The sequence below is a fragment of the Lissotriton helveticus genome, chromosome 2_1 (assembly GCF_964261635.1).
Source record: "Lissotriton helveticus chromosome 2_1, aLisHel1.1, whole genome shotgun sequence".
In the NCBI taxonomy this organism is placed as follows: domain Eukaryota; kingdom Metazoa; phylum Chordata; class Amphibia; order Caudata; family Salamandridae; genus Lissotriton; species Lissotriton helveticus.
The window spans coordinates 743,123,586-743,195,674 of record NC_136059.1 but is presented as its reverse complement, the minus strand read 5'-3'; positions in this window follow the sequence as shown (position 1 = coordinate 743,195,674).

Below are 72,089 nucleotides of genomic sequence, written 5' to 3'. Positions count from 1 at the left end.
TTGCACTCTCTGGAGTGGGAATAGTAATTTTTACCCCTACGCTATCCAACGCTTTCCCTACTGTTGCACTCTCTGGAGTGGGAATAGTCATTTTTACCCCTACGCTATCCAACGCTTTCCCTACTGTTGCACTCTCTGGAGTGGGAATAGTAATTTTTACCCCTATGCTATCCAACGCTTTCCCTACTGTTGCACTCTCTGTTGTGGGAATAGTAATTTTTACCTCTACGCTATCCAACGCTTTACTTACTGTTGCACTCTCTGGAGTGGGAATAGTAAATTGTACCCCTACGCTATCCAACGCTTTCCCTACTGTTGCACTCTCTGGAGTGGGAATAGTAATTTTTACCCCTACGCTATCCAACGCTTTCCCTACTGTTGCACTCTCTGGAGTGGGAATAGTAATTTTTACCCCTACGCTATCCAACGCTTTCCCCACTGTTGCACTCTGTGGAGTAGGAATAGTGATTTTTACCCCTACGCTCTACAACGTTTTCCCTACTGTTGCACTCTCTCGAGTGGGATTAGTAATTTTTACACCTGCGCTATCCAACGCTTTCACTACTGTTGCACTCTCTGGAGTGGGAATAGTAATTATTACCCCTACGCTATCCAACGTTTTCCCTACTGTTGCACTCTCTGGAGTGGGAATAGTAATTTTTACCCCTATGCTATCCAACGCTTTCCCTACTGTTGCACTCTCTGTTGTGGGAATAGTAATTTTTACCTCTACGCTATCCAACGCTTTACTTACTGTTGCACTCTCTGGAGTGGGAATAGTACGTTTTACCCCTACGCTATCCAACGTTTTCCCTACTGTTGCACTCTCTGGAGTGGGAATAGTAATTTTTACCCCTACGCTATCCAACACCATCCCTACTGTTGCACTCTCTGGAGTGGGAATAGTCAGGATTTACCCCCACGCTATCCAACGCTTTCCCTACTGTTGCACTCTCTGGAATGGGAATAGTAATTTTTACCCCTGCGCTATCCAACGCTTTCCCTACTGTTTCACTCTCTGGAGTGGGAATAGTAATTTTTACCCCTACGCTATCCAACGCTTCCCCTACTGTTGCACTCTCTGGAGTGGGAATAGTACGCATTACCCCTACGCTATCCAACGTTTTCCCTACTGTTGCACTCTCTGGAGTGGGAATAGTCAGTTTTTACCCCCACGCTATCCAACGCTTTCCCTACTGTTGCACTCTCTGGAATGGGAATAGTAATTTTTACCCCTACGCTATCCAACACTTTCCCTACTGTTGCACTCTCTGGAGTGGGAATAGTAATTTTTACCCCTATGCTATCCAACGCTTTCCCTACTATTGCACTCTCTGTTGTGGGAATAGTAATTTTTACCTCTACGCTATCCAACGCTTTACTTACTGTTGCACTCTCTGGAGTGGGAATAGTAAATTGTACCCCTACGCTATCCAACGTTTTCTCTACTGTTGCACTCTCTGGAGTGGGAATAGTAATTTTTACACCTATGCTGTCCAACGCTTTCCCTACTGTTGCACTCTCGGGAGTGGGAATAGTAATTTTTACCCATACGGTATCCAACGCTTTCCCTACTGTTGCACTGTTTGGAGTGGGAATAGTAATTTTTATTCCTACGCTATCCAACATTTTCCCTACTGTTACACTCTCTGGAGTGGGAATAGTAAATTTTTACCCCTACGCTATCCAACGCTTTCCCCACTGTTGCACTCTGTGGAGTAGGAATAGTAATTTTTACCCCTACGCTATCCAACGTTTTCCCTACTGTTGCACTCTCTCGAGTGGGAATAGTATTTTTTACCCCTGCGCTATCCAACGCTTTACCTTCTCTTTCACTCTCTGGAGTGGGAATAGTAATTTTTACCCCTACGCTATCCAACGCATTCCCTACTGTTGCACTCCCTGGAGTGGGAATAGTAATTTTTACCCCTACGCTATCCAACGCTTTCCCTACTGTTGCACTCTCTGGATGGGGAATAGTCATTTTTACCCCTACGCTATCCAACGCTTTCCCTACTGTTGCACTCTCTCGAGTGGGAATAGTATTTTTTACCCCTATGCTATCCAACGCTTTCCCTACTGTTGCACTGTCTGTTGTGGGAATAGTAATTTTTACCTCTACGCTATCCAATGCTTTACTTACTGTTGCACTCTCTGGAGTGGGAATAGTAAATTGTACCCCTACGCTATCCAACGCTTTCCCTACTGTTGCACTCTCTGGAGTGGGATTAGTAATTTTTACCCCTACGCTATCCAACGCTTTCCCTACTGTTGCACTCTCTGGAGTGGGAATAGTAATTTTTACCCCTACGCTATCCAACGCTTTCCCCACTGTTGCACTCTGTGGAGTAGGAATAGTAATTTTTACCCCTACGCTCTCCAACGTTTTCCCTACTGTTGCACTCTCTCGAGTGGGAATAGTAATTTTTACACCTGCGCTATCCAACGCTTTCACTACTGTTGCACTCTCTGGAGTGGCAATAGTAAATATTACCCCTACGCTATCCAACATTTTCCCTACTGTTGCACTCTCTGGAGTGGGAATAGTAATTTTTACCCCTGCGCTATCCAGCGCTTTCCCTACTGTTGCACTCTCTGTTGTGGGAATAGTAATTCTTACCTCTCCGCCATCAAACGCTTTCCAAACTGTTGCACTCTCTGGAGTGGGAATAGTAAATTGTACCCCTACGCTATCCAATGCTTTCCCGACTGTTGCACTCTCTGGAGTGGGAATAGCAATTTTTACCCCTACGCTATCCAACGCTTTCCCTACTGTTGCACTTTCTGGAGTGGGAATAGTAATTTCTACCCCTACGCTATCCAACGTTTTCCCTACTGTTGCACTCTCTGGAGTGGGAATAGTAATTTTTACCCCTGCGCTATCCAACGCTTTCCCTACTGTTGCACTCTCTGGAGTGGGAATAGTAATTTTTACTCCTACGCTATCCAACGTTTTCCCTACTGTTGCACTCTCTGGAGTGGGAATAGTAATTTTTACACCTACGCTGTCCAACGCTTTCCCTACTGTTGCACTTTCGGGAGTGGGAATAGTAATTTTTACCCATACGGTATCCAACGCTTTCCCTACTGTTGCACTGTTTGGAGTGGGAATAGTAATTTTTACTCCTACACTATCCAACGTTTTCCCTTCTGTTACACTCTCTGGAGTGGGAATAGTAAATTTTTACCCCTACGCTATCCAACGCTTTCCCCACTGTTGCACTCTGTGGAGTAGGAATAGTAATTTTTATCCCTACGCTATCCAACGTTTTCCCTACTGTTGCACTCTCTCGATTGGGAATAGTATTTTTTACCCCTGCGCTATCCAACGCTTTCCCTACTCTTTCACTCTCTGGAGTGGGAATAGTAATTTTTACTCCTACGCTATCCAACGCTTTCCCTACTGTTGCACTCTCTGGAGTGGGAATAGTAATTTTTACCCCTACGCTATCCAACGCTTTCCCTACTGTTCCACTCTCTGTTGTGGGAATAATAATTTTTACCTCTACGCTATCCAACGCTTTACTTACTGTTGCACTCTCTGGAGTGGGAATAGTAAATTGTACCCCTACGCTATCCAACGCTTTCCCTACTGTTGCACTCTCTGGAGTGGAAATAGTAATTTTTACCCCTACGCTATCCAACGCTTTCCCTACTGTTGCACTCTCTGGAGTGGGAATAGTAATTTTTTACCCCTACGCTATCCAACGTTTTCCCTACTGTTGCACTCTCTGGAGTGGGAATAGTAATTTTTACCCCTGCGCTATCCAACGCTTTCCCTACTGTTGCACTCTCTGGAGTGGGAATAGTAATTTTTACTCCTACGCTATCCAACGTTTTCCCTACTGTTGCACTCTCTGAGGTGGGAATAGTCAGTTTTTACCCCCACGCAATCCAACGCTTTCCCTACTGTTGCACTCTCTGGAATGGGTATAGTAATGTTTACCCCTACGCTATCCAACACTTTCCCTACTGTTGCACTCTCTCGAGTGGGAATAGTAATTTTTACCCCTATGCTATCCAACGCTTTCCCTACTGTTGCACTCTCTGTTGTGGGAATAGTAATTTTTACCTCTACGCTATCCAACGCTTTACTTACTGTTGCACTCTCTGGAGTGGGAATAGTAAATTGTACCCCTACGCTATAACACTTTCCCTACTGTTGCACTCTCTGGAGTGGGAATAGTAATTTTTACCCCTATGCTATCCAACGCGTTCCCTACTGTTGCACTCTCTGGAGTGGGAATAGTAATTTTTACTCCTACGCTATCCAACGTTTTCCCTACTGTTGCACTCTCTGGAGTAGGAATAGTAATTTTTACCCCTGCGCTATCCAACGCTTTCCCTACTGTTGCACTCTCGGGAGTGGGAATAGTACATTTTTACCCCTACGCTATCCAACGCTTTCCTGACTGTTGCACTGTTTGGAGAGGGAATAGTAATTTTTACTCCTACTCTGTCCAACGTTTTCCCTACTGTTACACTCTCTGGAGTGGGAATAGTAATTTTTACCCCTACGCTATCCAACGCTTTCCCCACTGTTGCACTCTGTGGAGTAGGAATAGTAATTTTTACCCCTACGCTCTCCAACGTTTTCCCTACTGTTGCACTCTCTCGAGTGGGAATAGTAATTTTTACCCCTGCGTTATCCAACGCTTTCCCTACTGTTGCACTCTCTGGAGTGGGAATAGTAATTATTACCCCTACGCTATCCAATGTTTTCCCTACTGTTGCACTCTCTGGAGTGGGAATAGTAATTTTTACACCTACGCTGTCCAACGCTTTCCCTACTGTTGCACTATCGGGAGTGGGAATAGTAATTTTTACCCCTGCGCTATCCAACGCTTTCCCTACTGTTGCACTCTCTGTTGTGGGAATAGTAATTCTTACCTCTACGCTATCACACGCTTTCCAAACTGTTGCACTCTCTGGAGTGGGAATAGTAAATTGTACCCCTACGCTATCCAATGCTTTCCCGACTGTTACACTCTCTGGAGTGGGAATAGCAATTTTTACCCCAACGCTATCCAACGCTTTCCCTACTGTTGCACTTTCTGGAGTGGGAATAGTAATTTCTACCCCTACGCTATCCAACGTTTTCCCTACTGTTGCACTCTCTGGAGTGGGAATAGTAATTTTGACCCCTGCGCTATCCAACTCTTTTTCTACTGTTGCACTCTCTGGAGTGGGAATAGTAATTTTTACTCCTACGCTATCCAACGTTTTCCCTACTGTTGCACTCTCTGGAGTGGCAATAGTAATTTTTACACCTACGCTGTCCAACGCTTTCCCTACTGTTGCACTCTCGGGAGTGGGAAATATTAATTTTTACCCATACGGTATCCAACGCTTTCCCTACTGTTGCACTGTTTGGAGTGGGAATAGTAATTTTTACTCCTACGCTATCCAACGTTTTCCCTACTGTTACACTCTCTGGAGTGGGAATATTAAATTTTTACCCCTACGCTTTCCAACGCTTTCCCCACTGTTGCACTCTGTGGAGTAGGAATAGTAATTTTTACCCCTACGCTATCCAACGTTTTCCCTACTGTTGCACTCTCTCGAGTGGGAATAGTATTTTTTACCCCTGCACTATCCAACGCTTTACCTTCTCTTTCACTCTCTGGAGTTGGAATAGTAATTTTTACCCCTACGCTATCCAACGCTTTCCCTACTGTTGCACTCTCTGGAGTGGGAATAGTAATTTTTACCCCTACGCTATCCAACGCTTTCCCTACTGTTGCACTCTCTGGAGTGGGAATAGTAATTTTTACCCCTACGCTATCCAACGCTTTCCCTACTGTTGCACTCTCTGGAGTGGGAATAGTAATTTTTACCCCTACGCTATCCAACGCTTTCCCCACTGTTGCACTCTGTGGAGTAGGAATAGTAATTTTTACCCCTACGCTCTACAACGTTTTCCCTACTGTTGCACTCTCTCGAGTGGGATTAGTAATTTTTACACCTGCGCTATCCAACGCTTTCACTACTGTTGCACTCTCTGGAGTGGGAATAGTAATTATTACCCCTACGCTATCCAACGTTTTCCCTACTGTTGCACTCTCTGGAGTGGGAATAGTAATTTTTACCCCTATGCTATCCAACGCTTTCCCTACTGTTGCACTCTCTGTTGTGGGAATAGTAATTTTTACCTCTACGCTATCCAACGCTTTACTTACTGTTGCACTCTCTGGAGTGGGAATAGTACGTTTTACCCCTACGCTATCCAACGTTTTCCCTACTGTTGCACTCTCTGGAGTGGGAATAGTCAGTTTTTACCCCCACGCTATCCAACGCTTTCCCTACTGTTGCACTCTCTGGAATGGGAATAGTAATTTTTACCCCTGCGCTATCCAACGCTTTCCCTACTGTTTCACTCTCTGGAGTGGGAATAGTAATTTTTACCCCTACGCTATCCAACGCTTCCCCTACTGTTGCACTCTCTGGAGTGGGAATAGTACGTTTTACTCCTACGCTATCCAACGTTTTCCCTACTGTTGCACTCTCTGGAGTGGGAATAGTCAGTTTTTACCCCCACGCTATCCAACGCTTTCCCTACTGTTGCACTCTCTGGAATGGGAACAGTAATTTTTACCCCTACGCTATCCAACACTTTCCCTACTTTTGCACTCTCTGGAGTGGGAATAGTAATTTTTACCTCTATGCTATCCAACGCTTTCCCTACTGTTGCACTCTCTGTTGTGGGAATAGTAATTTTTACCTCTACGCTATCCAACGCTTTACTTACTGTTGCACTCTCTGGAGTGGGAATAGTAAATTGTACCCCTACGCTATCCAACGTTTTCCCTACTGTTGCACTCTCTGGAGTGGGAATAGTAATTTTTACACCTACGCTGTCCAACGCTTTCCCTACTGTTGCACTCTCGGGAGTGGGAATAGTAATTTTTACCCATACGGTATCCAACGCTTTCCCTACTGTTGCACTGTTTGGAGTGGGAATAGTAATTTTTACTCCTACGCTATCCAACGTTTTCCCTACTGTTACACTCTGTGGAGTAGGAATAGTAATTTTTACCCCTACGCTATCCAACGTTTTCCCTACTGTTGCACTCTCTCGAGTGGGAATAGTATTTTTTACCCCTGCGCTATCCAACGCTTTACCTTCTCTTTCACTCTCTGGAGTGGGAATAGTAATTTTTACCCCTACGCTATCCAACGCTTTCCCTACTGTTGCACTCCCTGGAGTGGGAATAGTAATTTTTACCCCTACGCTATCCAACGCTTTCCCTACTGTTGCACTCTATGGAGTGGGAATAGTCATTTTTACCCCTACGCTATCCAACGCTTTCCCTACTGTTGCACTCTCCCGAGTGGGAATAGTATTTTTTACCCCTATGCTATCCAACGCTTTCCCAACTGTTGCACTGTCTGTTGTGGGAATAGTAATTTTTACCTCTACGCTATCCAGTGCTTTACTTACTGTTGCACTCTCTGGAGTGGGAATAGTAAATTGTACCCCTAAGCTATCCAAGGCTTTCCCTACTGTTGCACTCTCTGGAGTGGGATTAGTAATTTTTACCCCTACGCTATCCAACGCTTTCCCCACTGTTGCACTCTGTGGAGTAGGTATAGTAATTTTTTACCCCTACGCTCTCCAACGTTTTACCTACTGTTGCACTCTCTCGAGTGGGAATAGTAATTATTACACCTGCGCTATCCAACGCTTTCCCTACTGTTGCACTCTCTGTTGTGGGAATAGTAATTCTTACCTCTCCGCTATCAAACGCTTTCCAAACTGTTGCACTCTCTGGAGTGGGAATAGTAAATTGTACCCCTACGCTATCCAATGCTTTCCCGACTGTTGCACTCTCTGGAGTGGGAATAGCAATTTTTAACCCTACGCTATCCAACGCTTTCCCTACTGTTGCACTTTCTGGAGTGGGAATAGTAATTTCTACCCCTATGCTATCCAACGTTTTCCCTACTGTTGCACTCTCTGGAGTGTGAATAGTAATTTTTACCCCTGCGCTATCCAACGCTTTCCCTACTGTTGCACTCTCTGGAGTGGGAATAGTAATTTTTACTCCTACGCTATCCAACGTTTTCCCTACTGTTGCACTCTCTGGAGTGGGAATAGTAATTTTTACACCTACGCTGTCCAACGCTTTCCCTACTGTTGCACTCTCGGGAGTGGGAATAGTAATTTTTACCCATACGGTATCCAACGCTTTCCCTACTGTTGCACTGTTTGGAGTGGGAATAGTAATTTTTACTCCTACACTATCCAACGTTTTCCCTACTGTTACACTCTCTGGAGTGGGAATAGTAAATTTTTACCCCTACGCTATCCAACGCTTTCCCCACTGTTGCACTCTGTGGAGTAGGAATAGTAATTTTTATCCCTATGCTATCCAACGTTTTCCCTACTGTTGCACTCTCTCGAGTGGGAATAGTATTTTTTACCCCTGCGCTATCCAACGCTTTCCCTACTCTTTCACTCTCTGGAGTGGGAATAGTAATTTTTACCCCTACGCTATCCAACGCTTTCCCTACTGTTGCACTCTCTGGAGTGGGAATAGTAAATTGTACCCCTAAGCTATCCAAGGCTTTCCCTACTGTTGCACTCTCTGGAGTGGGATTAGTAATTTTTACCCCTACGCTATCCAACGCTTTCCCTACTGTTGCACTCTCTGGAGTGGGAATAGTAATTTTTACCCCTACGCTATCCAACGCTTTCCCCACTGTTGCACTCTGTGGAGTAGGTATAGTATTTTTTACCCCTACGCTCTCCAACGTTTTACCTACTGTTGCACTCTCTCGAGTGGGAATAGTAATTATTACACCTGCGCTATCCAACGCTTTCCCTACTGTTGCACTCTCTGTTGTGGGAATAGTAATTCTTACCTCTCCGCTATCAAACGCTTTCCAAACTGTTGCACTCTCTGGAGTGGGAATAGTAAATTGTACCCCTACGCTATCCAATGCTTTCCCGACTGTTGCACTCTCTGGAGTGGGAATAGCAATTTTTAACCCTACGCTATCCAACGCTTTCCCTACTGTTGCACTTTCTGGAGTGGGAATAGTAATTTCTACCCCTATGCTATCCAACGTTTTCCCTACTGTTGCACTCTCTGGAGTGTGAATAGTAATTTTTACCCCTGCGCTATCCAACGCTTTCCCTACTGTTGCACTCTCTGGAGTGGGAATAGTAATTTTTACTCCTACGCTATCCAACGTTTTCCCTACTGTTGCACTCTCTGGAGTGGGAATAGTAATTTTTACACCTACGCTGTCCAACGCTTTCCCTACTGTTGCACTCTCGGGAGTGGGAATAGTAATTTTTACCCATACGGTATCCAACGCTTTCCCTACTGTTGCACTGTTTGGAGTGGGAATAGTAATTTTTACTCCTACACTATCCAACGTTTTCCCTACTGTTACACTCTCTGGAGTGGGAATAGTAAATTTTTACCCCTACGCTATCCAACGCTTTCCCCACTGTTGCACTCTGTGGAGTAGGAATAGTAATTTTTATCCCTATGCTATCCAACGTTTTCCCTACTGTTGCACTCTCTCGAGTGGGAATAGTATTTTTTACCCCTGCGCTATCCAACGCTTTCCCTACTCTTTCACTCTCTGGAGTGGGAATAGTAATTTTTACCCCTACGCTATCCAACGCTTTCCCTACTGTTGCACTCTCTGGAGTGGGAATAGTAATTTTTACCCCTACGCTATTCAACGCTTTCCCTACTGTTGCACTCTCTGTTGTGGGAATAATAATTTTTACCTCTACGCTATCCAACGCTTTACTTACTGTTGCACTCTCTGGAGTGGGAATAGTAAATTGTACCCCTACGCTATCCAACGCTTTCCCTACTGTTGCACTCTCTGGAGTGGGAATAGTAATTTTTTACCCCTACGCTATCCAACGTTTTCCCTACTGTTGCACTCTCTGGAGTGGGAATAGTAATTTTTACCCCTGCGCTATCCAACGCTTTCCCTACTGTTGCACTCTCTGGAGTGGGAATAGTAATTTTTACTCCTACGCTAACCAACGCTTTCCCTACTGTTGCACTCTCTGGAGTGGGAATAGTAATTTTTACACATACGCTATCCAACGCTTTCCCTACTGTTGCACTCTCGGAAGTGGGAATAGTACATTTTTACCCCTACACTATCCAACGCTTTCCTGACTGTTGCACTTTTTGGAGTGGGAATAGTAATTTTTACTCCTACGCTATCCAACGTTTTCCCTACTGTTGCACTCTCTGGAGTGGGAATAGTAATTTTTACCCCTACGCTATCCAACGCTTTCCCCACTGTTGCACTCTGTGGAGTAGGAATAGTAATTTTTACCCCTACGCTATCCAACGTTTTCCCTACTGTTGCACTCTCTCGAGTGGGAATAGTAATTTTTACCCCTGCGCTATCCAACGCTTTCCCTACTGTTGCACTCTCTGTAGTGGGAATAGTAATTATTACCCCTACGCTATCCAACGTTTTCCCTACTGTTGCACTCTCTGGAGTGGGAATAGTAATTTTACTCCTACGCTATCCAACGTTTTCCCTACTGTTGCACTCTCTGGAGTGGGAATAGTAATTTTTACACCTACGCTGTCCAACGCTTTCCCTACTGTTGCACTCTCGGGAGTGGGAATAGTAATTTTTACCCATACGGTATCCAACGCTTTCCCTATTGTTGCACTGTTTGGAGTGGGAATAGTAATTTTTACTCCTACACTATCCAACAGTTTCCCTACTGTTACACTCTCTGGAGTGGGAATAGTAAATTTTTACCCCTACACTATCCAACGCTTTCCCTACTGTTGCACTCTCTGGAGTGGGAATAGTAATTTTTACTCCTACGCTATCCAACGCTTTTCCTACTGTTGCACTCTCTGGAGTGGGAATAGTATTTTTTACCCCTGCGCTATCCAACGCTTTCCCTACTCTTTCACTCTCTGGTGTGGGAATAGTAATTGTTACCCCTACGCTATCCAACGCTTTCCCTACTGTTGCACTCTCTGGAGTGGGAATAGTAATTTTTACCCCTACGCTATCCAACGCTTTCCCTACCGTTGCACTGTTTGGAGTGGGAATAGTAATTTTTACTCCTACGCTATCCAACGCTTTCCCTACTGTTGCACTCTCTGGAGTGGGAATAGTAATTTTTACCCCTACGCTATCCAACGCTTTCCCTACTGTTGCACTCTCTGGAGTGGGAATAGTAATTTTTACCCCTTCACTATCCAACGCTTTCCCTACTGTTGCACTATTTGGAGTGGGAATAGTAATTTTTACCCCTACGCTATCCAACGCTGTCCCTACTGTTGCACTTCCAGGAGTGGGAATAGTAATTTTTACACCCCCCGCTATCCTACGGTAATAATATTGTGTATTTTTATTTAATAATATGTTAATATATATATATATGTTTTAACAGATATGATTGTATATTTTTTTATATAAGTTAAATTAGTTATTTAATATTTTAAGGTAATTTAAGTATTTTTAAGTATATTGTAGCTATTTATTTTTAATATTTTTTAAATTTTACATTAATTTTAAGAAATTTGATATTTTTATTATGTATATATATATATATAAATGATATTTTGGGGTCGATATTTTGGTACTTACCTGTTTGTAGATAGGAATTTGATATTTTGTCTGTCGATATTTTGGAATCTATATTTTGGGTAGTCTATATTTTGTCCCTCGATATTTAGTCAGTGATCCGTTCTGTGAGTGGTGGGGTGTGGTAATGTGGCAATGAGGCAGTTATGTACATTTTAAAAAACAAATCGATTCTCAAAAAACCCGTGATCAGGCATGGAAAAAAGTTACAAATCTTTAAAATGCCGCTATACTGTGGAAGATAAAAGAATGTGTGAGACTCTCCGGGGGATGGATTTCGTGGTAGTCAAATCGATTTTAAGGGACAAGTCTCTAATATACTAACAGGTATTAAAAAACATCACTAATAGTGGTGACTCACATAAATGGTGGATCACAATGATGGAGAGAGAACTCTTACACATGCAAAACCATCCGTGCAGGGAATCATTCACCACAGAATGAAGGCATCACCACGAGAACCAGCAGAGCTCCCACTGAAGTGCTGGCCTGTGGCCTCTCCTGGTTTGATGGCTGCTGCTTTCGATTTGCAATTTACGCACAAACCTGAGAGGGAAAAGCTTACCACCTTGCTCCGCCCTTGCTCACAATAAATTCACTGGGCTGTGGAACCGGGCCGGGGCCTACCGCCTTCCTCTCCCCCTTAGCCCCTTCTTACTGTAGTAACCTTGTGCTCACTTAGCCCTATTTCCTTGGCTGATATAGCCATAGCCATAACAGGCCAGCATTTCCCTGTATGTCCTTCTAGCAAGTTACTACTTCTCAACTCTTACACCGAGCATCCGACAGAACCGACCCGCTCAAAGGCATTATCCCCCTACATCCAAGCCTTCCTGCACACTGCCCCAGGTCTGTGTGTGGCCTTCACTCCACCACCTCCAAATGACACTTGAATCTGTGCCTTGCCATCTCCGGGTGTTTGTGTGCACCTGCATTGCCTTGATATACCCAGCCATACCGCATGTTAAAGCAGTCCTGACCGATCACACCTACCCCTGACCAGGACTTTTGCTTTTAGTTTCGAATCCGGGCCAGTCCAGACATTGCCCTGCCCCATGAATCAGGGATTGCAACAGTCAGTATGCAATTTAAACAACTGGATGGAGTGGACAGTCCTGACTAGACTCACCTGCAGACAGGGAGGCTAGTACCAATTACTTTTTGTGCCTTGCTCTTTTTCTCAGTCGTCTCTCTCTGGCCTCTGAGATCATGAAATGCCTGCCTCCTTGACCTCACCTCACCATCAAGCGCACCTTGCGCATGCCCGGCCCCAATGCGCATGATCATCATCCAAACCCCACCCTAAGGGGTGAACTAGACCTCGGTTTGCCGTGCACAGACGCGGGGGCCGGGCACGGTCGCCGAGCGTCGGGCCGAGACATCTGCGTACTGCATGGATCTGCAGCAGCAGGTGCATTTATTTAATATATTATTCATCATGAATAACCTAAATCGGACACGCCCTGTGCATGAGCACCGTGTGGTGCAGCACCAGCAGCATAGCATTAATTATGCAGATTTAGACTAGTTGATTAGTTGTGCTGCTACTGAACTAACTCGGGTCGGTCACGGACCAGGGTCCAACCGGCCCCTAGCAACAAAACAGGCCCCCTGTCACAAAACCGGCCCCTACCCCATCCAGCCTACCGGGGGATTGCTTGGTGCCCGGAATTCCATCCCAATCTCGAGAGATGAGCGTTAATGTGGGTGTTACAAAAAGCGGTTTGAAGATAGCATCTGTACAAACTAAACATCTATCAGAAATGCCAAGTCTTCAAATTGCCAAAGAAAGAGGGGTCAGAGCAGAACTGGAGAACTCACCCGATAGACAGTCCGAGGTCTCCTTTCGAGTGGATCCCGGCGAGAGAAATGCCAAAACCACTAGTGCTGCGAGAAATAGAAACAGACGGCATCAACAGTAGTCAAGGATGTCACGTGCCAGCCGGGTTCCTAAGTCGCGCACGTGCACATTTAATCCTGTATCATTGCGGTTATTTAAGGCAAGGCTGAAAGTGACGGGCCAATCTCAAAATCATCAAAAGAATAAAACAAAAAGAATAGTGATGCCCCAAAAGTTATCAGGTCTGCAAATGAAATAAAAACTATAATAATTTTCTCTTTATAACTTCAATAAAATACACAGAGGAGTTTGGTCCATCCATTATACCCTTTCCAACTCAGAAGGTATGCAATTGGCTATCACTATATTTATGTATCAAAGAAAAATTATTAGCATCCAGAGTCGTGTCAGCTAGTGTACGAATGTCAGAAGTGCAGAGTGTGTACAGGGAAGAGGTCAAAAGGGAAGCAGAACAAAATCATTTGATAATGTTATCTGCCCAGACTAGTCCAAGGAATCTCATCATTTAACCTCGGGGTGTCACAATGAAGTCTAAAAATCCACTTCTGCTCCCTCTGAAATAAAACAGATTTCTGCGGGCCCATCATCCTCACATAGAGAGGTTTATCAATGATAGCCCACCGGGCATCATTCGCTGAATGGCCCACACTAAAGCAGTGTTGTGTGAGTTTCTTATTATCTTTGTTGCATCTTATAGAGCTCTGATGATCAACTATTCTTCGTTTGACTTTGCGAGTGGTCATGCCCACATACATCAGCTCACAGGGACAAAACAACACATAAATAACTCCATCTGTATAACTTTTAGTCAAAATGTGTAATTCGTAATGTGTGTTCAGACCCAGGTCCATATAAGTCATGGGTGAAGTAAAAGGACAAACCGAACAAGTGCCACACGGGTAATGTCCTTTGGCTGGAGATCTGGACCATAAGATGTTCTGTCCTGACTGAATAGATTGCACACAGGGCGGGTATGTACCAGCATATCCCTAATACTCCCAGTAGCGGCTGGTGGTGGGAGTGCTGTGGGGCGGTGGGGCAGGGTGGAGTAGGAGCAGGGTGGGGGTAGTAAACTACGGCATACGGCCAAACAGAGGTAAGTAAACAAAAAAATAAATAACGTGAATTTCATTGCGTGCGCTGCATTGCCAAATGTGTAGGGGTGGGAGGAATTTGCGGAATCGGGTTACACAAATCTCCGCGAAACGGTAAAAATCTCCGTGAATACGCAGAAATTCTGAAAACACATGGAATTGCTTGTTCGCGATGCTTTTTTGCTGTTCGCAATTGCTGTTTGCGTGCTTGGGGGGAAATATCTCGCAAAAACATTTTGCAAAGTCGCAAGAAGCAGAATTTTGGGCAATTTCGCATTCTCCGTGGAACACAAAATTACCCAAATTCCGCAAATTCCCCTTGCGGAACAGAAATGGCCGCCCAGGCCTACAAATGTGATGCAGCGCAGACAACTAAATGTATTTTATTTAGTTATTTGTTTACTTACCTTCGTTGGCCCGTATTCCATAGTTTATTATTCCTCACCCTGCTCCACCCCCTCCCAGTCCCACCGCCCCGCAGCACTCCCACCACGAGCCGCTACTGAATACTCCTACTCTGCTTTAGGGCAAAGAAAGGTTTCGGTAGTTGGTTCGCACCAGTGCTCAAAATGGTCCATTTCCTTTTGATCGATTTCTTCACTATGTCTGTCTGATGACTATAGGTGTACACAGACTAAGCAATCCCTCAGACTCCTTGTGTATGTCTCAAGTACGGCTTCCCGATTGTTATTCCTTGCCCTTTTACATGATCTCTGTATCAATTCCATAGGTTATGCCCACTGAAATTACTGGGGACTTAGTTTATTCGCATGTTCCTTGAACTTGGTGACCTCTGTACAATTTCTCTTTAGCCTAAGGAATTAACCTACCGGGAGGTTGTGTCTGAGTGCATGTGGATGGAACCTAGCGAAACTCAATAACGAATTGCAATCCCTAGGCTTCTTATACAATTCGGAATAGATACCACCATTGTTAGGGTATAATCGTAAGCCCAAAAAGGGCAGAGGAACCTTAGTGGACTCACATGTGAATTTCAGACGCATTTCCATCCCACCACTCAAGATCAAGTAAGAAGGCTCATGATCTTCAATCAAAGGACCACGCCCCCCAAGCGTCTTCCTTCTCCATTCCTGCAGTTTGTCCCTGCATGTCGCAAATTTTTTGGGCCATTTTTGACCCTGCAGCAATTTCAAGAAGTCCAGTCTGTTTTTATTTAGATGCTTCCAGCTCCCTCTGTTGTGCTTTTGGGTCCAAAAGAGCCTCAAGGTTCTCTAGTGGGACATCTGTTGGTGGACACTCCCCCTACGCTAACTGAATCCCTGGGGCCTGTGCCAGGTCACATTCCAATGCAGGTTCATGATTTCCAGGTCCACACCAGTCCCCACCATGGCCAGTGCCAACTCTTCAGGTGCGAGCCAAGAAGCCAATTCCAGTGCTAGTATCTTACCTTGAGTCGTTGTAGGGTCGCTCCAGGCCTCGCTCAGCTATGAGATCATAAAGGTGCAACCAGTCAGTTTCCAATCAGATTCTAATCATCAAGCTGTGCCTCAACACCAGTACTTTCAGAGGCTAGGGACCTTATTTGGACCAGAGTCAGACTCACGGTATGCAAAACGATCCCCATAAGACTGATGATAACAGGAAAGCAGATAACTTGCTCCCACCTCACTATTCAGATAATAGGCTATTCCTGGTTTACAAAACAACAGTTAGATACATCCCCAAATGGTGAGCTTGACTTGGTACCAGGCCATCAAAGGAAAAAAGTGCATATGTCACAGCCGTTGTGTAGAAAGCAGCAGAAGGGCTTGATTTACAGTTACCTACAGTTAAAACTAAGGCAAACATGTTAACTGAGATCTTTTAACCATTATTGCCATTCAACAAGGCCTTTATGAAATACTTATAGTCACTTAACTCAAGGCTTGGTTGGAGCCTCCAGTTAGATAACATGTTGCGAGGTGACATAGGCTGGACCCCGGTCACCCTGAGTTACTGACAAGGGAACCTATACCTGAAACCCTTGTGGTAGAGGAATTCAACCACAAAAGGGTCTCCAGGTCGAGAGCTGACATGTGTTGATGGCTTTGGAAAGAGATTGTTCTCTTTGGCCAATCTCACCTTAAAATCCTAAAAGATGATGTGCCTTCTTAGCAGGTACATGCAGGTACATGCATTCTTAAAGTGATTGCATCCATTGGACAGGTAGCACTCAGACATCTCAGTTAAAGGGCTTATCATGGCCTCCATGTAACTTTTCGGCATAACTAACTTTAGGCCAGTGGTAGATGGTGAACACTATAGAGGAGACTACTGTAGCATCTACTCATTTTCCTGTTCCCTATATTTGAGCTACTGTCCTAATTAACACTCCACCTTATACTCTTGAGAAATCTTGGAATTCTGTTGGCACGGACACTAGGGAGAGTATAGTTTTTGTCTGGTTGAGAAGAGGGACTTTCTAGTCTCAGATGATGTAGACCTTTTCCCTCACTGACAACAAAAAACCTTGAAAAAAGCTCCTTATAGACAAAACACATGTTGGCTGCTAGAGCGAGTCAAGAATTGGGTGTTTTACAAGATTTGCGGGAGTGTTGAAATTTTTTACCGATGAACCATCAAGACATAGGAATTTGTCTAATTTGCTCTCAATAAAAATGTATCTAGTTTGCAGTATTGCGAGAGATCAGGACTTGCTTGTAGTGTCCCCCTACTTTCTATCCCTATTTTGACTACTGGGTGCTGGTTTTCTGACTCTGGCTCTTTCCTTGGCTCTTCTAACCAGACCCAGGGCCTGTGCTCTGATTAATAATATATGGTAATTTGGTATAATTACAAATAGCATTGAAAGTCCCCTGTACGTCCCTAGTATATAATAAGGCAAGGGGGATTAAAACTACGGATAAGTCCCTAGTAATTAAAAGGGCATGAAGCTTTAGAGTCCCAGTAGATTTCCTGCCCTGGAGTTGCACTACTGTTATGTTATTTTAATTTATGCTCAAATCACCCTAGAGGGGTATCTCGGTAGAAGACCAGGAGGACGGACATCGTGCAAAGAAACATTCTTAAAATAAGTAGGTCTTTAGCGCTTTCCTGAAATGGGAGTGATTTTCACAGGCGCGTAGTTGCAATAGCAGTTTGTTGCAAATGTGAAATGGCAAAGAAGGAGAACAATCTGCAACCTTACCTGGCCTTTCTGAACCAAGGGACTTTAAGCTTGGCTTTGTCACGAGATCTTAGAAGTCTAGGGGGTTGGTGTAAAGCAAAGTTTTGGAGGACAAATATGTGGGCCCTTGTCCATGTAGGGGTTATGGGTTAAGCAGTACATCTTGAAAATAATTGTGTTTCTCACAGGTAACCAATGTAGGGAATTAAGAAAAGGGGAAGTTGCTGTGCCAGGGGGTGGTTACAGACCAGATGTGTGGCGATGTTCTGAACTACCTGAAGTTTGGAGAGCAGATTCTCATTAATGGAGGGCAAGAGTGAGTTATCATTATCCAAACAGCTGATAACAAGCACCCAGACATGTTTTTTCTTGAGGAGGGGGTAAGAAGGGAAATACCCTTCTCAGCAACAACACCATTTAAAAGCAGGAACCTGTAATAGCTGAGGTTTGTTCTTTTGTGCCTGCTGCGAGTTTGTCAATACAAACACCATAGCTCCATGATGGTCTAACTGAGTTCAACTTGGTTCCTAAAATAAAAGTAACTAAGGTAATAATTTTGAAAAACATTGGTCTGGAGTTCGTCATTGAGTGTGTGTTCCTGGCTTGTATGAATGTGTACAACAAATGCATTCACACTACCCCCTGATAAGCTTAACTGCTCAGCCCAGCTACCACTAACATTGAGAGTAAGGTATTATCTACTATAACCTCTGGCATACTTTTGGGGACTCACTGGACTCTGTGCACACTATACCTCTTTTTGGTATAGTATATTCATATATATATACGTATATACATAGCCAGCTTCCTACACACAGCATAATTATGGAAGAGTTGCCAAGCAACTCAGATATGCTACCTGAAACAATAAGGAGAACAGGGACTGCCTTGCTAGAAACTTGCCTCAAGAAGGATTAAGGAGTGGATTACCTGCAAGCAACAGGTTAACTGAGCCTACCTACACCATTTCAACTAAGAAGTCCCATCCTGGGGTAAGTCCTGTGGACGTTTAAGGATTTGGCCAGGTGCATTGTGAGATTGCAGTCCCAACATCCCAAGGAACATCTCAGAGATTCCATATCCCTGGCTTAGTGTTGTGGAAACTTTAAAACCTCAAGAAGACCTATGGAAGAAGATCTTTGGTGAAGTTTGGGAACTTTTTGGTAAAAAGCTCCATATGAAGAATGACTCAACGCCAAGAGTCAAGCCGGCAACCTACAACTGCGACCCATCCTGGATTTCAGGTTTGATCTACTAAAAGCTCTGGAACTCCAGACTTTCAGGTTTTCACCAGGGCCTCTCAGAAAAGCAAGCCGATGAGGTTGATGTGACTCTAGCATGAAGAGGAGCCTCCCTTGACATTGACAGAAAAAGCTCTAGAAAAACTAAGTATGGGCTGAAAATCCGTTCCGCTCGCGGGATTTGTGAATTTTTGGAAATTGTCAAAGAAATCGCTATTTGCGAGTTAGCGGATTTTTTTTGCATGGTCTCGCTTCAAAAACACAATCTTGCGCGCGCAGCTCTGACACTGTGATTCTGAGTTTGCCGAGTTGTTTTCCTCCCGGTTTCCGTGTGCTGCGCCATTTTTGTTCTTGCTGCATGATTGCGCAAGACTTTTCGACCGTGAGTACGTCATAGCGTCCCGCCATCTTGCATGGGAGATTTTCAGAATGCAAATACGTCATAAGGGCCCACGTTCACACGCCGCGCAGCTGACATCCAGCAGGAGATTTGAACAGCTCGCTTTCCCGAAATAGCAAAAATTGCAATTCTGCACAAGAAATTTTTTGCTGGCAGCATAAACCTTCTGAAATTGATGATTTTGATCAGAATAACTCCTCAGATTGACATTTGGCTGCATTTTTTGTGCAAGGAGTCCATTTTTGGGGGGCTGGGAGGGAGGAAGTGCCCCACAGTCTCCAACTTCCTCTTCCTGTCCAGCAGGCTCCTCCCAGTGCTTTGTCCATGTCCTGGTCACTTTTCATTTGGATCTGGAGCTGGAAGGATTACTCTTTGTGGCTGCTGCTGGATATTTGTATTTGATGACTTTTTTGAGGATCACTTTTGGATTTGAGATTTTACAAGTAAGTTGGTGTTGTTTGTTTGGGGCATTACAGTTGCTGCAACTACAATTTAAAAACGTTTTCACAACTTTAAAAAAGATATATTGTGGGTACCCACAGTATCCAGTAGGCCCAGGGTTAGTCATGGGTGCATGATAAACTGTTTCTGTGAGTTTTGTTGAACTTAAATATCATTTATTGAGTAGGTCACTGTTATATGTGGAAGTTTTTTTAATGTTTGGGGTGCGTGTTAAAGCCACACTAGCCAGAAGGCCCAGGGGTAATCAGTGGTGCATGGGCCATGTCTTTCTGTGTGTTCTCTTGATTTTAAACATCATTTAGGGCATGGGTGCCATTGGATTGGGTTGATTTTTGTGTGTATTTTGATTTTTTGGGTGCTGTTGGGGCCTGGTCCAGGGCCTGGCCATGTGGGTGGGGCCATTTTGAGGCCTGGTCCAGGGCCTGGCCATGTGGGTGGGGGTCTAGGGGCCACTTTGAAGCCAGGCAGTGTGCTTTGTGCCATTACCCTGCAACCAGTCTGTCTTGCTTTCATCCAATATGCCCAGGGGTGGTCAACGGTGCATGGGCCAAGTCTTTCTGTGTGTTCTCTTGATTTTAAACATCATTTAGGGCATTGATGCCATTGGATTGGGGTGATTTTTTGTGTGTCTTTCGATTTTTTGGTTGTAGTTTGGGCCTGGTCCAGGGCATGGCCAAGTGGGTGGGGGTAATTTTGAGGCCTGGTCCAGGGCCTGGCCATGTGAGTGGGGGTCTAGGGGACATTTTGAAGCCAGGCAGTGTGCTTTGTGCCATAGGCCTGCAACCAGTCTGCCTTGCTTTCATCCATTATGCCCAGGGGTACTCTGTGTGGTCTCTCTTTTTTCTATTAATTTAAACATCCATTTTGGATTAGATTTGCAATTTTTATTTTGGGTCTTTCCATTTTTGGGTGTGTTGTGTTAATAATAATAAATGCCTAGTTGCAAATATTTATTGAAGCACGACATATGCAACATTTATTTAACTGATGTTCCTCTGGCTTCCTTTGCTTTAGGTGCACAAAGACTGACAAAATCATCCTCATCATCATCACTTGCTGTAGTGCCAGGAAGAAGTCCTGCTGCGGTGTGTGCGCAACGTCACGTGACGTCACGTGTGGTGGCCACAGACAACTCTGCAACTCGTGCAACAGCATCCTGCTGTTCTGACATCTGAAGAAGATGGCCCAAAGAAAGGTGGATGTAGCTCCTCTACCATGAAAGTTGCCAGTGCCACTGCCAGTAAGAAGGAGCAGAAGAAGCAAGTGGCGCCACTTACCAAGGAGACTGGTGTGCCAACAGACACTTTTTTTGGGGAAAAAAAACTACGCCTGCAGCAGCGGTGTCCCCCGGGGACCAAGCGGGGAGCAGCACCTCCGCTTCATTGGTCTCAGGGCCACCACGCCAAGTTAGGTCCAAGTCCATGAGTGCCGCAGAGGCAGCCTTTCTATTTGCTCTGTCACCATCGACCAGTGATGTTGGTGTTGACTCATCGCATAGTAGCATCCAAATAACGCAGGATGTAACTCATCTGACGAGTGTCCAACCACAGCCACAACAACAACCACAGGTGCAACAAGGAGAGGCGCAAGGAGAGGCACAAGGGGGGGCACAAGGGGAGGCGCAATGAGTGGCACTAGGAGTGGCACTAGGAGTGACGCAAGGAGTGGCGCAAGGAGTGGCGCAAGGAGTGGCGCAAGTAGAGGCACAAGTAGAGGTGCAAGTAGAGGCGCAAGTAGAGGCGCAAGTAGAGGCGCAAGTAGAGGCGCATGAAGAGGCGCATGGAGAGGCGCAAGTAGAGGCGCATGGAAAGGCGCATGGAGAAGCACAACTGCCCAAAATACTTGTTGCTCCAGAAGTAGGGGCACATTAGGAAATCGAGATTCAAGCGGAGGTATCATCCGAGCAGGACACTCATCCTGATGATCCATTGTCTTCCAGATCCCCAGCAAGAAAAAGGTCAAGGAGGGCTAGTACAAGTTCTTCTTCAAGCCCCCTTCCTTCTGATGATCTAGATCTTGATTGGAACCCACCAATGCAGTCTGAGAGGGAGGCACGCCATGAGCCGACAAAGGTAGCTAAAAGGAAGGTTCCCACAAGGCTTTCTCTTATGGGTGATGACCGCGAACAATAAGTAGAAGTGGTGTATTCTGCTGCTGATGAACAGTCTGACGATGACGACCCAGTCATCACAGTCGTCACTCCAGCCCCAACGGGCATGCAGCAGACAGACATTTTTACCCTATCCCGAACTGCTGCTGTGCAGGATGTGGGCAGCGTGGCACTGGTACCACCTCCAACACAGGTAACTACTACACCAACACGACCTACAGCTTCCATATTTTCTCGTCAGAAGGGCTGGCAGGGACCTCCATCCAGCTCAACCTCCATTACCTCAAGTAGTGGTGCTGTAAGTGCACAACAGAGTCAAATTCAGCCACGCCCATCCTCCACTTCATCTGGCATTGAAAGTAGCACCTCCACCACCACCAGAAATCTCCAGTCCCCAGTTTGGGACTTCTTTAGTATTAGCAAAAAGGCGGAAAACCTAGTCATTTGTTCGATTTGTAAACAAGTAGTTAGTCGGGGTAAGCTTGGTACCAACTATGGTACCGGAGGCCAGAGAGGTCATCTCAAAAAACATCACATTATCCAGTGGGAGGCGCACCTAAGTAACATCCGGAAAGCCAAAAGTACAAATCCAAATGTAGACATTGACATTGCATCTGATGACAAGGAGGAGCTGATCGTGCAGAGGGGTAGTGAATAACCGAGAGACATTTTTTCTGGTACACACAGTACCCCTGGCAGCAGCACTGCAGTGGTAGCGCCCACACCCTCCTCTACCCCAACAACATCAAGGAGGCACAGTAGTCTGGTAGAGACACCAATGCGAAAAAGTACATAAATGAGCCTAACTGGGTTGAAGAGGTCTGGATCCTCCTTATCACATATGAAAATGGTCCAGACCACCATCAGAAGCATATTTTGGTCGGAGGCGCCATTTGAATGCAACCACCCACCGACACGTCTTTATAATGCAATGCTGGCTAAAATGTTAGCACTGGACCTTCTCCCTGTTTCTTTTACGGAAGGGGTGGGTTTTCTAGAATTTATGGCAACATACTGCCCTAAATGGAAGGTTCCTAGCCAATCCTACTTTACCAGAGTTGCAGTTCCAGCACTACATCAAGATGTGCTGGAGGTGATTGGGGCAGCTTTGCAGAAGAGTGCTGTTCACACTATCCACCTGACAACAGACATGTGGACCAGTTGCCAAGCCCTTGATTATATGTGCATCACTGCACACTGGGTCTCTTTTGCAGGGGTTAGAGACAAAATATCTGCAGGTGTTGACAGTGCCACAATTTTTCAAGCTAGTCGGAAACATGCAACAGTAGCCATGTTTGCCATGGAGAAATCTTATACTGCAGTAAACATTTTGGAGGAGTTTAACAGTTTGGTCTTTAATTGGCTGCATCCAAGAAAGAGCATGATTGGTTATGTTGACACGGATAATGGCAGTAATATAGTTAGGGCCATGAATGATGGTGGCTATTTCCGAGTGCCCTGTTTGGCGCACAGTATTAACATTGTTGTTCAAGATTTCTTGAAAAAAGAAAACAAAGTCAGAAAGTTACTGACCACCTGCCGAAGAATCTACACACATTTCAGCCATTGTTTTAAGGCCCGGATGCAGCTGAGGATCATTCAACGTGTCTGTAGAGTGCCAGTCAGAGGACTCACCCATGAGGTGTGGTACTGAAAATTTTGGACCTGTGTCATAAACATCGTCGAATCATGACGATTCTGATATCAGCAGACCGAGAATGGCTAGTACACTATGCACAAGCATTTTCGTCATATTCAAATGACAGAATCACCCTGAAATCAGAGTTTTTGTCCTGAACCCTCGGGTTCCATTTTGTGAACGGCAGCCATTTTGTGATTGCCCTCACATAGGCAGATGACCTAGGCCAAGCGAGTCTTAAGGACACGTACACCTTCTTCTTTGACTTCTTTGTGACCTGGGCAAGCTGACTCCACTGCCCAAGGCCAAACCTATTCGACCAGTTCCTTTCCCAGTAGCTGATCAAGATTAAGCATGAAGGCACAGGAGATCGTAAACCTTTATTGCACACAACTATGTCTTATCTCACTCACACCTGTCTCTGCTCCTTCTTTATGGCCTGTTTACGATGGGGATGTGCCGGGTTTTTATTATGGGTTTCTGCAGCTTGTGTAAGAAGGAATGTTGGGTTTTTGCATGTTTGCAAAAGCTAGAACTGCTCCTTTCATTTTGTACTGAGTCATGTAACGCTAAAAACATATAAAAGGCCTCTGTTCTCTGTGTTCCTCAGACCACCTCATTCACTTGCTATGGCTTCTGGGTGACGTGGCCTCACTATGTTAAATTTAATAAAGATGTCTTTTCATATTACAGCTTCTCTGCCAAGTTTTTGTTATATTGGTAAGTATTCCCTGAGAACGAAAATTTTCAGAGTTCTTCAGAGGTGGGAACACGTTGGAACTCAACCTTCTACATGCTTGACCGTCTGTGTGAGCAGTGCTTGGTAATCAATGAGTATGTCTTTGCATGGGGTTCTTCTATGAAAGACATGAGGCTAGAGGTAGACATGCTTCGTCCATTTGAGGTCTTCACGCGTGAAGTCAGCAGGGAGGACTGTACTTTGGACAAAGCTATCCCATTGTTGTGCATGCTAGAGCACCAACTGAAGGCAGTGTCTTCAATGTTCAAAGATGACACGAACAAGCAAGACGCCGATCAGTTGGCGGAGAGCTTATTAACCCACCTACCTGACAATGCAAGGCTTAAAGGAATACATTGTGAACAACATTACATTTGTGCCACTATTCTGGATCCATGGTACAAAAAGGCTCTGGCCAGCAATACATTCATTCCTTTTAATGAAGCAGATGTTTCAAAGTACAAACATTGGCTAGCTCTGTCAGCCACTCGGTTCGAAAAAGAGTGGCAGGAAATTGAAGGAACCGGCAGAAGTACTACTGAGTCAGCAGGCCATCCGGCGTCAAGGTCCACTTCTGTGGCCAAAGGCAGTCACTTTCCCTCAGAGCCGCTACCGACACCAGCAACCGTATCATCATCATCCTCACCTGCACCAGGCCCAGCCATAATATTGTCGGAAGCGGATTGGATAACTCATCATGAGTTTGCTCGTTCCTGTATTGATGCAAAGACCTCAGATGGTACGCAAAGTTCAGCACTCCTGGATGACCTTGAATGGATGGTGCAGGCCTATCTGGATGACCCAACAGAGGTCTTCATTGATCACAACCCATTGCTGTATTGGTATGGGTAAAGGGGTCAATGGCCACTGATCACCAAGCTTGCTCTAAATTATTTGTCTTTCCCACTAGCAAGTGTGTCTTCTGAACGTGTTTTCAGTGCTGCTGGTGCCATTGTAATTTCAAAAAGGACCCTCCTCTTGCCCAAAAATATGGAGAGGTTAACAATGATCAAGATGAATCAGCACTTCATACCACCAGATTACAAAATACGTGAATCCACGCAGGAAGAAGAGGAGACCGACTTAGGTGACGGAAGTTCTTCTCTGTTAGCCGACCTACTCCCATTTCATTCCACAGAGTTTGAGGACGAGCTCTACTTCCCTGACACCTAGGCCTTTTATTCCTGTGTGTATTTCTTTGTTGTGCAACTTTTACCACAACAAAACTTTAATCACAACAAATCCATCAGCAGCACTCTCTTCGTCTTATTTCCTTATTGAAGGTGCCGCTGTCTGCATTCCTGAAGTTCAGAAGTTCACACAACTTAGTCATGCTCCTCTATCCTTCTCCCCCAGACTCCCCCTATCCATTTCCCTCAACGGGGATGGCTGGATTTACATGGAATCTAGAAACTGTTGCTTCGTAGACGCGTCCCCTCAAACGAAGTGGGACTGGAATTACTGACTATGCTGACTGTTACTTCTGAAATTGACACACCAGAGACTGCCCTGTGGCCCTTCAGATGCTGACAAAAAGTAGAACAGGTAATGTATGAATGAATGGTGAGATGGCAAGCACTGGACAACACTGGCTGTCTGGTTCTGATGAAAGCAATTGCTGTTTGTTTGTTGTGCATGAAATGAATCCTATGTGTTCTGTTATTATTTAATCTTTTACACACTAAATGTAACTCAAGTCAACTCTGTTTTTACCTTGTTTAATGCAAATTGTACTTCTACTGTAGGGGCAACTACATTGTATTGTTTAATATGGAAAATGTCCTTGGACTCACTGTGTGTAGACTGTGACTGCATGAACAACATTGAGTTTGCCAATACCATGATGATGATGCCTTGACAGTCTGCATTGCCCTGGCCTGCTGTGTGCTAATTCATATCCTGGAAACAGAGACCCAGAGTAGGCACTTTAGAAATGATGCATGTATGTAATACTGTAGACTATGAAAGTGAAAGTGTTATTTTTGAACTACACACTGTACCTTATGTTTTTCCTCCGGGGTGTCTTAATATCCATTCCCTTTCTGTTTTTCCAGCGACAATTAAAGGCCGGCACTTACACTGTGCAATGGGAAACACATTACTTACCATAGCAATTCCGCATCCGCCAGGCAGGCAGTGGATAGTGTGGTCACCAAGATTGATCGACGGAGCGCCCGATGGAATGGAGGAGTACCGCGAATAGGAGGAATAGCTGGATGCATGCAACTTCCAAATTTGACCAGGACAACTACAACATACAGTTACAGTATCCACTTCACTTGTCCTTATCTTTTAAATATTGTTATTGTTGCTTGTGAACTTCTATGAGTGTGCGACTCAGTGCGTTGGCTCTCTGCTTCAAATTCATCCCTAAGGCTATTTGATAAGTTTCTTTGCTATTTTTAAAACTAGTGTAATGTACTACTAAGTGTTTATTCTCTCTGAGAACAGATATGCAAGTGAAATTGCGTAATTCTTTCAGCCCTGTACTGTCTAATTGTTTAGTCCTAGTTAGTAAGTTGTAGTATAAGTAGTACTACTTTTCCATTAACCTAACCGTCCACTTTGCGAACAACTTCATGCATGCACTTCCTTTAAGTCCCTTGAAAGATTTATGGATATGGTCGTATCGTAGATTTGTTTTTTTTCATTTGTTGGTTCTCCATGCTGTGTTTTCTTTTTCTCTTTCCAAAAACCTTTCCCAAAAACCCCCATTCCCATCCATTTTTCAAACCCTAACCCTCTTCCCCCGGGCTGTGTGGTTTTCATTGAGGTGTGTGAGTAAATGACAGCAATATTTCCACACGCTTGCTGGGGAGGATAAGGTCAAAGCAACAGAAAATCAATTTAAAGGCAGGTGAAGGAATCCGAGGATATATTCCTATTCTGCTTGACACACACCCATGAGTATTTGCAAATCATTTCAGATTTTCATGTCTGCCATCGAGTGGATTCATCAACAACAACCTCCTCCTACATGTGACGAAAGTTTACACTGCTGTGTCCTTCAGTACTAGTTCTTGTAGTAGCCATAATCCGCACAACTACTAGTTAACTAAACTTTTGATTGAATACTTTAGCATTGCTTAGGCTACAATTTAATTTATGAAAAAACTACACTGGGTGTGGGCTTCCCACAGTAAGGCCAAGCCTCTCGATCACTAAACAACTACACAAAAGCCAGTACTGCAACTTCTATTTAAAAGACAACCTGAATTTCTGCACGCAAAGAATTAAACTAAGTGCGAGTTTGGACAACTTATCCGAATGAATCCCTTTTATTTGTCATGGAAGTTTCTCAAATGATTCGTTGGTTAAAGTTTACCAGAAAATTCACAACAATTATCAAAAACAGACAATACAAAATACAATTTTCATAAAAATGACATTTACATAAAAGTGCACATTAGTGGGGAAACAAAACATTCATACGTGATTGGTCTACATTCATATTCAAATCTCACACTCTCACACATACCATACATACACGAATCAATATTTACAATTTTGAATGTCACAAAATAATTTTTAGGAAAAAACACCAAAGCAATTTTGTTTGGTAAAATTGCAGAATTTCGCCGAATCAAGGAAAGCTATTTAGAGGATTGCATTCTTATGGTGTCAATAGGTGGTCTACGCGTTTCAAACCCCTAGCAGGTCGGGGGGGTTCTCATCAGGACCTCACAACTGTGGGAAAGAGAAATGAGATCGATGTCACTCAATGTGGGTAAAAACAGGCAGGGACTAGCTGCCACCCTCGAAAAGAGCCTCTTACCTTAGGTATGAGTGTGCACTACTAAGAAAGTAACCGGGCGATGACACACTAGAAAAAAAATTAACAACAACGACCAGTCACTCGGCCTGTGTGGACTAAACTTTAACCAACGAGTCAAGTCAAGTCAAGTCAAAACACACTTCATTCGATTAATAAAAATCATAAAAGTATACTATACAAATAAATAATGCCAAAGTTACATCAATACAATAAAAACAATTTAAAAGCAACTTTGCATAAAAACATCAATTCATTATTATTTCTTAAGAACACATTCTTATGGCATCATTATGTTATTTTCGCCAGTCTAATCTTCCTGCTTCTAATGGATGCTACGAAGAAATTAGCAACGCCAAACATGATCAGAGGGGATTCCATTAGTTGTAGATAGAGCAGTGATGGCTTAATTTGTAGGTAACCCTTATCTTTTAAAAGTGGGAGAATAAACTTTTTCCTGCCACTGGTATAAAAGGATTTACAACAAGGGGTGGTGATGGACAGAGTCTCTGAATTAAGCAGAATACTCTCACCCAGTCAAGAGATCAGGGCTAGATCCAACACCGTTTTTTACCTCATGGCACCATCCCAGTTTCAGAACCTGGCTGTATGCAAATTAGTCTGTCCCTGGCCCAGTGCATCATGGGAACAGGGCAGACCAGACTACAAAAGCCAATTCTTACACTGGGAAGGAAACAAGCTTCCGGGGACCGGTTTCTGGCATTTCAGCCTTTTTCGGCCCGGCTTGCTTGAATCCTGATGGTGCAATGAGCAAGGGACTCACATCTGAGTATACCCTTCCACGCTTAGGGTGGACAAAAATATTTACAAGAAGGGGTGGTGATGGACAGAGTCTCTGAATTAAGCAGAATACTCTCACCCAGTCAAGAGATCAGGGCTAGATCCAACACCGTTTTTTAGCTCATTGCACCATCCCCGTTTAAGAACCTGGCTGTATGCAAATTAGTCTGTCCCTGGCCCAGTGCATCATGGGAACAGGGCAGACCAGACTACAAAAGCCAATTCTTACACTGGGAAGGAAACAAGCTTCCGGGGACCGGTTTCTGGCATTTCAGCCTTCTTCGGCCCGGCTTGCTTGAATCCTGATGGTGCAATGAGCAAGGGACTCACATCTGAGTATACCCTTCCACGCTTAGGGTGGACAAAAATATTTACAACAAGGGGTGGTGATGGGCAGAGTCTCTGAATTAAGCAGAATACTCTCACCCAGTCAAGAGATCAGGGCTAGATCCAACACCGTTTTTTAGCTCATTGCACCATCCCAGTTTCAGAACCTGGCTGTATGCAAATTAGTCTGTCCCTGGCCCAGTGCATCATGGGAACAGGGCAGACCAGACTACAAAAGCCAATTCTTACACTGGGAAGGAAACAAACTTCCGGGGACCGGTTTCTGGCATTTCAGCCTTCTTCGGCCTGGCTTGCTTGAATCCTGATGGTGCAATGAGCAAGGGACTCACATCTGAGTATACCCTTCCACGCTTAGGGTGGACAAAAATATTTACAACAAGGAGTGGTGATGGACAGAGTCTCTGAATTAAGCAGAATACTCTCACCCAGTCAAGAGATCAGGGCTAGATCCAACACCGTTTTTTAGCTCATTGCACCATCCCAGTTTCAGAACCTGGCTGTATGCAAATTAGTCTGTCCCTGGCCCAGTGCATCATGGGAACAGGGCTGACCAGACTACAAAAGCCAATTTTTACACTGGGAAGGAAACAAGCTTCCGGGGACCGGTTTCTGGCATTTCAGCCTTCTTCGGCCCGGCTTGCTTGAATCCTGATGGTGCAATGAGCAAGGGACTCACATCTGAGTATACCCTTCCACGCTTAGGGTGGACAAAAATATTTACAACAAGGGGTGGTGATGGACAGAGTCTCTGAATTAAGCAGAATACTCTCACCCAGTCAAGAGATCAGGGCTAGATCCAACACCGTTTTTTAGCTCATTGCACCATCCCAGTTTCAGAACCTGGCTGTATGCAAATTAGTCTGTCCCTGGCCCAGTGCATCATGGGAACAGGGCAGACCAGACTACAAAAGCCAATTCTTACACTGGGAGGGAAACAAGCTTCCGGGGACCGGTTTCTGGCATTTCAGCCTTCTTCGGCCCGGCTTGCTTGAATCCTGATGGTGCAATGAGCAAGGGACTCACATCTGAGTATACCCTTCCACGCTTAGGGTGGACAAAAATATTTACAACAAGGGGTGGTGATGGACAGAGTCTCTGAATTAAGCAGAATACTCTCATCCAGTCAAGAGATCAGGGCTAGATCCAACACCGTTTTTTAGCTCATTGCACCATCCCAGTTTCAGAACCTGGCTGTATGCAAATTAGTCTGTCCCTGGCCCAGTGCATCATGGGAACAGGGCAGACCAGACTACAAAAGCCAATTCTTACACTGGGAAGGAAACAAGCTTCCGGGGACCGGTTTCTGGCATTTCAGCCTTCTTCGGCCCGGCTTGCTTGAATCCTGATGGTGCAATGAGCAAGGTACTCACATTTGAGTATACCCTTCCACGCTTAGGGTGGGCAAAAATATTTACAACAAGGGGTGGTGATGGACAGAGTCTCTGAATTAAGCAGAATACTCTCACCCAGTCAAGAGATCAGGGCTAGATCCAACACCGTTTTTTAGCTCATTGCACCATCCCAGTTTCAGAACCTGGCTGTATGCAAATTAGTCTGTCCCTGGCCCGGTGCATCATGGGAACAGGGCAGACCAGACTACAAAAGCCAATTCTTACACTGGGAAGGAAACAAGCTTCCGGGGACCGGTTTCTGGCATTTCAGCCTTCTTCGGCCCGGCTTGCATTAATCCTGATGGTGCAATGAGCAAGGGACTCACATCTGAGTATACCCTTCCACGCTTAGGGTGGACAAAAATATTTACAACAAGGGGTGGTGATGGACAGAGTCTCTGAATTAAGCAGAATACTCTCACCCAGTCAAGAGATCAGGCTAGATCCAACACCGTTTTTTAGCTCATTGCACCATCCCAGTTTCAGAACCTGGCTGTATGCAAATGAGTCTGTCCCTGGCCCAGTGCATCATGGGAACAGGGCAGACCAGACTACAAAAGCCAATTCTTACACTGGGAAGGAAACAAGCTTCCGGGGACCGGTTTCTGGCATTTCAGCCTTCTTCAGCCCGGTTTGCTTGAATCCTGATGGTGCAATGAGCAAGGGACTCACATCTGAGTATACCCTTCCACGCTTAGGGTGGACAAAAATATTTACAACAAGGGGTGGTGATGGACAGAGTCTCTGAATTAAGCAGAACACTCTCACCCAGTCAAGAGATCAGGGCTAGATCCAACACCGTTTTTTAGCTCATTGCACCATCCCAGTTTCAGAACCTGGCTGTATGCAAATTAGTCTGTCCCTGGCCCAGTGCATCATGGGAACAGGGCAGACCAGACTACAAAAGCCAATTCTTACACTGGGAAGGAAACAAGCTTCCGGGTACCGGTTTCTGGCATTTCAGCCTTCTTCGGCCCGGCTTGCTTGAATCCTGATGGTGCAATGAGCAAGGGACTCACATCTGAGTATACCCTTCCACGCTTAGGGTGGACAAAAATATTTACAACAAGGGGTGGTGATGGACAGAGTCTCTGAATTAAGCAGAACACTGGAATGATGGTTGAACAAGACCAAGTAGCTGGGCGCCTTGCGACAACTGAGGTGTTAAAAACATTTGTAAGAATTTTGGCCCAATATTTAGAGTTGGTCTTATATAAATTGGAGGGCACACCATCTGGGCCAGGGGCCTTATGGCCCGCAGTATCCTCTATCGCCTTCTCTACCTCCTCATTAGTGAAAAACAATGATGGCCCAATCGAATTAATCGAAGGGACCTCAAAGCTGTCAATCTCCAGACTACTCCCGTAGATTGCCTCAAAATGGTTTAACCAATCTCCTTCGGAGATATTTATTTCCAAAGCGCCATTCACAGCCCCGGAAAATAACGGGTTATTAACTATCACCCAAAATTTAGAGCTATCCCTTATGGTAGCCTTATCCATCAGTGCGGCCCAAGCATCCCTTTTAATTTCATTTTTTCGAGCCTGAACTGTGGATTTATATGCTTTCCTCAGCTGCACAACTTGCAGTTTATCCCGAGGAGACTTTTTCAAGGCCCTGATAAGCAAATTATGTGCTCTGGAGCAATTTTGATCAAACCATCCCTTGCCCAATGTATTCTTGGGGCGGGTTTTCACTGTGAGTTCTTTGTCTACTTGGGCACAAATTGTCTCAAAGGAGGCAATAACATCTCCTCCCTGACTTAAGGGGACAAAGCAGACGTTCAATCATCTCCTACTTTCAAGCTAATGGTATTAAAAAATTAATCTGGAATTAATTTATCCCACTTTAGTCTCCTCCCTTGATCCTTAGGTGTAGCCTCAAGTTCTGCTTTAGAAGCACTCTGTTTATTAAAAAGGATAAAAGTATGATCCAGTTCCAGTATCACAGGGTTGTGGTCACTGTACGTGGAGGGGACAGCATTATAGAAAGTTACATAGCCTAGAAGGCCAGGAGATAAAAATATATAATCTATAATAGATTTACTCTCCCTGGCTCTATATGTCACCACCCGGTCATTCCTATCAAGAAAGCCAGGTTCATACAGTTCCATAGTTGACAGGCAGTTCTCCAGTGCTTCCCCCTTTGCAGAATGTTCAAAGTGTTGGGGGGTTGAGTTAGGAGGACCATCCTCGTCAACAAACTGACTATTTAAATGACACAAATGAATATTAAAATCTCCCATCAAAATATAATAAACAAAAGTGGTTTGACTTTCCATATATACATTAAAAAATTTGACCAGTGCAAAAAGATGCTCATTTGGACTCTCCCCTACCATAGAGTTGTAAAAATTAATAAGTAGGAGGGTTGTGTTGTTAGTCAATCTGACTTCTACTATCAGGTGATTGGGGGAAGTGGAATCTAGCTTTTTTGCTGTACCTGCTAATTTCACCGACACCAGCAACATCAGACCGCCTCTGTCTCTACCTGCCGGAGAGCGGCAGGCAGGGACAAAGTATGATGTATAGCCAGTGACCCAGAACCTACACTCACTATCCCAGGTCTCTTGTAAGGCTACAATATCATACTCCTTCAGGAAATTTATCCAGACCTCATTGCCTCTTTTTGAGCATAACCCAGCAATATTCCAGCTTAGTATTTTGGCCGTCTCACACAACCCATCTTTGCTGATGGTGGCAGGTGGGTGCAACTTGGATGAGCCTTCCAGTCAATCTACCTCTTCTAACTGGGACAAAGGGGCGAATCTATTATGGAGGATCAGCCCCTCCCCGGACACTCTGCTAGCCATAGTATAGGGTTTAGATAATAGCCCTGGTTTATGAGTTGTCCAGCTGGACAGCCTGCGGCAGCCTGGGCTGGGCTATTGGGATTATGCCAATACCTCTCATCATTACTCCTACTCCTGGTTTGAGGTATTTTCTGCTGCCTGAAGCTAGTGTAAGGGCCAGGATAAAAAAAGCCCAGGGGGACAGCTCTTATAACCTCTTGTTCAGGATTTAAAGGTGAAGCGTCCCAAAACATACGTGAAGCCTCAGTAGGATTATTAAGGTTTACAATAAGGCAGTCACCCTTCAGATGTTTTTTTGTAGGGCCCAACCACCCACTCGTCTACCCATGATGATACTTGAGGAGATCGGTTTATCAACTGAACAGTTATCATTACACCAGTTTTTAATGGATGTTAACAGGGAATCAGGGGTTTCTGTCTCAACCTCCCCTAGCGGGGGGACATTCACCAGGATAGCAACTAAAGGTGAGGCTTCTGGTGGGAGGTTAATGGTGGGATGGTGGCCCGAGGCAATTGCCGTTGTAGTTGCCCGCCCTGTCCTTGTGTGGCAAGCAGGATTCTTAGGGGCTGTACCCAAGAGCGAACCCTTTGAGCCAATCCCTCCCTTGGGGGAAAGTGAATTACAATGTGGGGGGCAAGACATCCATCCTTAGTGAGAAGAGTCGAAATACATTTTTCCCCACTCCCATAATCACGGCGCTTTGGGGCCCCAGTTAATTGCTCAGGAGGAGTTGCTGTAAGAATCTTAGGTTGATCTTTAGGTAATAAAAAAGTGTTAAGACACTCACATTTTTTTAAGATCCCTGCCACACATTCATTCAAGGTGTCAATGATATCTTTAGCAATCGATGAAAGTACAGATTCCAATTTTTCCAAGAAAATGTTCACCACCATGTCTTTAATAGTTCATTCTAGATGAGCTATGGATTTTAAACCTTTTTCCCCTCGGGTAGTGTATCTCAGCCTTGATTTTCTATGAGGTTTCTTGACAAGTGTTATAGGAGGGACAACCTGTGTGGATTCGCTCAGGATTTCAAGGTTGGTACCAGTTCCAGTGTCGGGACTCAGAGGGATGGTGGGATCAGATGGAATTGGGATACTGGGGGGCTTGATTATAACCAACGGCTCCAATGGCACCTGTCTGGAAGGTGTATTACCATCACGCAACAAGATCTGTTCAGATGGTTTGTTAATATCCAACCCCAGTTCCCGTTCGGTGTTTTCTATTTCCTTATTAAGGACCCCTACAGCTGAAGTCAAATAGGAGATTATGCTTGCGGTTTTGCGAGGCATTTTAGCAATAGAGCTACCACCATTCAGAGAAGTTTTGTAGTTTCCGCTTACCCATGCTGAAATGCACTCCTTAGGGAATGGGCCCGTCCCGTCCCTTGCCGTCCCTGGAGGCGATGCCCGCGCGCGTCCTACGATGCGGGGGGAAGTGCTGTAATAAGTACGCCACCGGGCGTAATTCTCAGAGGTAAAGCTGCGTCCCCGCGAAACAGGGGACACTGGGAAATTAAGTTTGTTTCTGCCCGACCCCACTCGGCGGCCACGTGTGTTCTGCGGCGGCGGGGGCAAGCTGTGCTGAGTGAGGCAATGACCCCAAAGCTGGTGTGTTGGTCTCCCCTGTGAGTTTGCCCATTTAAAATGGCACACTCCCAGTTCTACTCCGTTATTTTTCCATTCATTCTACGTTCTTCCGTTGGAAAACAGTGTGGGGCACCACTGAGATGGAGGATTGGAGTTGTAGTACTCTGCCTCGCCACGGCCGCTATGCCGAAAGTACCTCAGTTTTGCAGAGAGCTAACTCTTCACTCCGCTGGGCTGAACTGCTTCAAACCACCAGTGCAATGTAGAAATGCATGCGACACTCTGGCACCCCAAAACTCCAAACGAGGCAACTCCGATACCAGAGGAGGCAGAGTGCACCGCCGGCGGAACCAAGCCCTCCAATGAAGAGCCAGCTCCACCTCAGCGCGCAAAAGCCTCTCAGTTCTTTACACAGCCGCCGGCCGCCGGAGCTTTGAGCGTCTCCGTCATCCTCTCTTCACACTTCTGCACCTCCAAAGCCTCCAGAACTGCCATGCTCAGCACCGCATCGTCCGTCTCAGCAGCCGATCCGAGAAATATTCAGGATACGAAAGAGCTCCCCTGAAAAACCATATCAAAAGTGGACTGTGACAGTGCGACAGCGGGGCAGACCCAAAGGACCCCAGGGGCACCACGAATAGTTTGAGAAACTTCCATGACAAATAAAAATGATTCATTCGGATAAGTTGTCCAAACTCACACTTAGTTTAATTTTTCGCGCGCAGAAATTCAGGTTGTCTTTTAAATAGAAGTTGCAGTACTGGCTTTTGTGTAGTTGTTTAACAATTTAATGAATGACACTGTTCTGTGTACTGTACTATCGTGCTGTTCTAACGCTCCTCTCAGGCCACTCAATGTTTCATTTCCTTTTTTTTCATATGCAGCTATTGCCAGTGTGTACCACTACTACTACCACCACAACAATGCCATTTAATCAATACAGGATTCTATTGCCAACCTTAATCGCCATTTGCCATACAGCCATCCCTGTGCCTAGCCCTATTCTCAAACACTAATGACAGGTAAGGTAAGCATTTTGTGGGGGGAAGAATAATGGAGTAGGAGGAGAGGGGAGACTGACGGTAGTAATAGTAAAGTAGTAGGACAATTGAATTCACAAACTCTGTCAGTGGCACTTTTGTAGAAATTTGGGCGATTACTTAGACAATTAGAATCAAGCAGCCAGTTAAGTTTCAGGAAAACAAACGTACAGTTGAGTTAACCCCACCCTGCCTCCCCCACAAAACATAAAACGTGTATGCTATGTTTCAGTAGAAAATGCATAATTTTGTTGTCCCTAACAAAAATAAACTATCCCGCAAGATCCAACCCACCCCCCTCCCTAAGCCCAACCAATGTCCATGAAATCAAATGGCCAGAAAGTCCAAAAACCCCAACGCCCAATTCCCACCCCCCAAAAGTCTATTAAAAAGGGGCAAGGGACAGTCTCTCTCCGCCTACTTCGGCCGGCGGTGTCCTGTGGCCAGGTGGTCGCGGAGCTCTCGGCAGAGGGCCTTGAGCAGGGCTTTCTGCCTCGACAGTTGGGCCACCTGCTGGTCAAAGTAGGCCACTCTCAGGGACAAACGGTGCATCCTTGCCTTGCAGGCACTGTGGGGGGCAGCTGTTGTTGTCGCTGCTCGGCGGCGGCGGGTGGCTGCCAGTACACGGCACTGTACGCTGGAGGATTGCGCTGACGGTATGACCCAGGGGCAGCGGAGGAGGATGCAGCTGTTGGCGATGTTGACTGCGATTCCTCCTCCTCCTGGGCCACCAGCGGCCGATATTCGGCGACAATTGCCTCCAGCTTCCGGCAACCTGGCCCGGAAAGCCAACTCCTTCGGAGATAGTTTAGAAGGAGTTTCTAGATGAAGAAAAATAAAAAATACTGTAACCAAGTCCAATACTCTTTAAGATTAACACAAAATAATTCAACAGAAAGTTGTGTCACAGAAGCACTAGCAACTTGCAAGCACAGTACATAACATTTGTGTGGCACGTATCTATCGAACCATCAATTTCGTCGGCCTCTGCGCTAACATTAGTGGAACTTTCAGGAATTCTACTTGCACTATATGGACTCACTACATTAGACTCAGACAGTACACCAGTCTTCTTCTCTCTTGTTTTGCGAAATTAGTACGTAAACTTGTGGAAGTCGGCATAATGCCAGCGCAGTCAGCTTGCACCCAAGAAAAACAGACGCAAGCCATGATGACGCAGACTTGCGTTACTGTTACAAGTCCAGTACATGCAGGTGGTGAAGCTCTTACTTTTCTATTACGGGTGGCACTGGCATACTCTGTTACAAGGGCTACTGCTCAATTAATTTAACTTTCACCCTGCCCCTGACTACTACAAATGGAAGATGAAGAAGATAATATGATCATCTATCCCTTCACAGGATATTTGCTTATATAAGGGATGACTTTACGTGCTTTGTTTTTATTGAGTGAACACCAATAGGACACACATGAATGACAGAGTTGAAAACAAATTATTAACAGAGGTAGTGAGTGGTCACCTTAATCACCGGAGGAAGGCACTGAGTTGTGACTTGATTTGATAATTATTTTTATTTTTTTTAAGTTTTCTATAGCTCTGGCTAGACCCGAGGGTATCAGAGCGCTTTACAGAGGATGGAGAGAAGACAAGTATAGAACCATAAAGCAAAATAGAATCATACATGTTCAGAGATTAAAAATTGTGTAGCGCCTAAGGTGCGACTTTGAGGTAGCGCGGTCATAGGTTCAGGGTGTGCTGTTGAGGTAGCGCAGTCCGGAGACTTTTTCGATTCATCGTATTCTCGATGCAAAGTCACAGTTAAATATTGGACTTCTTTGAGCCAGGGCTGCAAGTTAGAGACATGGGACATGCAAAGGAGTCAATGCGCGATGACAGGTGGCTGCCAGGCAGAGGCGTGTAAGTTACGTAATTGAGTTCGGGAATGCATGGTTGAGGTAGAGGATTTTTAGTTGGCTCCTGAATTCTGGAAAGGAGGGGGTAGTTTATTGTGTTTTTATCCAGGAGCCTAAACCAATATTCCTATTTTATGTCCTTGTCCGGTTATAATCAATACTATCCATACAACGGCATAATAATCATATCCATATTCAGTCGTAGCACATGCTGTCACATTAAGCAAGGCTACTTCCCCGGCCCCCCTAGAAAGCACGAGTTCTCTAAACAAACCAAACCTCCAGCAACCTGGGAAATCCCCCTTGCTTTTGTTTTGATTTCATCCTAGAACTCCTGTAAAGCACTGTAAGAACGGCCAGTTCTTAGTGACATCTTTATTGACGTCTTATGTCCAACCTTACGTCAAACCGGCACCTTTCAGGTATAAATATACCAACGTTGCCTTGAAGCAGAGCAGCTATCTACTTGCCCGAGAGCCCAGCTGATGCGAGAGCCCACGGACGCTGCCCCTCCTCTTTGACGCACTGAGAGAGACGCTGTCTTTTCTCCTGCCGAGAAATCCAGCTCCGGTGTTTCCAGATACCTTCGTGGGTTACTAGGATATCGAGTCCTGAGAGAGAGATACAAGACCTCCTGCTTTCTAATACCCAGGTACGGAGCTGACTAAAACATTAGAGAGAATTCTTGACTCAGATTCTTGGCAAAACCAACTTAACTTAAACTGCTACTTACTTACTCCTTCCCACATATTAGGAATAGGTCAGGTACACCGGGGTAGGCATATTTAGAAGCACCAGTTGAGTATGTTAGTCAATGTATTTAAGTATGTATATATTTTATCTATTTTAAAGTATCATATGGCTAAGAAACCATATCAATGCTTTTACAGTATTATTTCTTAATCCTCCTTTTACTGTACGCACTTTACTTTACGCTAAGTATTGCAATTGTGGCAATTCATTTCTCTTGTATGAGAAAGAAGACTGCTCAATAAATAACACCTTTTATTGAAAACGCCCGTCTCTCTTTTCTCTGCACTCTGGTGAAACTAAGTATGCACACTTGACTGAGTGAAATAGCTGTCTATTGTTTTCACACGACTCTAGAGATACACTCTTATTCTGAGGGAGAAAAGTTGTCATGTTATATGGTTGTCAGAAGTTAATCCCTTCTTGTCTATCCAGGGAGGTTAAACTCCTCCTCGTTTATTCGAGAAAGTTTCTAGTGACCTCTGAGCTAGCTGGCAAAAACTTAAGTCTAATATAGTCAGTAGAGACCTAGTCGAACTCAGTCCTACGTCTACACTGCTGAATATGTTATTCCAATGCGCAGAGCTTATTGGGAATATAGGAACTACACTACATGGCGCCCAACATTTGGTAAGGCGATAAATCTAACGCAAGACGTTAGAGTAAATCAGTCGTGCTTTTTCACACAGACCCTTTTCCCGTAAATACTCCAAAAGACGTCTGGAGTGGGTAAAAGGTTAAAATCCGCCAGAACTTAGTAGGAAGAGATTTCTATGTATAGTTTTTGGTTTAATCAACGTTGAAGGATACAGTGTTCCAAAAATATTGTGCACCTAATCTTTCTTTCATTGAAACTTGATCTGCAACGAAAACCTTTCTGTCAGTAAAAATGTCAGAAAGTGAAGACGAAAGGGAGGCAGCTAGAATAGCAGCTCGACTCCTAGCGGATGACACAAGTCTCCAAGAAAATGACCCGAGTGTTATAATCATTCTGGTCAACATAAGGAAAACTATAACTCTTAAACTTATAGAAAATGGACTAACACCGAGAGGTGGAATAGTCGTATTTGTAATTGAGGTCCATGAATATCGGCAGACAGAGGTATTCTATTCATGGATAAACTTTCCAGCAGCAAACGCTGTCACACACGGCTTCCTCTATTACAAAATAGAGGAACCTCCGGATGAATACACTCCTTTCGAGGAGGTTGAAATCCCATTCAAATACCAGGAGCACCTGCTCTGGTTTAAAGGCGCCCTAAAACATAATAATCACATCACCAGGCTCGGTCCACTAGGTAGACCAGGAGCAACGTGGCCGGTTCTAGCCAGCTACACACCATATCCAGACATTGAAAAAATTTCAGTACCAGAACTTTTAGCACAGCTAAAACAACTAATTAAAATTCATAGACAATTAGTCCAATATGTAATGCGGACTTTAACAGTCCAACCAGCTATTAACATTCCACAGCTGACCCCTCATCAGGGAAACACAAACAAAATCACACCACAGAACATACAATCCTGTCTTGGTAAAACACCCGCAAAACGGGAACAAATTCCATTCTGGTTAGCACAAAAAATCACTCAAATAGAGGCAGTATTTCCGGATACTACCCCTACTGAGAAACACAGAATTCTGACTATCTGCCTTCCAATGGGGATCGCACCACATGTGGAGGACTGTGACACTTGGGGCACAGTCTTTGCTTCCATTTACACTAAAACACATGGTGTTCCGTCCATGGCGGTAATACCAGATGTACTAAGACAGATTCAAAATGAATACGGTCCAGAACCTGCTTTAACTCTGGGAATGAAATTACTGAAAGACTTCAAGCAGGTCTCGGCTATATTATTAGCCAACATAAAAGGAGAAGCAGCATCCATGGCGATCCGCCAGAAATTGAAAGAAACAGATATAGCAGACGAACCAATTGAACAATCATAGAAAAATCCTATGAAGAACTAGGAAGAGATAGTTTGGGTGGGAAACCAGTAAAACCCCAACTAACTGAAAATCCTGAAAAGATATTTATTAAAAATAATCTAAACACTCCAAAAAAGAGCTGGGATGGAAATAAGCAATCCACTCCCAAAGAAAAAAGATTCCAGTCCAGAGGAAGGTCTCCTTGGCGGAGAGAAAGATCTCCGGACCAAGGACACAAGTCTCCCCAGAGGGAGCCCTCTGAGAAAAAATACAACCTTAGAGATAGGGATAAATTAAGAAAGCCTGATAGATATCAAGATATTAATACACGTCCCTCTCGATCTTTTCAGACTTCCTCGCAGAAATCGGAAAGAAGAGGACGGTCAGAACACAGGGAAGAGCACGTCAAGTCCAAAGACAAGGAACCTGCTCATCAAAGTAAAAAATTACAATTTCCAAAAAAGAAGGTAGCCAGTATTAAAGTAATCAAACATGCCGAGGATACTGAGGACACAACTGAAAAACGGAGAGTGGGCCCAGACAATGCTAGACAGCGCAGCAGAAGTGACAATAGCTCGCAAGATCCTGATGAATCATCTGGAGACAGTGGACACGAATGAATACATTCAGGTGGAAACTGCAGATACCAGAGTTATTTTGGGATAACCTTTCTAAAGGCTATGACATCCTTTTAGCTGAGAAAGACTGGCCACCAGAGTTTGTCAGGGAGTGCCCACATGGCGAAGAAATGATTATGCCTGCCTTCTCAAATCATATGCCAATACATAAAAAATATACATATGCAAGAAAATGGGCAGTAGCCCAAGCGCCTGCATTATATAAAAATCATGTAGGATTGGATGAGGACTCTCCTCCTCACAAAATCCAGTTAAAATGTCAACCAACTGCACAAAGGCAGTACCCAATTAAACAAGAAGCTAAAAAGCAAGTCAGGGAGATCTTAGATCAACTTGAATACCAAGGGGTGATTGAAACATGCACCTCTCAAATGAACAATCCTTTGTTTCCTGTCTCCAAGCCAGACGATTCATATCGTCTAGTGTTGGACTACAGACACCTTAATTCATGTTGCAAGACATTTGCAGTACAAAACTCACACAGTGCAGCACTAATGAATAACATCGTGCGTAAAAAATACAAGACAACATTAGATATCTCTAATGGATTCTTTTGTCAAAACATAGCACATGAAAGCAGGTATTTGACCGCTTTCTCAATAATGGGGTCACAGGAAAATTTCTGTCGACTCCCACAGGGATTCAAGAATAGCCCAGGATTATTCTCAGCAAGGGTAACAGAGTTACTACAAATATATGATGATGAGGCATTATCTTATGTCGATGACATCTATCTCACAGATGATGACTTGGAGACTCACTTGAAAGAGTAAACACCATAATACTTTGGTTTGCTGCAGAGGGTTACAAATTCAACTTTGAAAAGTCACGAATTGCCCATCTAACAGTCCTGTTTTTAGGATATGAATTATCAAGTGAAGGCAAAAGCCTAGTGGACAATTTCTTAGAAAAATTCGCTGTACTCCAAGCACCAAAAACGCTGAAGAATGTACAATCAATACTAGGTTTCCTGAATTTCGGAAGAACTTACATTCTAAATTATGCAGAGAGCGTTAAACCTCTCTATGAACTAATAAAACCTGATTTTAAACCAATCAATTGGACACAAAAACACACAGAAATTTTGAGATCATTGCAAACAGACATGTTAGCTAAAACAAAATTGCAAACTCGCGATAACACACGCAACCTTGTAATCCGAGTTATCCCAGGAAGATGCGGATTCACGTACCTGACCTCTAATGAGGGAGAAACTGTACCAATAGCTTACAAATCACATTTGTACACACAAGCTGACAAATCATACAGTCTTGCGGAAAATATTGTAAATGCGGTTCAAACAGCTGTAGCAAAAGAAAAAGCCCAAGCCGAAGGCAAAAGGATAACCGTCTTAACAGTAGAATCAGCTTTTGAGTCATTAACAAGCCCACGCAATTTAAGTACCGTGGCATTAGATCCAAAATGGATACAATGGGAAAATTCTCTTGCTACAGAAAAAGTGAAATACTATTTTGACCCGAACATGAAAAAACTGAAAGATCTAGCCTATGAAAAAGAATATCCTCTGCCAATCGAAATTCTGCCCCTACAACAGTACGCTTGTGTAATATATACAGACGGATATGCACAACCCTCAGTTTGGGGAAAGCAAACTTACAATGCTACGTGTGAGGTTGTAAATGCCGGTGGCACGGAGGTAAATTGAGACCACTGGTAGCAATGTCTCAATCTGTAAAAGACAATTCAGGTCAACAAACTGAATTAATAGCTTTAAAAATGGCGCTCGATATTGCCGATCGCGAATTCCCGACACTAATAGTGTGCGATTCGCATTCCTGCATCAAGTCTTACAATAATGACTTGCAGAACTGGGTTCAAAACTGTTACAAAGATGACACAGGTGCCACAATCAAGCAAAAATACGCTTTGGGAACAAGTAGTTCTTTTACAGAAAGAACTACAAAAGACTCACGTGATACATACACTGAGTCATCAGCGTGATGGCGTTCACGTTGCAGGGAATTCATTGGCTGACACAGCCACAGCGGAAGCAGCTCAACCGGCTTCCATAGCCACAAAAAAGCGTTCAGATAAATACATAGACGGGGAAACGATGCTGGCGATAAAAACGTCTTCAAAAGGCGACTGTGCAGCACTACCCGTGAACTATCCACTCAATTATACATACATAATAGATGCAAACTCCGTTCCTTTTGCTCGAATCCCTGGAGTGGGGGATAGAGTAATTCCAAACACGAACAGGAGAATCTTCTTTATTCAAGAAGCACACATGGGTGAGGGTCTAAGACACCAGACGATCAAGGAATCTCTGAAAGAATTACAATCAGAATACTGGTGGCCAGGGATGAGCTTGCAACAACACAAATTTGCAATGAGCTGTCCAAACTGCAACAGAGATCGCAGTGGCGAACCGGCCGGAGTAGTGCCAAGACCCCAATTAGAGAGCATAAGGCGATCTATACGCATGATCAAACAGGAAAAATGCGTCCCAATGTATATTATTTAAGACTAGAGTCACTAAAAATGTAGACCCCAGCGCTCGGCTGACACCAGAACTGTTATAAAAGATTTGCGAGTCTATATCGGCACATACGCAATTGGCATGCTACATTCTGACCAGGGTCCTGCTTTTAGCTCTCAAGCTTATAAGGAGGCCATGACCAGCATGGGCATTGCATTGCGGTACTCTTGTCCCTTCCATCCTGAGGGAAATGGGATTGTGGAAAGTAAAAACCGAGACATAAAGCAATCTATGACGGTAAGGGTACTAGGTTCGGGTGATGGGTGGGCCCAACATTTAACAAGTGTCCAATGTAGTCTTAATAATCTGTCAAGAAATTCTCTAAAAGGTTTCAGTTCGTACAAACTATTGTTCGGGACTAGAATGCATATTCAGGACTTAGATAGTCAGACTTCAGTGGTAGAAGAAAAATGCTTTGATATCAAAGATCGTTTGGCTATTTTACAGGACTTAAATGAAACAAGAAAAGACCTGAGCAACGTAAAGCTAAAACAGCAGCCAACAGCCACTGAAGATAAACCACCTGTCCCAGCAAGGCCTGTCTGGATTCCAAAAATTGGGGATCTGGTCAGAGGGAAGATCGCGGTGAAGAAGGAATTTGGGCCTTCTTACAGAAAAGCAGTACCTGTCTTAGCTGTCAGCGGAACAAGATCAGTTGTACTAACGCCCCTTGCTGGTAAAAAGGAGAACCGAGTTGTATCCATCGACCTGGTAAAACCACAATCATGTGGCCAATAATAAGTAGTAGGCCCAGTGGACTCCCAAGATGTAGCAGAACACCAAAACTTGCTACAATACAAGAGGTTCAAACTGAGAGACTAATCACATTTGATAAACCTACAGTGAATAAAAAAGGACTATGCAACATTGCCATGGAACTTGTGCCTCTTGAAACCCAAATTGCAACAGTTCGTCAAGAAACACCTGTCTACAACTATGTAGCCTCAGACTATGCTAATGAAACAAAGAAAATTCCAAAAGCAGATAAAAATCCGGAAGCGATTCCAACAATTGACAGAACTGCATCTGCCTACTTCATCAATTTCGATGACTTTTCTGAGGATCCAAGCGAACCTGAAGAAACGCCAACAACAAAAACGTTTAAAGACAAAGTAACAGAACTCTTTCATCAACTCAAAGAAACCTATCTGATTTCTCCATGGATTGAATTTTGGATTGTGTTAGGTGTACTTTTCCTCCTGCTTTGGCTCATCATGGTTCTTTGTTTTGGAAAATTCATTGAGGGAAAATACAGTACAATGGACACAGCAAGTCAGAACATCAACTTGGTCCTAAAGCCACACAAGTCATCTCACATCAAGAAAAGAGAACTATCATCAGTGAATGTCACAGCCAATCCAATACCCGGTGGGGTAGCATGGGACAAAACGGATTACGAAATCTATGGCCCGGTTGAGCTCTTGAAATATCCACATCAGTTAAAAATGTCATTAAGTGACTTCATAAAACCTAGTACATTCTCGGATGATTGGGACTTTGAAAGTATTAATGATTTGATGTCATATTTGGTTATGTCAGCAAAATTTACAGAACATGATTACTTACAGGGTTCATCAAATTATGAAGAAATGTACTGCTACAATCACTTTGCACATCATTACTTGCATAAATCTGCTCAACCTAGAAATGTTTTTAATTATAATCAATGGGAACATTGTGCAACTCCACCAAAAGGCAGTTCAAAAACATTTTTCGGGAAATTCCCGTACTTCTCAGGATTTAACATTAGTGATGCAGAAACGTTTTATTTCAAACTGTTAAATAAGACAGGGGTAAAAACAATGCTGACTAATACTAAATTGATCTATTCAGAAACATTTTATGAAAAAATGATTAAATTTGGTTTTGATTTCTGGAAAAACAACATTGAAACAAAAACCATTTGGGGTACAAAAGATTGGCAGGTCCAAGGTTTAGAAGCATTATTTAGAGCCTGCATGATCCCAGAACAAATTATATTCTTGAATGACTCAATTCAACAGACAACCTGTCTTGGCCTAGCCAAAATTAAAGACTTAAACACACCGTCTATTCCAAAGCCAACACCTGACAGTAATAGCACTACAGATGTTGAGATAGACACATCACATATTTTTAACCAAAACAGAACACATCCTGATTGGAAAAAATGGTTGATCTGGCCCACAGACACAAATCACTGTCAAGATAGATTCCTGAACAAAATACAGGGGTTCAAATTGACCAGGCCAGACCCTAGATACTCCCAGAGACAACATCCAGGGATAGTTACAACATACAGTGTAGGAAAACTCTGCATCGAATGGTTACAGAAATCCACACTGGCAGAAATTAAGCAACACTTGACTTTTTCTTAAAGACGGTGCTGACTTGCGTGATTTCATAATGGGACCACGCAAACAGCGTCAAAAACGTTTCATAGCGGCCGGTATATACGCAGCTTACAATGAAGCTTGGAAAGAAACGCAAATTGAAACAGCAGAAAAAATACGGGAAATTGACCGTATTCATTTGGAAAAATCTCTTTCTGTTGTGGACAATGGGTTAATGGCTCTGTCCTCCAGAATATATTCACTGGACAGTATTGTATCATCTGCTATTGATATAATAGAGCAGGACTTACTAATGTTACAACACGGTCAGTCCCAATTACGTTCTATTGTACAGCTTGGCTGGACGTTGCAAAATCTGTTTTCAGGCTACGTGCCCTGGTGTTTAATCAACACAACGTCATTATTCTCTATCTTTAACCTTACTGATACACAAATCAGTTTGGCACAAAAAGGAGCAAACTATACGATTCTGAGCATTGAAAAACTTGAGAGATTACCATTGACAATGTCAGAAAGACCTGTCATTGAATGGATAATACATGGAATAATAACAATTACGATAACAACTTTCCAATTTAAATACTGTCAAGAGTATATACCAGCGGGCCAGTATGAAAGGTTGGGTAAAGGTTACATTAAGTCATCATGGAAATTGCCTTACACACACATGTTATTGTGAAAAGAAACAGAATGTATTTCTTAGTGGATTGTAAACAACCACTAAGCGGTATACTTCTGTGTCAAAGTATTGACCTGCATGGGGCCTGTGAGGGGACTTCAAATAACCTTTCATGTCACCAGCATGGCACACCTGCAACACGAATAGAGCCATTCTTTAGACGACTTTCTAACGGGAGTTATATTCTAATAGTGGATCACAGCTGTTGTGGCATGGTGCCAGGAAAAGCTTATCTCATGAGCGTGAGTTCCATTGTCACTTGCTGTATGCAAGTATTGTATCCAAACACCACTCCAGACATGGAGGCAAAAATGTGTCCTTCTTTGAATATCTCTTCTATTCGAATTGATACTTTAAGCAGAATAAAGTCTGTCCTTTTACAGACAACGGTGCCCTTGACGTCATCAAAAGAAACGTATGATCTGCAAGTTGCAAGGACAACGGCAGAGATACATACCCTTTAATCAACAAATTGCCCCGTGCTTTTCGCAGAAATGCTAAACCAAATCCTAAATATGTCTGATACCAGTGGTATCCCACATGTATTTAAGACAATTTTTTCGGGACTGTTAACACCCTTTGAAATAGTTCTGAGCATTTTTCCTAATTTTGTCCATTCTGTCTTTGGCGGCCTACCACTTCTGTTGGGACTCATAGCAGGCATTTTATTTTTGATCCTTCTGCTTCGATATGGCAAGCCAAGTCACAGACAAGACTCCAGCAACGATGGAAGAAACAATCCTAGCTATACGCTATCGGGACCGCAGAACTAAAGTCCTTGGATTATCCCGGCTAAGAGATCTGAATATGACCTGGTTTCTGTCATTCAGACCCATCTGGCAGAATTGCATCTTACCTGTGCTTCGATGTATGCTATGCGGAGAAGAATGCATGTTGGACGTCTGTCTTACACTACCATCAGCAGTACCATTGGATACAGATACTTTGCTAAGTCCTGTAACGGCTCATGCATCATGTTGTCCCCAGCGGTTACCCATCCTGATGACGGCATTCATTGAGACTTCGCCACTACGATTAGGTGGTAGTGAAGTACGAGAGGAGAGCAACATCACCCAGGTACAACCGTCTGTGAGCATTGCTGATCCTGACATCGACGATAGCAATCATGCTCGAGACTGCTCAGTTGCGGCATTTTCGAACTTAATCGAACTTTCACCTGAAGCCGTAGACACCTTTTTTGCGAGTCTGTCTGAAATGATGTTCTCCCCTGAACAAAAAGAATAACTTTTAAGCAAACGAGCACACAGCGTTCCCTGAACTCTGAATTCGGCCTTCAGCTTTGATAAACAAAAGCTACTGAAAATATTTGGAACTATTTTTTCCCACTGAAAGCAAACTTATTTTTTTCTTCAATTCCAAAATATTTACCCTTTTTCCGGCACATGTACTCTGCTTAAAGTAGAACTATTCTTAGAGAACAGAGCTTCTATTTTTAGGAACTCTAGAGACAATATATTACCTCAGCCTCTAGCACATTTACAGCGACTGTATTTATATGTGATGGAATGGTTTCGACCTTCTTTTCTGTATTAAGAGCCATTTCATGTGTAAATTTCGCCAATCGTTCAGCTAATCATATATATGCATCGTTTTAACTGAATGATTACACTGCTTTAAAAGCGTACAGTACCAATATCATTTTCATGTATTTCGCATACACCATTTCAAATGCAAATGGGTGGCTTGTTTGAGATCTCTCTGCGGAATGTGCAGTTTGATTTTATTGAGGAGCTTCGGATTGAAGAAGGCGCTCTTAGTGGAGTTCTTGACGTGGTTCGTTATTGATAGTTTGTGGTCAAGGGTGATTCCAAGTGATTTTACCGAGTTAGTCAGAGTGAGATTCCCATTGAGGGCATCGATTGCTTTCACCCATTCAATGATTTGCTTGTTATCCTCATTGTTAAAGATGAGGAGGATCTCAGTTTTTCCTTGATTGAGATTGAGGTGGTTCGTTGCTAACTAGTCTTGGACTTCTCTGAAAGTGTTGTTGAGCCTTAGAATGGCATTAAAGGAGGAGGTTTCCAGGTAGTTCTGGGTGTCATCTGCATAGAGATGGAAAGGGATGTTGGCTTTTTCAGTATGGAGGTGAGGGGTACCATATATATGTTGAACAGTTGGGGGACACCTCTTGTCACGGGGCGAGGGTCGGATGTGAGGGATTTGATTTTAACTCTTTGGAAGCGAGTCTGAAAGAAGGAGGAGAACCATTGAAGGACCACGTCATCTGCATCTACTCGTTCTTTGAGGGCATTGATGAGCAGCCTGTGGTCTATCGTGTCAAAGGCTGCTGACAGGTCTAGGAGGATGAGTAGGCAACAACGATCTGAATCAAGGGAGTTGTGGATGTCATCCACTATGTTGAGGATTGCAGTTTCGGTGCTATAGCCTTTTCTAAAGCCTGATTGGTGATGGTCTAGTAGATTAATGTTGTCGATCTTGTTGTTTAGTTGGCGGAGCACACACTTTTCTAGAAAGGGAAGACTGGAGACTGGTCTGAAGTTATTCAGGTCATTAGTGTCTAGGCCTGGTTTCTTCAGAAGAGGTGTAATTTGGCCGACTTTGAGGCAGTCTGTTATGATGCCAGTTTTTAGGGAGCTGTTAATAATTTCACACCAGAATGAAGCAAGTGTGAGTTTCAGATCTTTGGCCATTTGGGATGGAATGGGTTCAAGGTTGTGCGATGAGGGTTTAGAACAGGAGATTAGATTGAGGATCTCGGCTTCGTGGATGTGGTCGAAGAAGGACCAGGTGATTGGGGGACGATCTCTAAAGGTGGTTTCTGTTGCTGTGAGGTCGTTATTACCAGAAGGATGAAAGTTGATGTCGAGAGACAGTTCGATCTTGGAGATTTTTTTGTTAAAGAAGTTTGCAAAGTTATCACATAGGGTTTTGGAGGGCTAGACGTGGATAGTAGATGGCTTGGGTGTTTGTTTTTTGATGATGTCAAAGAGTTCTCTTGGTCTGTTGTTTGCCTTGTCCAGCGGAGTACAAAAGAAGTTTGTTTTTTTGCTATTGATCTGCTTTTTGTACCTTCTTCTTGCTGCTTTGAGTTCCTCGCAGTGGCTGAGGGAGGGGTTCTATCTCCAATGATGTTCTATGGCTCTAAGATGTCTCCTTTCCTCGTTGAAGTCCTTGTTAAACCAGGTTCTGGAAGGGATGTTCCTAGGTTTTTTCTGTTTCAGGGGTGCTAATTGGTCTAGGATGGCGGACGTGGTTGTGTTGTAGTGTGAGGTCAGCTCAGCAGTTGAGAGGCCGTCCAAGCAGATTGGCAGGGTGGAGGCTATTCTTTCTTCTAGTTCAACTGTGTTGATCTGTGATTGGTTCCTAGAACATGTAGGGGGACTGCGATGGGTGGATGGCATAGGATCGGTTGTGTGAGGTGGAATAGGATTAGGTGATGATCTGACCAATCTACCGGAAGGATGTGATCTATAGTAATTGCATCATGTTGGGTGATGATGGCGTCCAGGATTGCCCCCTTGTTGTGGGTCTCTTTTGAGTAGTGTTGGGAAAGGTTGTTGGAATGTAGTAGCTCGTTTAGGGATTGTATTGTAGCATTGTTCTCGTCGTTCCAGTGAAGGTTGAGATCGCCTAGAATGAGGTTGTTGGTCTCTCGGAGAAAGCAGTGGGCGATCAGGTCTGACAGTTGTTCTGAGAACGTGGCGGTGTTACCAGGGGGATGGTATAGTAGGTGGCACTGCAATAGATTGTTGTTGGTGGTTTTGATGTTGGCAGTAAGGCATTCAAAGGAGTTGTATTTAAAAGTATCGGTTTCAACCACTGATAGGCTGTTGTTGTGATGATTGCCAGGCCGCCGCCTTTTTTTGGTCCTTCCTATCTTTATTGATGATGGTGAAGCCATGAGGAACAAGCATATCTAGGATAGGCGGGGAGGAGTCGTTTATCCAGGTCTCGATGATGAAGGCTACATCTATGTTATGGTTGAGGATGGATTCTGCCAGCTCTGTAGAATGTTTTGTGGCAGATCTGCAGTTTATGAGCAAGCAGTTGGTACGGGGAGACTCTTTTATTCTTGGTTCGGTAAGGATGGTGATGAGGGAGGCTGGGGGTCCGGGGAGTTTTGGGAGGGAGTGGTCACTTCTGAAACCGTTGATTACCTGGATAGTGGATTGTGGGTGGTGGGTGGAAGGGGTTGTGTAAGATGAGGCCAGCTCTCGCGCTTTTTCCAAGGACATGGCTTTCGCTGTTCTATTTGGTCTCCGTGCCTGGGAGGGGGAAGGGCAGGGTGGGTTGGCCGGGGGCGATGGTTTTGTTGGTCTGAGGTGTGTGGGGGTGGTGGAGAAGGTGGTGGAGTGGGTGGTTAGGGGAGGGTTGTGTAGTGTTGAGAGGTTGGTAAGGATAAGATTCATGATTTGTATTATAATATCGATTTGGTTTTCGATGCAGGTGAGGCGGCAGTGTGTCTCTTCCTGAGTGGGGGGTGTTGCTTCAGGGTAGTGTCTCTTTGGCGGGGAGAAGAGATGATAGAGTTGTGTTGTCTTTTGGTGTTAATTAGGTTGTCTGATTGGGTTGTGGTGTCTGATTGGGTTGTGTTCTGGGGTGGAGGAAGGGGGGATAGGATGAGGTAGTCGGTTATTCTTGAGGGGCAGTAGAGACCGGGGTTTGGGGCTGCTTGGGTGGTGGTCAGCATCGGGGGTAGTTCTGAAGGAAGTGCTGGGGTGGTGGGCGGGCCGTGTCTTTAGTTTCGGGGGGATTGGAGAGGTTTGGACAATAGTTACACAATATATGCTGTGCTTGAAAACTACGGTTAGTCAAGGGAGTATTCTGAAGAATTACAACTTCTACTTTCCTCGGCTTTGCTACTCTGGCACGGACGTGCGGTGTTACCTGCGCTTCAAAGTAACACTCTTAGTCTTCATCCAGTGACCGTCTACTCTACATACACCTATGCTATCTATGCGGAAAATCCCATCCAGTTATCCATCCATTCAAAGTAAATGTCAATCATTCTTCTTAATGGAAAACACTTACTTTTTCTCACTAAAAAACACCCTTTTTATTTGTTTTTTGGAAAGCCGCCAGCCATGCATCCGTGCTTGACTTGCATTTGAATTTGCACCAAAGGATATATTGCGCACACATACATTTTCTGTTTCACCCACCCAGGCAGTCCTCTTTTCTTTCTCCTTCCAACCATCCTTGCTTTAGCCTTCAACCTGCCATGCGTCAGATTCACAGTCAACTGTGCCTGCATTCAAAAACACGTACTTATTCAGTCATTGATTTGACTTGCTCGTCCTTCCTTACACACTTCTTTCCCTTTTCGTTCATCCCATCCATCAAGTTCATCTTTGATCTGACTTGGCTTCTCGATAAAACTTTCACAGCACTATGGAACACCTTGCCGGTGTCTCTGAGAAAGAACGTCAATCTGTTAGCTTTCAGGAAGGATTTCAAATCATGGCTATTTGTCCAGTAGTGCTCTTGTCCCATTTGCCTGTTTTCTTGTCCGTGTTAGGTCTGAAGCGCCGGGACACTCCTCGGAGTAGCTGAGCGCTATACAAAAACCCCCTAACATAACATAACATAACATAACAGCTGAGTTGAAATCAAATTTAGAGGAGGTCATTGGTTACTCGTCAACTCCTGCCACGAATGCTATTGCTAATGCGAAATCACGGGTGACTGTCTTCAGTTCTAAGTTCTACCTGGTTGACAAAAACTTTGTAAGTATTCTTAACAGTAAAGTGTACTTATACACCTCTGCAGCGAGCCTACTCTGCAAACTCAATAAGGAAGGAATATAATAGCTTAAGCTTACCACTGCCTGCCACCACCGTGGTATCCCCCACAGCAGTTCCTGCTGGCACCACATCCGCCCCTGGAGTGACCGCCTCCGCGCTTGCCCCGGCACTGGTGGTTGGCTGTTTCGATGGTGTTACGCCTAGAAAATACATGTGACATTTTTAGATGCCATACACCACTCCCTATTTTGTCTAGGAATTAAAAAATATGTTACTATAAACAAATTTAATTATTTGTGACTCTCTAGTCTAAACTAAAAATTGCCCTTTCGGAAGGGTAGTTTTTTTTTTATGCTTAACCATGATAAGAAGCTACGCTTTTTGGCACAACTGATAAATGCTTGCTTTTTAACATGCACCATTTTTCTCATTACAGACAGAAGCTTCCCTTCTACGAACAAGAGCCATATGTTATGCTAATCATCATCATCACCACCAGTACTTTTGTCTTTAAGTTCCAACCAGGTGAGGGGTCTCCCACAATTAATGTGTAAAATCAGCCAATGTTCAGTTTGACTTCACCGTTTACCTTATGTGAATGAATTTGATTGTAATACATGTTTTTATATAATGTACGATTGAAATGTAATGTACTGACTCTTGAGTACACACTAGCTTGTCTCAGTATAAGGCGATTGAAGGTTCAACTTCTGTTATGACTGAGGTATGTGGAAACTGGAAAGTCTAACTATCACCAATGCCCTATTTCTAGTCCATAGTTCTGTATGTGCAGAATAGTCCCTGCAACAGTAGTAATATGTCCTCATATCAAATCAAAAAGTAAACTAGTATCTTATTCTTGGTGTGCACTCAGTGCCTAGAGCTATTGCTGAATAGGAGTTTTGTTTAACACCTTTTTCCAACTGTGCAAGCTTAGCTTGCTACACAGACAGACTAATAATATAGTAGTAGCACAGAGAGTCATAGTAGAGGCAGGATAAGAATTTAGAAACAGTCTACAAGAAGATCAAAGACGATTTAGGAAAAAATTGAATTATGAGGAACGTTTGGAATAAATAGGTGCTGTAAAAGATAGGGAAGTATAATTATTTAATATTAACAGGAAAACTTACTGGGGCCAGCAGAGGAGCCCTCAGCGGACCTATTCTGGCCTTCCTGTTCCTGCTCCGACGGCGCTGCTACCTCCTCCTCTGTCCTCTTGCCCCTGGGGGAAACTGATGTACAACATGAAAGAAATACACAAACATAGATGATTGTTGTCAACCAAATCAAACATTTAAAAAAAACAATAACAAATTATATCGGGGAAATAGACAACAATTGCACTAAATTTATTGACCTATCTGATGTGGTCTACTAGGATATTAGTATTGCTGGATTCGCGGACCGTCTACTTGGAAAGTTTTGTAACTCACTAAACCAAATACAAAAGGTTCTACTAGGACTGGCAGGCAGCATCCTGCAGCACGCAAAGTGACAGACACAGTCCATCAGGATTGCAGCCCAGTAAAAAGTTTCCTACTAAATAACCAGTCATAATATACTCAAACTATCAATCCACCACCACTATCTCTTCTTAGTGGCAGCAGGAGTACAAAGGAAGGACTGGACTTGAGTCTCTAGTGGCTCTTTGGCGCCGTTTGATGAATCTTCAACAAATTGTGAAAACTAATGAGGCGCTCCGGTCAGCTCCTGTTTTGCAATGCAAAATATGACCACAACCTCCTCAGGGCAATGTTAATGATATGCAGGGGCACAGGCCCCCCACAGCACTGGGGACCGCCATCTCCCATGGCTTTTTATTAAAAAAAGCATTGGGGGCTCCTGCTCCATACGCTGTTCCAGGGACCATCACTTCCCTGGGGCATTCATTATTTATGGGCCGGGGGGCCTCATGTACCCCCCTAAGCCCTGGGGACTAGTACATCGCCTGGGCTTAAATTTCTTTAATAAAGTGTGGGGGTGGCTCCTGCCAGCTTTAGCAATGTCCTGGGGTGCCCACCCCCGGGACATGGCAGTTTGCCATGAGATGGCAGGAGAGCTGCTTTTTATTTTTAAATGTCTGGGCCCCAGGGGGATGGTGTCCCTGTGGTCGACATCAGGCAATGGAACTAGGGGGGCATCCATTATTTTTTTTTCTCTCGTAATAAGGGTCGCAACCCTGTCATGGCTCTCAACATGGCCCCCAGTGTAATGTTGCGGTGTATTCGTGGATCCACCTTAAATAAATAATTTAATAGTATATAATTCAGAAGGTAGTGTTGCATTTGTGAATTTTTTTATAGAGCTAATGAGATGATTAAGGTGAATATCCCATATATGAGAAATGAATAGCGTCTCCAAAAAGGAAATATGTCAAAGATGCAATTGAGGTTCAAAAATAGAAAACAATTGAAGAGAAACTTGAAAGCGTAAAGAAAAAGAAAATAGAAACTCTTGATGATATTGTAGGCATTGTGCATTTTCTGGATGTATGTACTGGTTATTTGACATCTACTCTCAATATACAACAAGATGCACAAGTATTTCTAAAGCTTATGCTTAGAGTATTAGAACATGAAGGAATATAGATTGAAAACATGTTTGGACCAAGTTACAGATGGGATCCTAAATGTGAAGAGTGTTTATTTACTTATACTACTCAAATACAAATAGACCGATTCATATACTTAACAATACCAGACTGCAAATCAGTACCTTTTAAAACATTGATAAAAACAGCCAAACAGGACATGAGATGTTCGCATTTTAAATCAGAGATGTTGTCAACATTACATACAGAAAAATTTGGAAAATATCTAATTTTAATGCTACAATTTTCTAGATCAAATGGAAGAAAATTGCAAAACAAAAAAAGCTTTTTTTTAATGCAAGTCAAATATCTATGAAAGATGCAGACAGAAAGTAGACAGGAGTGCAAACTATTAGTATTTATAATTAGTGTTTGGATTATTATTTGTGCTAATTGATATTACATTTGGAAAATTGAATTTCAAAGCAAATAGTTTATATATGTGTTGTCTATATTGTACCAGATGTAAATGAGAGTCTTGTATTTGAGATAAATAATAGAGTTAATGTAGATGAAGGATTTAAAAAAATTTAGATAGAAAAACAAATAGACATATTGAAAATGATGCTCTACGCTGATTTGTTTTTCTGCTACAAGCAATTTGATTATTTTGTCACTACTGTTCACCAACGATACTACATTGAAATCACTGTGTAAGTTGAAGTTAAGTGGAATCTGAGAAGAGCAAAAAAGGGAAACTGAAAATGTTATGTAATTCTAAATTTCCGATCTTAAGAATGTAGGGACCGATTTACAGAACTAATCTGAGACAAAATCCTAAACTTACTACTTCTGGTATGCACAGAAGGCACTTATGAATTTTGGTACTCACAGAAATCACTTACGACTCCTAACTTTATGTCTGCAGTCGGGCCTAAATCGCCGTACCTGGACAGTACTCATCGCACCCGGACCTTACTCTCCTGCTAGGGCCGTACTCTCCAGCTCGGGCCGTAATCTCCGATCCAGACCAGATAAAATGTAATCAATGGGTTGGAATGCAATTTTTACAAAAAGGAACATTAGGAATGTGTGATAATGGTAGAAGAGGTAATGAAAAATAGTTTTGGCAGGGAAAAGGGTATGGCCAGACACTGCATCATAACCCAGAAAAGTTTGCTCCTTTGTATCATGGTACAATTTGCTCTCCCCTCAGTGTTGACTGAAGTGCAAACACACCAGTCAACACCAAGGGCGCTCCCCATAATAACCTGGAAAAATGTTTAAAGTTTAATTATATGTTATTTGTTTCTAATATAAATAATGTTGAGCCTTTACACTATTTGAAAAGTATCCTCATGATGCTCATCCAATCAGCCTGGTAGTAACCTTTCACGTACACAGTACCCATGTACTCATCCATGCTCTCAAGCACAACTGATGCACTAATAGAATAACCCAGGCTTTACCCTTACATTCATCCTTTCACACAGGCACTACCAGTGCATTCATCCCATTCACCTAGGCAATACCTCTGCACCTATCCAATTACTCAGGCACTATTCTTGTTCTCAACAATTCACAAAGGCATTACCCATGCACTCATCTGTTCTCCCAGGAACTACCCATGCACTCATCCAATGACCCAAGCACTTCCTTTGCACTGATGCATTCACAGAGGCAGTCATGAGTGAGTGATGTAATATGTGATGTCATCAGCAGTGTATTGTAGGGGCACAAGGTATAGTTAGCTCAGCTAACTATTACGGCTGAATTTTCCTGGTTTTGTGAGAGTGAAATGTTAGCCTAACTATAATGCCCCTGAAACGTGGATTTTTCAGTGAATATCTAAGGTTTTTTAAATGCTAGTTCCTAACTATAACATTTTTCCCCGTCAATATATATATATATACGCCAAGGTGTATTGAAGAATGAATGGGTGTATGAGTTTCTGTATGGATGATTCAGTGGGTGCGTGACTGACTGTGTAAGTGAGTGATTATACATGTCTCACTGAATGTATGGGTGAGTGACTAATCGGTATGAATGTCTGTATCAGCCTATTAGTAAGTGGCTGCATTGGTTGGTGAGTAACTACCTTAGTGTCTATATGGGTTACTGATTGGTTGTCTGAGTACCTGTATGGGTGCCTGAGAATCTGTGTGGGGAGTGAGCGGGTGTTTGACTCCCTACATGGATATATGAGTGGAAGAACAACTGGGTGTAGGGTTGATGAGTGCTTGTGCAAAGGGCATTCTGGGTGAGTGAGTGTGCATTAGGCTGTGTCAGTGAGTAAATAGATATATCAGTGGCATATGGATGAGTAACTGCATATATGAGATGCAATATATATTGAGTGTTGGAGTATATAAGTGAATGCATTTGTGAGTGAGTGATTGGAAGAGTGGCTGTATGGATGAGTATGTGCTTGTATCTGTGACTTTATCGGAGAATAATTGTGTGTTAGTATGAATAGGTGAGATGGCGTGTGTATAAATGTATGGTGAGTGAGTGGTAGTGTGATTGACTCTTTGGGTGAGTGACTACATGTGTGAGCAGCTCTATGGGTGACTGAAGATGTGTGAGTGTCTGTATGGGTGTATGAGTAGATATGTCAGTTGCTGTATTGGTGAGTGGTTGGGTGTATGAGTGGATGTATGGGTGAGTGAGTGGATGTATGTGCGGACCTATGAATCAGGGGTATGTACGTAATGGTATTGGTGTGTCCATCGTTTCGAGAATGGTAGTTTGAAATTTGGATTGAGTACATGAAAGGTTATATTGGGGTGTGAGTAGATGCATCAGTGATTATGTGGATGATGTCATTTGAGATGTCATCAGTGATGTCCCTGACCATGTCATGAGTGATGTAATATGGGACATCATCAGCAGAACATTGTGGGAGCACGAGTTATAGTTTGGTCAGCTGACTATCACACCTGAATTTCACAGGTTTTGTATAAGCGAAATATCAGCCTAACTATATTGTTCATATAACCTGTTTTTTTCTGTGATTTCCTAGGGTTTTTTAAATTCTAATTCCTAACTTTAATGTCCCTGACACCTCTGTTTTTTTCAGTGAATTTTTAAGGTTTTTTAACTGCTAATTCCTAACTATAACGTCCCTGAAACCTTTGTTTTTTTGTGTGAATTTCTAAGGTTTTTTAGCTAGCAGTCGCTTTCGCAGAATGGCGGAGAAAGGGGTTGGGCCTCTAACCAGCTCTCAGGAATTCTGCTGCATAGGACTTACACGAGATACCAGGAGGGTCTCTGTGCACCCAAGGTCTCTCTGGAGTAAAGTAGACTTCATCCCCCAACCAGTAGTGCGCCATGAGGCCCATTTGCAGAGCAATGGAGAAAGGGGAGGATGTGCCCTCCAAAAACCTCTTAGCAATCCCACTGTGTGGGACTTACTGGAGGAAATAAGAGAGGTAGTTGGCCCCAAGGACGTTCTTGCAGGTCATCTACCCCTCATGCTACAACCAGTAAGTATCACACAGCAGGATTGCTGAGTTCTGATACCAGGCCAGGCCCCCTTTCTCTGCCACTCTGAAAATGCATCTCCTGGCATGCTTTTGGATGGGGGATGAACGAGTGTCCCCGGGGGCCAACTAGTCTTTCTGTTACCTCTTGTAAGATGGATTGCTGGAAGGTGGTCAGAGGCCATGCCCCTTTCTTCACCACTGTGCAAACATGCATCCTGGTGCACTACTGCTTGGGGGAAGAAGTCTACTTTAGTCCTTAGGCCCTCAGAGTGCAAAGGGACCTCATCGCCCCACCAGAAGTGCGCTGAGATGTGTGTTTGCAGAGTGGTAGAAAAAGGGGCATTGGCCTCCGACCACCTCTCAGCAATCCCACTGTGTGGGGCTTATTGAGGTAACAGGTGGGCTAGTTAGCCCCTAAGGCCCCTCAGCCCCTAAGGCCCCTCAGCAGGGAAGGAGACATCATTCCCAAACCAAGAATGCACCAAGAGGCTGGCTAGTTGCCAGCTTCCTTTTCTTTCTATTGTAGGAAGGGTGGATGTTTGGGCCGCCTCCCCTCCTAAGGTAGATTTTGGCTAAGGGACCTGATGCCCCAGGGCCAGGCCTTAATGTTTTACTTTCTTTTTTTTTAAATAGGTAGGGAGCCTGTGTGGCCACTGGCCGTTATATTGCCCCGGGAACCCCACTCCCCAGGGCATTGCCATATTGTTGGGGACCACGGGGGGAGCCTCAAGGCCCCCATGGTCTCTGCCAGCTCACCGGCTACTGTGGAAACCGGCATTGCTTTTGGGCAGAGGGAGCTGCTAATATGCAGCTCCCTCTGCCCAAAATCAATTCTGTTTCGCTTCATGGAAGCGAGAGCATTTTCAATGCTCTCACTTCCATGAAGCGAAGCAGAGTTTGCTATGGCATACTGCTAAGTCACGGAGGTGGGTAACCTAGGACCTTGCTGGAGCCTGCCCTGGGGAGGTGGTAGTTCCCAGGGCCATAGAGGGCTCCTGGAGGGGGCCTCAAAGCCACGCTCATCTACTTTTTAACCCCAGGGAGGTGGTGGTCCCCGGGGCCGGAGGTCTGCTAGGGACGCCTGTCTTTACTTAATTTGTACCCCAGGGAGGTGGCGGTTCCTGGGGCAGTGGGGCATGTGGACCCCCATATTTTAATTTAAATAGCCATGGGGAGGTGGTGGTCTCTGGGGCTGCATGGGAGGCTGGGGCACCCCATGCATTCTATCGCAAATATATCCCTGGGGAGGTGGTGGTCCCAGGGACAGTGAGGGACACGTGTCCCCCGCATTTTTGTAAATTGACCCAGGGAGGTTGCTATGTAAGTGGTATCGTGGGGGGGCAGAAGTTCCCCCATGCTTTCAACTTAAAAAGAAAGCCGTGGGGAGGTGGCACTCCCTAGGGCTTCGCATCTCATTTTAACATACACCCTGGGACCTGGCCCACCCAGGGACATCAAGGAAACACAGCGTGGGAGCTCACCCTTCATTTTTTAAAAACATTTTTAGCCTGATTCATGTATCCAATGTGAATCCTGCCAAAAAGTTTAAAAAATACTTTTTTGGGCCGAGGGGGTCCCTGTGGAACCTTGAGCAGGTCTAGGGTGTCAGTGTTTCTACCCTACCCCCTTTTCTTATTTTTTTCTTTTTTTTACCTTTTTCCTTATGACTCTATTTAACCAAGGCACAAGATGGCTGCCAACACTTCCTGGTTTGAAGAGTTGGCAGCCAATCAGATCTCAGGCACAAGATCAGAAGGGTTCACGGATCCTCCACGGCCATATTTGTATGTCTGAGAAATGGTAACATTTCTCAGCAATTACTGAACAGATTTACAACATTTAGCAAAAAGGGTGCACTCTGGACCAAGAGCTACGTTTTTGCTGCATTTAGTATCATTCCGTTCAGCAGTTTGGGCTGTAGCTGGGTCAACAGTTTTCTATGGAAAATATAAACACGGAGAAAAAGCATTTTGCGACCCTCCCTTTTTCTCGGCACCCACTTGACAGATCAGCCTGAAATATTAAGACAGCAGCTAAAGTGATAGGGCCATTAGTTTTGAAAGATTTGTCAAAAAGCGCCAAAGATATTGACAAAAGAAAAGAGACCTTTTGAATAGAAATAATGTCCTAAATATAACTACCTACTGGCGATCGCCAGTAGGTAATATATGTATATATTTATATATATTATTTCACTGAAAAAAACAAAGAGTATAGGGCTGTTATAGTTAGAGAATAGAATTAATGGACCGGAGAGATACATTGAAAACACAAAAGGTTACAGGGACGTTATAGTTAGGCTGATATTTCACTCATACAAAAGCAGAGAAATTTAGCTAACTATAACTCACGCCCCTGCAATGCACTGCTTATGACCTAACATATTACATCACTCATGACATGGTCAGTGACATTACGGATTTCAGTGAATTTCCAAGGTTTTTAAATGCTAATTCCTAACTATAACTTACCTGTAACCGTTTAATTTTTCAGGGAATTTCCACATTTTTTTAAGTAGCAATGGTCTTTGCAGAATGGTATGAAAAGGGGGCAGGCCTTCGACCAGCTTTCAAAAATCCAGCTGAGTAGGACTTATAGAAAGTACCAGGAGGGCTTCTTGGTCCCCATGGTGCTCTAGCATCCAAGACAACTTTATTCCCCAACCAGTAGTATGCCAGGAAAAATGTTTGCAGAGTGGTGCAGAAAGGGGGTGCGGCCTCCATAGACCTCTTAGCAAACTGACTGTGTGGAACTTGCTAGAGGTAACAAGAGGGATTCTTGGCCTCCAATTACCCTCAAAAGCCAAGGCGATTTTATCCCCCAACTAGCGCCAGCTGGTATGTTTGCAGAGTGATGGAGAAAGGACGTCCTTGATGATTATAAAGGTATTGTCTGTATGATTCCTGGTGTTTTAAAAAAAATGTAAAACACTTATATAGGCATATTTTACATAAGGTTCAGGTTAGCTATTCAGTAAGATACTAATTCAACTCCCCCCTATGTATTAATTTCTTGAAATAACTAAATCAAAAATGCATTTTCCTTCTTCACAGCAACACCAGTGGTCGCAATGACATCAGTAGTCACGAATACAAATGACAAAGTGAAAAGCAGATATATAGACATTTTTTATGCAAAGTTTGAGTCTAGCTCTTTAGTAACATATTGGTTTAACTTAATTTTGATAACAAATTTATAAAAAAAGAACATTTTAAAAAAATAAGTCAACATCTAAACTAACCCGCGGAGCTTGCGAAGTTTTGGTAACTTTGCGGTTCGCGTAGAGCGCAAAGTTACCGAATACTACGCAAACTACAGCGTAGAGTAGTTGTTTTTCTTCCTCACGCGCTTAATATAAGTTCTCGTGGGCGTGGTAATGACTTACCGTGATTCTGGGTTCGCCGACTAGATTTTCTATCCCGTTCCCGTGCACCACGAGGTTTGGAATCCGGTTGCATGATCCTGCGAGACTGTGCGAACACGAACACATCATTCGGACGCGCTATCTTCCTTCCAGCGGCAGTGTTGGTAAGAACGCATTCCCGAACACGCAGAAACTACAATCTGGCAAAGAATATCACTCGCGCACGATAAAACTTTCCAGAAATGATCATCATGGTCAGAAAAACTCCTCAGATTTTGATTTGGCTGTAGTCTTTTGTTCAATGAGTCTTTTTTTCTACTCTTTTCTTCAAGATCAAGGAAGTTCCCCTGAGTCTCCAACTTCCTGTTCCTGTCCAGCAGGCTCCTCCCAGGCTTTGTCCATGTGCTGTTCACTTTCATTCGGATTTGGAGCTGGAAGGATCACTTTTTTGCTGCATCATATCATTGGATTGGATTTATTGAGGACTTTTGGATTTGAGATTTTATTTCACAAGTAAGTTAGAGAATTGGTGTACATTTTTGTTTTATTGGGGTGTTTTTTACCTACAGTTTTCTGGACTTTTCATAGTTGTTAAAAATTATTGTTGTGGGTGGCCTGTACTTTCAGTTGGGGCCAAGATGTATTTCTTTGAAATTTCAGCCAGTAGGCGCAGAGGTACCCATGAGTCCAACTATGTTTCCGTGGTGTCTGTTGAATTCCAAGTTTTTAACATCATTGATGGCATTGGATTGAATTGAAAAATATGTTTTTTGGAGTGGAATTTCACTTTTTGGGTGTTTGTTAATTAAATAGGTGGTTTTCAGCCAATAGGTAACCCTAGGATTTCATATAGTGATAAAGGCCTGCTTGAGTTCATTGTATGTAGTTTCTTGTTATTGTGGGTGGCCTGGCCATGTGGTGGCTCCTATTTTGTGGGACCAGCCACGGTGCTTTTGCCATAGGCCTCCAAGCTTGTGGCCTACTCTGCCAAAAAACCCAGAGGTACTACTCACCATCAGTCATCTTGGGTGCATGAAAGTTAAACAACTGTTTTTGGGTTGTCTGTTGAATTTTAACATCATGTATGGCATGGATGGCTTTGGATTGAATTGCAAAATGTGTTTTTGGGGTGGAATTTCAGTTTTAGGATGTGTGTTAAATAAATAGGCCTTTTCTGCCAGTAGGTAACCCTAGGAGTTCAGCTCGTGTATTTTTGGTAACTCTGCACAGCGCATCAATGCGGACTTACAGTTTCTGTCTTCTTCGCAATCTCCCTTAGCCAATCTGCGGGTTCGTGCTCGTGATAACGACTTTTAGTACAGTTTGCGATGCCGAACACGCCGAATTTGCAATCTTGCAAACAATATCTCTCGAGCTGCATAAGACTTTCTCAAAAATTATGATTTTGTTCATTTTGCTAAAAAAAATCCCATGGTTGTCATTTGGTTGTATTTTTGGGAGCATGGAGTAATTTTTCTGTTTCTAAACTTTTTTTTAAATGAGGAAGGAAGTTCCCCAGAGACTCCAACTTCCTGTTCCTGTCCTTTGTATATACTTTCTTGTTATTTTGGGTCTGCTGACCATGTGGGTGGCGGCCACTTTGTAAGCCAATCATTGTGCTTTTACCATACGCCTGCATTGTCTGTCTTCTCTTTATTTTCTCTTTATTTTCATGTTGTTGTGGGTGGCCAGGCCATGTGGTGGCTGCCATTTTGTGGAACCATCCACTGTGCTTTTGCCATAGGCCTCAAAACTTGTGGCTTATTCTGCCAATAGACCCAGACTCCCAGAGGTACTCATCAGGAGTGCCTGAAGCAACTGTTTCTATGTTGTCTGTTGAATTTAAACATAATTTAGGGCATGGATGGCATTGGATTGAATTCTGAAATGTGGTTTTTGGGGTGTAGTTAACTTTTTGGATGTGTGTTAATAAATGGCTTTGTTGCATGTGTATGTGTTGTTGTTGTGTAACTTTCCAACCTTTTTAGCCATGCAGATTTTCTTTTTTGAATTAAAGCTGTGTTGTGTAACAGGCATCCTTTGTCTGGCCATATAGGGATATAGGCCTGCTTGAGTTCATTGTGTGTACTTTCTTGTTATTGTGGGTGAGCTGACCATGTGGGTGGTGGCCGTTTTGTGAAGCCAGGCATTGTGCTTTTCTTATAGGCCTGCATTGTCTGTCTTTTATTCCTTTTCTTTTTTGTGAGTGCCTAGTCATGTGGCGGCGGCCATTTTGTGGGATCAGCCACTGTGCTTTTGTCATAGGCCTCCAAGCTTGTGGCCTACTCTGTCAGTAGGCACAGAGGTACTACTCAGAGTCATCATCAGTCATCATGGGTACATGAAAGTTAAACAACTGTTTTTATGTTGTCTGTTGAATTTTTAACATCATATATGGTATAGATGGTTTGGAATGAATTGCAAAATGTGTTTTTTGGGGTGGAATTTCAGTTTTTGGATGTGTGTTAAATAAATAGGGCTTTTCTACCAGTAGGTAACCCTAGTAGTTTGGCCTGCGTAGTTTTGGTAACTCTGCACAGCGCAGACTTACAGTTTTTGTCTTCTTTGCGAGCTCAATCTACGTGTTCGCGCATGCGATAACGACTTTTTGTACAGTTCGCGATGATGAACACACCGAATTTGCAATCTGGCAGACAATATCTCTCGAGCTGCATAAAACCTTATTGAAAATGATGATTTTGTTCATTTTGCTAAAAAAACTCCTCTGGTTGTCTTTTGGTTGTAGATTTTGGAGCATGGAGTCATTTTTCTGTTTAAAATTTTTTTTTTTAAGAGGAAGGAAGTTTACCAGAGACTCCACCTTCCTGTTCCTGTCCTTTGTATATACTTTCTTGTTATTTTGGGTGGGCTGACCATGTGGGGGCAGCCATTTTGTGAAGCCAAGCATTGTGCTTTTGCCATATGCCTGCATTGTCTGTCTTCTCTTTCTTTTCATGTTGCTGTGGTTTGCCAGGATATGTGGTGGCGGCCATTTTGTGGGACCATCCGCGGTGATTTTGCCATAGGCCTCCAAACTTTTGGCGTATTCTGCCAGTAGGCCCAGACTCCTAGAGGTACTCATCACGGGTGCTTGAAGCAACTGTTTCTTTGTTGTCTGTTGAATTTAAACATCATTTAGGGAATCGATGGCATTGGATTGAATTCTGAAATGTGGTTTTTGGGGTGTAGTTAACTTTTTGGATGTGTGTTAATAAATGCCTTTGTTGCATGTGTATGTTTTGTTGTTGTGTAACCTTCCAACCTTTTTAGCCATGCAGATTTTCTTTTTTGCATTAAAGCTGTGTTGTGTAACAGGCATCCTTTGTCTGGCCATATAGGGATATAGGCCTGCTTGAGTTCATTGCATTCCAGGCCTTGCCCTTGTGCCTGTGATGAGTGACCGTGTGGCTGTGGGCCATTTTGTGGTGGTAGTAGTAGTGTGCTGTTTTTGCCATATATGCCTGTGTGTCTTTCCATTGTTCCTCTTGGCTTACTGCTTCTATCCCCATTGCCAGCTGCAGGTCCCTGAGGCTGCATCCATCCCACATGATGCACAAATTAAGGCCAAACAGGTTCCACTTCCACTACATTTGTAGTTTTGTTCTTTGCTACTCTTTCTCTTCCTGAGTATACAGAGTACACTAGTAGTAGTTAAAATAAAATCACAACAAATTCCACGTTTGACTGATGTTCTTCAGGCTTTTTTGCTTTTAGGTACACAAAAGACTGAGGAGGAGGTGTCTGTCATCATCGTCCATTGTACTGCCAGACAGACGTCCTGTTGTTGTTTGCGACGTGACGTGTGGTGTGACCTGACCAGACATCTCTGCAACTTGTGCATCTGAGTGCTGCTGACATCTGAAGAAGAAGATGGGCCCAAAGAAAGCAGGTACCAGGTCCTCCAAGACCAAGAAAGTTGCTGAGAAGAATGAACAACAGAAGAAGGAAGTGACACTTAAGTCTGGTGTTGACCCCAACACCTTTTTTGGGAAACCAAAAATGATGCCTTCAGCAGCAGTGTCTGGGGGCAAGCTGGGGGCAGCACCTCCACATCAGTGGGCCCAATCCACCAACCCAGGCCCAAGCAGATGAGTGTGGAAGAGGTAGCCAACCTAATGGTGGAAAGCAGTGATGCTGAGCCTGACCTAAACTTATCGTTTTCTCAAAGTAGTACACAATCAATGCAGGAGGGAACACAGCAGATACGTTGTGAACAATAACAGCCACAACCACTGCTCGCAATAGTAGTTGTTGTTCCACCCAAAGGAGGGGCATTTCAGGAAATTGAGCCTCATGCAGAGGAAGAAGAAGAGGAAGCCACTCATTCAGGAGATCCACTGTCTTTCAAATCCCCAGCAAGGTTAGTCTTGTTAGTCCATCGAGTTTTTCACCAAGCATCCCTTCTGATGATCTAGATGTAACTTGGGAGCCACAACAATCTGAGCATGAGAGGGAGACACATCCTAAGACCAGGCTAGGGAAAAGGAAACTTCCAGAGAGCCTTAGACTTATGGAGGTCGATGTAGAACAGCAGGATAATGATTATGAGCCAGTCATCACGAACAACACTCCCGGCCCGAGGACATTGAGACCAACATTATTACCCTATCCAGAATGGCTGCGACTAGTAGGGATGTAGCACACATACCTCCAACATAGGTAACACCAACATGACCTCCAGCTTCCATATTTACATTAGCAAAGGGCCGGCAGCGTCCTACATCCAGCACAAGCATCACCTCAGCAGACGTAGGTAGTCGTACTGCATAGCCACAGAGTCAAATTCAACAAACACCCTCCAGTTCATCTGGCATTGGAAGTGGCATCTCAAGCAGGAGTCAAAAGTTAAGCTCCCCAGTGTGGGACTTCTTTACGCTTAGTGAAAAGGAGGAGATCATTGCTGTATGCTCCAATTGTCATATCTCTGTTAGTCGTGGTAAGATTGGTACAAACTATGGTACCGGAGGCCAAATTACCCATCTGAAAAAACACCACGCAATCAACTGGGAGGACCACCTTCGTCACAGAAAAACTGGAACCATTGATGTTGGTGGGGATAAACGAGTAGAAGGTCCGCTCACGGTGGAACAGGAAGAAGAAGAAGAGGGAGACATTCTCTCTGGTAGTGATACACAAAGTAGCCCTGTCCCCAGCACTGCAGTGATACCGCCCACATACTCAGCATCAGCAACATCTCAGTGGCACAAGAGTAAGAGAGGAGTACTGCAATGCAAAAAAGTGCTGCGTCAAGCCAAACAGAAAGGAATACCACACAGCCTACCATTCTTGGCATTTTTACCAGGCAGGAGGGACAGTATGAACGCAACCACCCAATAGCACATTTGTATAATGCGAAGCTGGCTAAAATGTTAGCACTGGACCTTTTCCCTTTTTCTTTTGTTGAAGGGGTGGATTTTCTGGAATTTGTGACAACCATCTACCCAAAATGGAAGCTTCCCAGCCGCTACTATTTCACCAGAGTTGCTGTTCCAGCACTACATCACGATGTGCTGGAATTGCTTGGAAAAGCCTTAAAGCAGAGTGCTGTTCAGATTATCCACCTGACAACAGACATGTGGACCTGTTGCCAAGCCATTGATTACATGTGCATCACTGTACACTGGATCTCTTTTTTGGGTGTTAGAGAAAAGATATCTGCAGGTGTTGACACTGCTGAGATTTGAAATAACACTCCCAAACATGCAACTGTAGCCATATTTGCTAAGGAGAAATATCATACTGCTGCAAACATTTTGGATGAGTTTAACAGCAAGGTGTTTCAGTGGCTGTGACCAAGAGGGCTTAGCATTCGTTTTGTTGCCAGGGAAAATGGCAGTAATGTAGTTAGGGCCATGAAAGATGGTGGCTTTTTCAGGGTCCCGTGATTGGCACACTGCATTAACATTGTTGTTCAAGACTTTCTGAAAATGAAAGCAAAGTCAGCAACTTATTGACCACCTGCAGAAGAATATGCACACATTTTAACCATTCTTTTAAAGCCCGGAAGCAGCTGAGGGTCATTCAACGTGAGCATAAAATGCCAGTTAAAACACTCATCCAGGAGGAGCCAACACGTTGGAACTCAACTTATTACATGCTTGATTATCTGTTTGAGCAGTACATACCACTTAATGCTTATGTCATGACGAGAAGATTAGGAGATCCTACTGTGAAAGCCATGACCTTTGAGATGGGCCAATGGGACCTCATTAAATGCCTGATGGAGATGCTACTTCCTTTTGAGGTCTTCACGCGTGAAGTCAGCAGGGAAGACTGTACTACGGGCCAAGCTATCCCATTGTTGTACATGCTAGAGCAACAGCTGAAGGAGGTGTCTGAAATGTACGAAGGTGTGGATGACAAAATAGACGCATGTTATTTGGCGGACGCCTTAGCCGTTCGCTAATCTGAAAATACAAGGATTCAAAATAAGATTGTGTCACATCGACATGACATTGCTGCCACAATTTTGGATCCACGGTACAAATTATTTCTGAACAGTAATGCAGTAATTCCTTTTTCAAAGTGGATTTTGCCAAGTACAAAACTTGGATAGCTGAGGAAGCAACTGATTTAGAAAACGAATGGCTCTTAATTAGAGGACCTTCCACCCAGGACAGAGCAAGTACTACAGGGCATCCAGAGTCAAGTTCTACTTCAGAGCATGAGAGCAGTGTGTTTGCCTCCCAGCAGTCACCAACACTACCAATAATAACATCAACAACAGCACCAACAGGATCATCAGCCACATCAAACAAAATGGTAACTGATTGGTTTCTACGGAAAGGAATGGGTAAGTCCATTGCTGATGCAAAGTCAATAGAGGTCAAGAAAATCAGACCTCCCATGAACATTGAGCGGATAGTCCAGGCCTATCTGGATGACACACCAGAGGTATTCATGGAGCAAAGCCCATTGGTGTATTGACATGGGAAAAGAAGCCAATGGCCAGTGCTCAGCAGGCTGGTGATAAAGTGTCTGGTTTGCCCTGTCGCAAGTGTCTCTTCTGAGCGTGTTTTCAGTGCTGCTGGTGCCATTGTAACTGTGAAAAGGACCAGTCTCTCCCCCCAAAAAGTGGAGAGGTTAACCATGATCAAAATGAATCAGCACTTTATACCACCGGAGTACAAAATACATGAATCACAGCAGGAAGAGGAGAGCAACTCCGAAGACATAAGTAGTGGGTTACATGACCTACTTCTGTCCGAACCACCAGAGTTTGAGGACAAGCTCCTCTTCCCTGACAACTAGGCTTTCAAATTGTTACTTTCTTCCTTCCTTTATTTGTGTCTGTATCTGTTTTTCTGGTTCAAATCAAATCACAACAAATCCATCACCACGTCTCCTATTTTTATTTACCTGTTGGAGTTGCACATCTGTGCATTTAACTGTCCATTCCACTCCTCAGAGTCCTGCTCCATCTTCCTGACTCGCCCTAAATACATTTCCATCAAGCCAGACATTGGATGGAGATGGAGAATAGTACAATAAATGTTGCCTCTAAAAGTCTCTCCATAAGAAGTGGAGCGTACGTGACAATAGCTATCTTCTGTTTTGTTTCTGAGCCGAAACTGTCCTAAGGCTACCGCCTCTGTCTGTAGGCATCCACAACTCTTCACTGTCAGAACTTGAGCAGGCATCCAAAGTAAACTCATCACTGTCAGAAGGCTCGGCATGTGATCTGACAGCTAAAGAGAAGGGCAAGACAGGTATGATTAACTCTGAGCGAATATGCATGAAGTCAAACTATACTAGTTAATCTACAAAGTAAAAGTGACTCAAGTGACAGTCAATGTTTCCTTGTTATTTAATAACCACATTGTACTCCTACTATTGCAGGTGCAGTCTGAACTTAATTGGAGTCACTCACTACAGACTGAGTTGGTGTTGAACAACACGTACACGTACCACACCATGATGATGATGACCATACTATCTTTGCACGCAGTCAGTCAGTTAGATCGGAGATGATTGATGGAATAACTGCATTTCATGAACTGGCATAAAGGTAGACACAACAATTCAACAAGAACCAGAGCAGACAGATGCTACCTGTCTGTGTAGTGGTGGAGTCGAATAGTGGTATGACTGACAGTGGCGCATTGATTTAGTCACTTGATTTGGAAAATGCTAGGTTGCTGTATATGCCTTTTGTCTGGCTCTGTCAAAATTTAAGGGAAATGGAGGTTGGGTCACGGCCTGTTCTGTTGTTGTAGGTTGATGCTGTGTAAATACTAGAGTAGACACAATGCATCCAAGCCGCCTCAGTCTGAAAGTGTTCTCGCTCAAGAGTCTTGTCTTCTTGCACTACACCGTAATTGATGCTTTTTTAAAATTCATTTATTTTTCAATACCCCTTTTGTTTTTACATCTACACTTACAGGCCGGCTTTTACCCAGTGCTATTATACTGGGAGCCACAACTCACACTTACCTTACCAATCCGCATCAGACAGGCAGTGGCACCCAAGAACGATTTGCAGAGTGTCCATGGAAGGGAGGACCAAGATGAATGACGAAATGCAACTCCACAATTGGACCTGGATAATACAGTAACTTTGGTATCATATTCATAATTCGTCTTTTAAATAATTTGATTCTTTTTCTCTCTTCAATCATTATGACCGTGTGTTGTTGTATTGTTGTTTGTTTGCTAATTGATTCATACAACTATTTTTTAATTCTCTTTGCTAGCTTTATAAGTAAGCCCAGTACAGCAGGTAATTGAGGTCTCTCTGAGGGCATACAGGCAAAGCAAATTTCATATAATACTGCTGCCCTGCACTGTCTTATTGTGTAGTAGTAGTTAGTAAGTACTACTCATTAACCATCAAGTTATCTTCATCATGCATGCATTTCCTTTTTCTCCCTTTATAGATTTATTGGATAGAGGATCATTGTCATCTTCAAAGATTGTGTTTTACTTTTGTTGTGTCCTTGCCTACTGTTTTTCTTTGTCAAACCTTTCCCCAAACCCCCTTCCCATCCATTCATCAAACTCCAACCCTCTTCCCCCGGGCTGTGTGATATATATTGAGGTGTGATGTGACTACATTAAATATACACCAACAATTGATCACACGCTTGCTGGGGCAGATGTGGTGAAAGCAACACTAATTCAATTTCAGGACAGGGCAAGTATCTTCTTCTGCTTGCCCACCCATGCTCAGTCTATGTTCAAGCCAATTTGTTCTCCAAAGGGACCCACCGAATTCATCATAATTAATTGTCGGCATTGATTGGATTCATATTCAAATTCAACATCCTACCAGACAGCAGTAAAGTTTACAAATTACGATTGTCTTAAGTCACTCGCTTGACACAACCACAGTTTATTATAACTACTTAACTTCTTGTACTAGGCTGTCCCCACCACCATCATGTTTTATTTTACTTTAGAAGTTGTAATAATATTTGTTTGTCAGTCTTCTTCTGTACTGTACTTTACTTCGTTCTACTACTCCTCCCACACTCTCTCTCAGGCAAGTGACTGTCTCTTTTGTTTGTTTGCAAATGCTAGTGCCAGTGTCTACTACTATCACCACAATCATGGCATCTTTTCCATTCTCTTGGGAAACCATGCAGCCATTGCTGTGCCGAACTTAATCATCATCAACCACAGGTAAAAAAAGTTTGCTGGGAGGTATAATGGACTAGGAGGAGTGACTGACGGTACTAGTAGGACAAATATTACTCAGTGAGGGGTACCGCATCTATCTGTTTGAGTGTTACAAAATTGGCAGTTTTTTTAAATCCAACACTGGCTGCTGCCCTGCAGCAGCAAGGAAAGTTAGGAAACCATGTGACATAAATAAATTTATAAAACAGTAACCCCCCACAAAACATTAACAATCGTATATGTAAGTACAAATAAATAAAATGTATTTCCCTAAACAAAAATAAACTATCCCACGCCTGACTCACCCCTCTCCCTAACCCCAACCAATGTCCAAATCGAAAAAAGTCCAAACAATGTCAGAAAGTCAGAAACCCCAACACCCAATTCCCACCCAGCAACAAAAGTAATAGAAAAAGGGCAATTTAACGGGGTCCTTCTACATTCGGAGGGGTTTAAGTGTTTGACTACCATGATCTTTATACGCTCCTCTAACTGCTCCTCTAGCTGTGCCACCAGGAAGAGAATTTGGGGGCGAAATGCCCTGCACTTCCATTTGCATCCATGGGGGGGGCAGCAGTGCTTGAAAATATGCGGCAGTGGGCGGCTGCCTGACCGCGATGCCGTACC